The sequence below is a fragment of the Synchiropus splendidus genome, chromosome 4, assembly GCF_027744825.2.
Source record: "Synchiropus splendidus isolate RoL2022-P1 chromosome 4, RoL_Sspl_1.0, whole genome shotgun sequence".
NCBI lineage: Eukaryota > Metazoa > Chordata > Actinopteri > Syngnathiformes > Callionymidae > Synchiropus > Synchiropus splendidus.
This window is the reverse complement of record NC_071337.1, coordinates 33,815,990-33,888,078: the sequence shown is the minus strand read 5'-3', so window position 1 is coordinate 33,888,078 and position 72,089 is coordinate 33,815,990.

Genomic DNA, 72,089 nt, shown 5'->3' with positions numbered 1-72,089 from the left:
CTGACTGAGTTGACCAACCGAGGGGCCCTTTACCAGAGAGGCAAAGGGAGGTAGTGTGCTTGGAACTAGGGACAGCTTATGTTATAGCTAATCGCCTTGTACACAAGACCTTGAAAACCTAAACCCGACGACACCCACCTTATCTCAGGCTGTAAACGCGTTTTCTGCATTGCGCCATAACTTTGGAGGGAAGCTTCAGAACATGAAATTTTAACCTGCCACTATTGCAGAAAGGGTCCTTCTAGTAGTTGCACATCAAATCTAACCTGTCTGAAGTGTTTTTCCAAAGTTATCAACATTCTTATGTTTGGCGTTCCGGAACTCTCCTTATCTCACGCTTAAAACGTGTTTTCTGCATTGTGCCATAACTTTGCAGGGAAGCTTTAGAACATGAAATATTCACTTGCCGCTATAGTAGAAAGGGTCTTTCTAGTAGTTGCACATCAAATCTAAGCTGTCTGTAGAGTTTTTCCTGAGTTATCAACATTTTTATGTTTGGCGTTCCGGAATCGACCTTATCTCAGGCAGAAAACGTGTTTTCTGCATTGTGCCATAACTTTGCAGGGAAGCTTTAGAAGATGAAATTTTCACCTCCCACTAGAGCAGAAAGGGTATTTCTAGTAGTTGCACAACAAATCTAAGCTGTCTGAAGTGTTTTTCGAAAGTTATCAACATTTTTATGTTTGGCGTTCCGGAATCGACCTTATCTCAGGATGAAAACGCGTTTTCTGCATTGTGCATAAACTTTTCAGGGAAGCTTCAGAATATGAAATTTTCACGTCCCACTATAGCAGAAAGGGTATTTCTAGTAGTTGCACATCAAATCTAAGCTGTCTGTAGAGTTTTTCCTGAGTTATCACCATTTTTATGTTTGGCGTTCCAGAAACAACCTTATCTCAGGCTGAAAACGCGTTTTCTGCATGGTGTCATCACTTTGCAGGAAAGCTGCAGAATATGAAATTTTCACCTCCCACTATAGCAGAAAGGGTCTTTCTAGTAGTTGCACAACAAATCGAAGCTGTCTGATGTGCTTTTCGAAAGTTATCAACATTTTTTTGTTTGGCGTTCAGGATCGCACCTTATTGAAAACGCATTTTCTGCATTGTGCCATAACTTTGCAGGGAAACTTCAGAACATGAAATTTTCACCTCCCACTATAGCAGAAATGGTCTTTCTAGTAGTTGCACATCAAATCTAAGCGGTCTGATGTGTTGTTCCAAAGTTATCAACATTTTTATGTTTGGCGTTCCGGAACTCTCCTTATCTCACGCTTAAAACGTGTTTTCTGCATTGTGCCATATCTTTGCAGGGAAGCTTTAGAACATTAAATATTCACTTGCCGCTATAGTAGAAAGGGTCTTTCTAGTAGTTGCACATCAAATCGAAGCTGTCTGACGTGCTTTTCGAAAGTTATCAACATTTTTATGTTTGGCGTTCCGGAATCGACCTTATCTCAGGCTGAAAACGCGTTTTCTGCATTGTGCCATAACTTTGCAGGGAGACTTCAGAACATGAAATTTTCTCCTCCCACTATAGCAGAAAGGGTCTTTCTCGTACTTGCACATCAAATCTAAGCTGTCTGAAGTGTTTTTCGAAGGCTTTCAACATTTTTATGTTTGGCGTTCCGGAACCCACCTTATCTCAGGCTGTAAACGCGTTTTCTGCAATGTGCCATAACTTTGCAGGGAAGCTTCAGAACATGAAATTTTCAACTTCCACTATAGCAGAAAGGCTCTTTCCAGCAGTTGCACATAAAATCTAAGCTGTCTGAAGTGTTTTTCCAAAGTTATCAACATTTTTATGTTTGGCGTTCCGGAACCCACCTTATCTCAGGCTGTAAACGCGTTTTCTGCATTGTGCCATAACTTTGGAGGGAAGCTTCAGAACATGAAATTTTAACCTGCCACTATTGCAGAAAGGGTCCTTCTAGTAGTTGCACATCAAATCTAAGCTGTTTGAAGTGTTTTTCGAAAGTTATCAACATTTTTATGTTTGGCGTTCCGGAAACAACCTTATCTTAGGCTGAAAACGCGTTTTCTGCTTGGTGTCATCACTTTGCAGGAAAGCTGCAGAATATGAAATTTTCACCTCCCACTATAGCAGAAAGGTTCTTTCTAGTAGTTGCACATCAAATCTAAGCGGTTTGAAGTGTTTTTCGAAAGTTATCAACATTTTTATGTTTGGTGTTCCGGAATCGACCTTATCTCATGCTGAAAACGCGTTTTCTGCATTGTGCCATAACTTTGCAGGAAAGCTGCAGAATATGAAATTTTCACCTCCCACTATAGCAGAAAGGGTCTTTCTAGTAGTTGCACATCAAATCGAAGCTGTCTGAAGTGTTTTTCCAAAGTTAGCAACACTTTTATGTTTGCCGTTCCGGAATCGACCTTATCTCAGGCTGAAAACAAGATTCACGCATTCTGCCATAACTTTGCAGGGAAGCTTCAGAACATGAAATTTTCACATCCCATTATAGCAGAATGCGTCTTTCTAGTAGTTGCACATCAAATCTTAGCTGTCTGATGTGTTTTTCCAAAGTTCTCAACATTTTTATGTTTACCGTTCTGAAATCAACCTCATCTCAGGCTGAAAACGCGTTTTACGCATTGTGCCATAACTTTGCAGGGAAGCTTCAGAACATGAAATTTTAACTTCCCACTATAGCAGAAAGGGTCTTTCTAGTAGTTGCACATCAAATCTAAGCTGTCGAAATTGTTTTTCCAAAGTTATCAACATTTTTATGTTTGGCGTTCTGGAACCCACCTTATCTCAGGCTAAAAACGCGTTTTCTGGATAGTGCCAAAACTTTGCAGGGAGACTTCAGAACATTAAATTTTAACATCCCACTGTAGCAAAAAGGGTCTTTCTAGTAGTTGCACATCAAATCTAAGCTGTCTGAAGTGTTTTTCCAAAGTTATCAACATTCTTATGTTTGGCGTTCCGGAATCAACCTTATCTCAGGCTGAAAACGCGTTTTCTGCATTGTGCCATAACTTTGCAGGAAAGCTTCAGAACATGAAATTTTCACCTCCCACTATAGCAGAAAGGGTCTTTCTAGTAGTTGCACATCAAATCTAAGCTGTCTGTAGAGTTTTTCCTGAGTTATCAACATTTTTATGTTTGGGGTTCTGAAATCAACCTCATCTCAGGCTGAAAACGCGTTTTACGCATTGTGCCATAACTTTGCAGGGAAGCTTCAGAACATGATATTTTCAACTCCCACGATAGCAGAAAGGGTGTTTCTCGTAGTTGCACATCAAATCTAAGCTGTCTGAAGTGTTTTTCGAAAGTTTTCAACATTTTTATGTTTGGTGTTTCGGAATCGATCTAATCTCAGGCTGAAAACGCGTTTTCGGAATTGTGCCATAACTTTGCAGGGAAGCTTCAGAACATGAAGTTTTCACCTCCCACTATAGCAGAAATGGTCTTTCTAGTAGTTGCTCGTCAAATCTAAGCTGTCTGAAGTGTTTTTCCAAAGTTATCAACATTTTTATGTTTGGCGTTCCGGAACCCACCTTATCTCAGGCTGTAACCGCGTTTTCTACATTGTGCCATAACTTTGGAGGGAAGCTTCAGAACATGAAATTTTAACCTGCCACTATAGCAGAAAGGGACCTTCTAGTAGTTGCACATCAAATCTAACCTGTCTGAAGTGTTTTTCCAAAGTTATCAACATCCTTATGTTTGGCGTTCCGGAATCAACCTTATCTCAGGCTGAAAACGGGTTTTCTGCATTGTGCCATCACTTTGCAGGGAAGCTTCAGAACATTAAATTTTCAATTCCCACTACAGCAGAAAGGGTCTTTCTAGTAGTTGCACGTCAAATATAAGCTGTCTGAAGTGTTTTTCCGAAGTTATCAACATTTTTATGTTTGGCGTTCTGAAACCCACCTTATCTCAGGCTGAAAACGCGTTATCTGCATTGTGCCATAACTTTGCAGGAAAGCTTCAGAAGATGAAATTTTCACCCCCCACTATAGCAGAAAGGGTTTTTCTAGTACTTGCACATCAAATCTAAGCTGTCTGAAGTGTATTTCAAAAGTTATCATATTTTTTACGTTTGGCGTTCCTGAATCGACCTTATCTCAGGCTGAAAATGCGTTTTACGCATTGTGCCATAACTTTGCAGGGAAGCTTCAGAACATCGAAATTTCAACTCCCACTATAGCAGAAAGGGTCTTTCTAGTAGTTGCACATCAAATCTAAGCTATCTTAAGTGTTTCTCCAAAGTTATCAACATTTTTATGTTTGGCGTTCCGGAATCGACCTTATCTCAGGCTGAAAACGCGTTTTCGGAATTGTGCCATAACTTTGCAGGGAAGCTTCGGAACATGAAATTTTCACATCCCACTATAGCAGAAAGGGTCGTTCTAGTAGTTGCACCATCAAAGCTAAGCTGTCTGAAGTGTTTTTCCAAAGTTATCAACATTTTTATGTTTGGCGTTCCGGAATCGACCTTATCTCAGGCTGAAAATGCGTTTTACGCATTGTGCAATAACTTTGGAGGGAAGCTTCAGATCATCGAATTTTCACCTCCCACTATAGCATATAGGGTGTTTCTAATAGTTGCACATCAAATCTAAGCTGTCTGACGTGTTTTTCAAAAGTGATCAACATTTTTATGTTTGGCGTTCAGGAATCGACCTTATCTCAGGCTCAAAATGCGTTTTCTGCATTGTGCCATAACTTTGCAGAGAAGCTTCAGAACATGACATTTTCACCTCCCACTATAACAGAAAGGGTCTTTCTAGTAGTTGCAGATCAAACCTAAGCTGTCTGAAATGTTTTTCCAAAGTTATCAACATTTTTATATTTGGCGTTCTGGAACCCACCTTATCTCAGTCTGAAAACGTGTTTTCTGCATTGTGCCATAACTTTGCAGGGAAGCCTCAGAACATGAAATTTTCACCTACCGCTATAGTAGAAAGGGTCTTTCTAGTAGTTGCACATCAAATCTAAGCAGTCTGAAGTGTCTTTCATAAGTTATCAACATTTTTATGTTTGGCGTTCCGGAATCAACCTTATCTCAGGCTGAAAACGCTTTTTCGGCATTGTGCCATAACTTTGCAGGGATGCATCAGTACATGAAATTTTCACCTCCCACAATAGCATATAGGGTGTTTCTAATAGTTGCACATCAAATCTAAGCTGTCTGAAGTGTTTTTCCAAAGTTATCAACATTTTTTTGTTTGGCGTTCCAGAATCGACCTTATCTCAGGCTGAAAACGTCTTTTACACATTGTTTCATAACTTTGCAGGGAAGCTTCAGAACATCAAATTTTCACCTCCCACTATAGTAGAAAGGGTCTTTCTAGTAGTTGCACATCAGATCTAAGCTGTCTGAAGTGTTTTTCCAAAGTTATCAACATTTTTATGTTTGGCGTTCCGGAATCGACCTTATCTCAGGCAGAACACGCGTTTTACGAATTGTGCCATAACTTTGCAGGGAAGCTTCAGAACATGAAATTTTCAAATCCCACTATAGCAGAAAGGGTCTTTCTAGTAGTTGCACATCAAATCTAAGCTGTCTGAAGTGTTCTTCCAAAGTATCAACATTTTTATGTTTGGCGTTCCGGAACCCACCTTATCTCAGGCTGTGAGCGCGTTTTCTGCATTGTGGCATAACTTTGGAGGAAAGCTTCAGAACATGAAATTTTCAATTCCCATTATAGCAGAAAGGGTCTTTATGCCGTCGATGGAATGAAGAGAGTCGTCAGCGTCTTCACTGATGTTTATTGCCACCGTAGAACTGAACAGACACAGTCATTAGCATTCGCTCGGTCAAAGAACAACTTCAATTGTCATGGAAAAATAACGCAAATATAGACAAACGAACCACTTTGGTCTCCTTTGCATCGACGCCAGACTTGGATCGTGAACAGCAACAGCAAAGTAAAAATACCTCAACAAAAAATGGATGACTGGAAACAAACTTTCTTTCGTCTTTTTCAAGCAACATCAATAAAAAACGTACTTTCCGGTAAAGACTTTCAAAATAAAATACAACAACAACAATGCACAACCAATTAACAAAGCACCCAAAACATTCACATTTACACTCCCACCATTCACAACTATTGTGAATCTCTAAGAACTTCAGGTGGTTAATTACAACTTATACAACTGATATTAATCGAAGTACTTGAAATAAAAACCCTTAATCAGCTTCTAGCAACAGCACGGTTTTGTGTATGGATCTTTCTAAATAAACTGGTTTTGTTGAACAAGTGCCTGCACTGTTTCGTGTAGTGACACCGACTAACAGCCTGAGTTTTCTGACCCTTCCATCAACTCCAGGACAGACTTCAACAACCCTCGCCAACTTCCATTGATTTCTTGGCACAGTGTCATCACTCAACAGGACGATATCATTCACTTTTGCATTTCTTCTGTCTTTGGTCCATTTACTCCTCTGTTGAAGTTTAACAAAAACTCCTTCCTCCACCTGTTCCAAAATTCATTTGACAAGAATTGAACCCTTTTCCATCTCTTCCAAAGGTAGAGGTCTTCTCTCACAAATTCTCCAGGAGGTGGTGCAATGATTGATGATTTCATTGTCAAAATGTGATTTGGAGTGAGGGGCTCTGGTCCCACTGGATCATTGAGATTTTCTGTCGTCAACGGTCGACTATTCACTATTGCCATGACTTCATTGAAGTAGGTTCTAAGTGATGAGCTGTCCAATCTTCCAGCAGACTGATCCAAAATGGATGTGAGTACTGCTCTGATCGTGCGTATCTGCCTCTCCCAGGCACCACCCATGTGACTTGAAGCTGGTGGGTTCATGACGAATGTGCACCCGAATTCCTTCATGCAATCTTGATCCATTCTTTTCATCAGTTCATGGAACTCGTTACGTGCACCCACAAAGTTTGTGCCTTGGTCACTGTGAAGTTGACTTACTTTGCCTCTAATTGCGATAAAACAGCGCAATGCGTTGAGAAAGGCATCTGTGGAAAGGTCATCCAATAGCTCAATGTGGATTGCACGTGAGCACATGCAGGTGAACAGAAGCCCATATCGTTTGACTTCCTTTCTTCCGTCCTTCACATAAAAAGGCCCAAAACAATCCATACCACTATATGTAAATGGAGGAGTAGCTTCCATTCTTTCTAGTGGAAGATCAGCCATTTTTTGTTCCTGGTAGGATCTTCTGAGTTTCCTGCACTTAACACACTTGAAGATGAAGGAAGAAACCTCACTGCTACATCCCAAAATCCAAATACCATTGGAACGTATTTCATTGATAGTCATCCCACGACCTTGATGTTTGACCTTCTCATGGTAATGCTTTATTAACAGTCGAGATATGTGATGTCCTTTTGGCAGAATAGCAGGGTGTTTGACATAGGGATGGATTGATGCTTGCGTCAATCTACCTCCTACCCTCATGGTGCCATGACTGTCCACAAATGGGTTTAGCCTTTGCAGCTCATTTGACTTGATCCTTTGAATCTGTAACCTTTGATTTAAACAGCGGATTTCTTGACTGAATGTTTCCTTCTGAACGACTTGGATTATGAACTCTTCAGCCTCCAGTCTTTCTTCAATAGTTGTAGATCTGTTGGATCTATGTTCAAGACCTTTCACCTTCTTTGCAAAGCGCTTCAATCTTGCAATGGCTCTTACAACTCTACTCCAATCAGAAAACCTTGGAAGACGGTCTGACAGAGATCTCTCCTGCGTCGCGCAAACATGTGTGGTTTTGACTTCTGGATATTCCTCAAAAGGCTCTCCCACCATAACCTCTTCCTCAGGGAGTTCCTTCTGCCACAGGAAGTCAGGCCCTGTTAGCCAGTTGGATTTAACAAGCTCTGTTATGGTGAGACCACGAGAGGCATGATCAGCCGGATTCTTTTCTGATGGAACATAATGCCACTGACTCGGCTCTGAGCTTGATTTAATCTGCTGGATTCAGTTGGCTACAAACACATGAAACCGCTTTTCATCGTTGCTAATGTAACCTAGAACAATCTTTGAGTCAGTCCAAAAATACTCCTTCAGATCTTTCATTTCCATTTCTCTTTTCAGCAGATCACCTGTTCTTGCAGCCACCACAGCAGCTGAGAGCTCTAGTCTGGGAATAGTTGTTATCTTTGTTGGCGCAACTCTCGCCTTCCCCATAACTAGAGAGCAATATGCTTCTCCTGATTTTGCAATAGCTCTAAGATAGGAACACACTCCATAACCAGAGACACTGGCATCAGAAAAATGATGAATCTCATATTGTTCAACTTCACTGGCAGTTAGAGGAATGTAGGCTCTGGGTATTTCCAGTGCGGACAGATTGTGGAGATCTTGTAGCCATTCTTCCCAACATTGCCTCAGGTTGTCTGGAAGTGGCTCATCCCAGCCAGCTTTGTCTTGACACATTCTTTGTAAAATCTGTTTGCCTTTCAAAATGAAGGGTGCAACAAACCCAAGTGGATCAAAAATTGAAGCCACTGTTGATAGTACACCTCTTCTGGTGAATGCATGATCTTTCACTACCACTCTGAACTGGAACTTATCTGAACGGATGCACCATTGAACACCAAGCGCTCGTTCAATTTTCGCTTCTCCCAATGCCATGTTCAGATCAGTTACACCTTGTACACACTCATTCTTCGGAATTGAGTCAAGCACAACATTGCTGTTGCTTATAAATTTGTGTAGATGGAGTCCACCACCTTTGCAGAGATCAACTGACTCTTGAATGAGCTGAATGGCTTCTACTTCACTATCCACACTTGTTAAGCCATCATCAACATAAAAGTTGCGGTGTATGAATGTCACTGTAGCTTGACTGAACTTGTCTGATCCTTTTGTAGCAATATGCTTAAGCCCAAAGTTTGCGCATCCAGGTGAGGATGCGGCACCAAACAGGTGAACTTTCATCCGAAATACACAAGGTGGACTCTCCATCCTGCCTTTTTCCCACCACAGAAATCTGAGGTAGTCTTGATCCTTCTTTGTCACATTAAACTGGTGAAACATTCTTTCTACATCACACATGAAGCCAATCCTCCCCTTCCGAAAGCGGCACAAGACACCCACAAGGGTATTTGTAAGGTCTGGTCCAGTGAGCAGATGTTCATTGAGTGAAGTATTCTGGAATCTGGCTGAGCAGTCGAACACCACACGAATCTTTCCTGGTTTTTGAGGATGATAAACCCCATGGTGTGGGATAAACCATACATTCTCATTGTCAAGTTCTGTCTCTGGGACCCGTTCTGCATCACCTCTTGATATCATGTCCTCCATAAATGCCACATAGTCCTTGTGGTACTGATCATTTTTCTTCAGACGCCTCTCCAGGCATCTCAGTCGATGTTCGGCACACACTTTGTTATTTGGCAAATTTGGTCTTTTTTCCTTGAAAGGAAGTGGCATTTCATAATGTCCGTTTGGCATTTGCTTTATGCTGTCGTTCATTATTGTTAGGAAGTTAAGATCTTCCTGTGAGATTGAAATTTCTTCGTTGTATTTTTCAGTGAAGTCAGACTCAAAAGCTTTGAGTATGTCTGTAGGAGAGATGATTTCCTTTACTTGAGTTCTACAAACAAAGTGTACCTCCGACTTAAGCTCAGAGGTAGCTGTGGTCACTGGCAAAACTTGCTTTATAATGATGCGGTGACTGACACCAATTTCATCTTCCTCATCTTGATCAACGTTTGCGTTGCTGTAGCCAATGATGCTCCAACCTAACAAGGATTTTTGTACATATGGCTGGTCTTCAGTGCCAGTGATGACGTCTCTTGGTTGCAAGGCTTGGGGACAGTTATAACCTATAAGCAATCCTACTTCGCAGTCAAGCTCTGGAGACATTTCACCTTCTAGATGTTGCAAGTGCGGCCAGGATCTTGCTGTAGTACTTGTAGGTATATGAGACCTATTCGCAGGTATATATTCTCGTGTAAGTTGTTGGGAGCTTGATTTTAATGTTCGACTTAATTCCTCTAACTTGCAGTCCTTGCACCCTCTGGCTACTCACCACTTTACTTCTGGAGGTTATTGTTGATACCTTGAGCTTGACCGGGTCACTTTCTGCATGCAGTACTTCAGCTACATCCTTCAAGATGAACGTTGTATCACTCTGACTGTCAAGCAGCGCATACATTAAAACTTCTTTGTTCGGTTCCTGTGTGGTAGAGACATAAACTGGAACAATAGATGATGTATGAGTACAACTCTTGCCTTGAATGACTCTGTTTGAGGTAGCAACATGTGTTTCATGAGATTCAGACTCTTGATCTGTATTTCTCATGTTAACTTCAAACCTTTCTTGTTGGCTTCCTTCTCTTTCTTCTTTCTTTACACGATCTTGGTGTAAGCAAGTTGGATGTTGTTTTCCACACAAGTTGCACTCACTTCTGGATGGACATGCCTTGGAGTTGTGACCAACCTTGAGGCAACCAAAACACAGTCTGGCCTGTTGTACAAACTTAACTCTTGCTTCAATGGGGGTTTTCATCATCTTGCGGCAGTATTGTATGGTATGACCTTTTTTATCGCAAAAGACACACATGAGACTCGTTTTCTCACGTGTACTTGTAGTAAATGTTTTAACACTGAAACTGGCATGTCTGTTAGACTTGGATGTCTCTTTGTCTGACACTCTTGGTTTTTCGAAGTCCTTTGACTTCATAGCCTGAAATGAAGTAATCGGATTGCATGCAATGCGAGCCTCCATGTTTAGAAATCTCACAAAATATTTGAAGTCAGGGAACATCTTGTGCTCATCCAAGAACATAGTGACTTCTCTATTCCATCGTGCAGTTAACCACTCTGGAAGCTTGGCTGCAATCCTTTGATTCTCCACACAATCGTCAAGCGTTTGTAGTCCTTGAAGATATGGCATGGCTGACTCAACACTGCTCAGAAAATCAGCAAACTCACGGAGATCTTCACTATCTCTGGGGTTGATTTTGTGCCATGAATGTATCTTGTCACGATACGACTTGGCAACTACAAACGGATGACCAAATCTGTCTTCAAGTGTATCCAAAGCAGCCCGATACGCTGCCTCCGTTCCCACCAGGAAATGTCCTTCGATAGCCCTCTTTGCTGAGCCTCCCACATACTTTCGTAAAAAGAAGAGCCTTTCTTGAGCGGGCAAGTTTTTTCGATCAATTAGAGTACTGAAGGAAAGTTTCCAATCATTGTACATTAAAGGATCTCCTTTGAAGATTTCAGGCTCTGCGATAGGGACTCTGTTAGCTGTGATTGCTTCAGCAAGTGCTCTCACCAGGTCATTAGCAGTCTCTTGAGTGTGAGTAGGAACATTTGCTTGAGTGTGAGCTTGAATCGGCTGAGCAAGTTGGACAGGAGTAGCTTCTACGTGTGCATCTTGTTGTGAGGGAAAGAAGGGTTCACATGAAGGGTCCAGTTTAAGTGACGGACGTAAAGAATCTGAATACACTTGTAGCCTTGCTTGTGCTGCATTGTGTCTTTTGAGTTCTTCCAGTCGTCCTAACTCTTTCCTTTTCCCATCCAACTTCATTTTTCGATCTGCACTTTCTGCAATGAACTGAGCTCTCTTTTTAGCATTCTTTGCTTCAAGCTCCTTCTCCTCAGCTTCTCTCTCAGCCTGTAAGATGATATCCTCCTTTTCAAGTTTTTTAATTTCTTCTTCTTGCTGATGTTGAGCATCCATTATCTTTATCACCTCTTGTGTTGCTGCAACTTCAGCTGCTGCTTGTTTAGCACTTAATGACAGAACAGAAGCGTGTCTAGACAATACAGATGATGCCCTAGAGTTGCTTGTTTGATTTGTTGAGACGCTGGAGACAGAGCTTTCAAACACTGACTTGGAGTCAGGCCAAGGGATATCTTCTACACTCTCACCACTGCAGAGTTGTTGCACCTTTATATTAGCAATCTTTGTGAATGCATGGCACGTGTCATTCATCCTCCTAATGTCAGGTTCAGGACTTGAGATAGCTCTGATTTCCAGGTAAATGTTGTCTATGTCTACTTGGATACTGTTGATTACTGTCATAACTTCATCGACTAAATCGGTCGCATCCTTGTTCTTCATAGCTCTTTTCAGTCCATTAAGGTGATATTTCCATCTACTGTAGATCTTCAGAAAGTCCTGATATAAATATCTCAGCTTTCCATCCATCAAGGCTTGCCCTTTCTCAGTAGGTTTCCGTATGCGTGTGCTTCTTCTTATGTTAGGAGGTAACTGCGTGTTGTTCACATTCACCTGGGATTGCACATCTTCCTCACCTGATCTAGCTTGATGTGACAGTGAGGTAACCTCTTCAGTTAGCGCAGACGCACTTTCCTGAGTGTGTGACATGTTAAATTTGTCAGTGGGATGGTATTTGAACTAAACGTTCCTTTCCCTATTCTGTAATAACACATAAAATAGATCTATAGTTACACCCAAATGTAGTCACCACAAACAAAAGATACAATGAAACAATTAACATCAAATCAGACTGAGTGCTGTAGAACTTAAATACTAATTGTCTAGTTCAACTTTACTTTGCCGGATGATCACTGACTGGACACTGCCTCGTCCACGTATTACAGAAAAACAGACCTCCGTGGTCAGGGATTGCTTTGATACCTTCAGCACAACCCTCTCGATGTGTTTGCTTGTGTGGCCTTGCCCAGAGATCACCTTGGCTTCAGGATTCGGTCCCGATGTTGCACTTCGCTTGCTTGCTAGCGTCGTCAACTCGTGTTTCCTTTTCTGCACGAGTGTAGTACTTCTGCACCGGAGTCATCTGCTTCTGCACCGCAGTCGTCTACTTAAGCACCGGAGTGTTCTACTATGCCGTCGATGGAATGAAGAGAGTCGTCAGCGTCTTCACTGATGTTTATTGCCACCGTAGAACTGAACAGACACAGTCATTAGCATTCGCTCGGTCAAAGAACAACTTCAATTGTCACGGAAAAATAACGCAAATATAGACAAACGAACCACTTTGGTCTCCTTTGCATTGACGGCAGACTTGGATCGTGAACAGCAACAGCAAAGTAAAAATACCTCAACAAAAAATGGATGACTGGAAACACACTTTCTTTCGTCTTTTTCAAGCAACATCAATAAAAAACGTACTTTCCGGTAAAGACTTTCAAAATAAAATACAACAACAACAACGCACAACCAATTAACAAAGCACCCAAAACATTCACATTTACAGTCTTTCTCGTACTTGCACATCAAATTTAAGCTGTATGAAGTGTTTTTTGAAAGTTTTCAACATTTTTATGTTTGCCGTTCCTGAATCGACCTTATCTCAGGCTGAAATTGCGTTTTCTGCAATGTGCCATAACTTTGCAGGGAAGTTTCAGAACATGAAATTTTCAACTCCCACTATAGCAGAATGGGTCTTTCTAGTAGTTGCACATCAAATCTAAGCTGTCTGAAGTGTTTTTCCAAAGTTATCAACATTTTTATTTTTGGCGTTCCGGAATCGACCTTATCTCAGGCTGAAAACGCGTTTTACGCATTGTGCCATAACTTTGCAGGAAACCTTCAGAACATGAAATTTTCAATTCCCACTAAAGCAGTAAGGGTTTTTCTCCTACTTGCACATCAAATCTAAGCTGTCTGAAGTGTTTTTCGATAGTTTTAAACATTTTTATGTTTGCCGTTCCTGAATCGACCTTATCTCAGGCTGAAATTGCGTTTTCTGCAATGTGCCATAACTTTGCAGGGAAACTTCAGAACATGAAATTTTCACCTCCCACTATAGCAGAAAGGGTCTTTCTAGTAGTTGCACATCAAATCTAAGCTGTCTGAAGTGTTTTTTCAAAGTTATCATATTTTTATGTTTGGCGTTCCGTAATTGACCTTGTCTCATGCTGAAAACGCGTTTTCTGCATTGTGCCATAACTTTGCAGGGAAGCTTCAGAACATGAAATTTTCAACTCCCACTACAGCAGAAAGGCTTTTTCCAGTAGTTGCACATCAAATCTAAGCTGTCTGAAGTGTTTTTCCAAAGTTATCAACATTTTTATTTTTGGCTTTCCGGAATCGACCTTGTCTCAGGCTGAAAACGCGTTTTCTGCATTGTGCCATAACTTTGCAGCGAAGCCTCAGAACATGAAATTTTCACCTCCCACTATAGCAGAAAGGGTTTTTCTAATAGTTGCACATCAAATCTAAGCTGTTTGAAGTGTTTTTCCAAAGTTATCAACATTTTTATGTTTGGCGTTCCGGAACCCACCTTATCTCAGGCTGTAAAAGCGTTTTCTGCATTGTGCCATAACTTTGGAGGGAAGCTTCAGAACATGAAATTTTGACCTAACACTATAGCAGGAAGGGTCTTTCTTGTACTTGCACATCAAATCTAAGCTGTCTGAAGTGTTTTGCGAAAGTTATCAACATTTTTATGTTTGGCGTTCCAGAATCGACCTTATCTCAGGCTGAAAACGCGTTGTCTGCATTGTGCCATAACTTTGCAGGGAAGCTTCAGAACATGAAATTTTCACCTCCCACTATAACAGAAAGGGTCTTTCTAGTAGTTGCACATCAAATCTAAGCTGTCTGAAGTGTTGTTCCAAAGTGATCAACATTTTTACGTTTGGCGTTTCGGAACCCACCTTATCTCAGGCTGAAAACGCGTTTTCTGCATTGTCCCATAACTTTCTAGGGAGGCTTCAGAACATGAAATTTTGACCTCCCACTATAGCAGAAAGGGTCTTTCTAGTAGTTGCACATCAAATCTAAGCTGTCTGAGGTGTTTTTCCAAAGTTATCAACATTTTTATGTTTGGCGTTCCGGAACCCACCTTATCTCAGGCTGAAAACGCGTTTTCTGCATTGTGCCATAACTTCTCAGGGAAGCTTCAGAACATGAAATGTTCACCTCCCACGATAGCAGAAAGGGTCTTTCTAGTAGTTGCACATCAGATCTAAGCTGTCCGAAGTGTTTTTCGAAAGTTATCAACATTTTTATGTTTGGTGTTCCCGAATCGACCTTATCTGAGGATGAAAAATCGTTTTCTGCATTGTCCCATGATTTTCCAGGGAAGTTTCAGAACATGAATTTTCGACCTCCCACTATAGCAGAAAGGGTCTTTCGAGTAGTTGCACATCAAATCTAAGCTGTCTGAAGTGTTTTTCGAAAGTTATCAACATTTTTATGTTTGGCGTTCCAGAATCGACCTTATCTCAGGCTGAAAACGCGTTGTCTGCATTGTGCCATAACTTTGCATGGAAGCTTCCGAACATGAAATTTTTACCTCCCACTATAGCAGAAAGGGTCTTTCTAGTAGTTGCACATCAAATCTAAGCTGTCTGAAGTGTTGTTCCAAAGTTATCAATATTTTTATGTTTGGCGTTCCGGAATCGACCTTATCTCAAGCTGAAAACGCGTTTCCTGCATTGTGGCATAACTTTGCAGGGAAGCTTCAGAACATCGAATTTTCACCTCCCACAACGGCAGAAATGGTCTTTCTAGTAGTTGCACATCAAATCTAAGCTGTCTGAAGTGTTTTTACAGAGTTATGAACGTGTTTATATTTGGCGTTCCGGAATCGACCTTATCTCAGGCTGAAAACGCGTTTTACGCATGGTGCCATAACTTTGCAGGGAAGCTTCAGAACATCGAATTTTCACCTCCCACTATAGCAGAAACGGTCTTTCTCGTAGTTGCACATCAAATTTAAGCTGTCTGAAGTGTTTTTCCAAAGTTATCAACATTTTTATGTTTGGCGTACCAGAATCTATCTTATCTCAGGCTGAAGACGTGTTTTCTGCATTGTGCCATAACTTTGCAGGGAAGCTTCAGAACATGAAATTTTAAACTTGCGCTATAGCAGAAAAGGTCGTTCTAGTAGTTGGACATCAAATCTAAGCTGTCTGAAGTGCTTTTCCAAAGTTATCATCATTTTTATGTTTGGCATTCTGGAACCCACCTTATCTCAGTCTGAAAATGTGTTTTCTGCATTGTGCCATAACTTTTCAGCTTCAGAACATGAAATTTTCAACCTCCCACTATAGCAGAAAGGGTCTTTCTAGTAGTTGCACATCAGATCTAAGCTGTCCGAAGTGTCTTTTCAAAGTTATCAACACTTTTATGTTTTGCGTTCCGGAATCGACCTTATCTCAGACTGAAAACGCGTTTTACGCATTATGCCATAGCTTTGGAGGGAAGCTTCAGAACATCGGATTTTCACCACCCACTATATCAGAAAGGGTCTTTCTAGTAGTTGCACATCAAATCTAAGCAGTCTGAAGTGTTTTTCCAAAGTTATCAACATTTTTATGTTTGGCGTTTTGGAATCGACCTTATCTCACGCTGAAAACGCGTTTTCTGCATTGTGCCATAACTTTGCAGGGAAGCTTTAGAACATGAAATTTTAAACTTGCGCTATAGCAGAAAAGGTCTTTCTAGTAGTTGTACATCAAATTTATGCTGTCTGAAGTGTTTTTCCAAAGTTTTCCACATTTTAATGTTTGGCGTTCTGGAATCGACCTTATCTCAGGCTGAAAACGCGTTTTACGCATTGTGCCATAACTTTGCATAAAGCTTCAGAACATGAAATTTTCACCTCCCGCTACAGCAGAAAGGGTCTTTCTAGTAGTGGCAGATGAAATCTAAGCTGTCTGAAATGTTTTTCCAAAGTTATCAACATTTTTTTGTTTGGCGTTCTGGAACCCACCTTATCTCAGTCTGAAAATGTGTTTTCTGCATTGTGCCGTAACTTTGCAGGGAAGCCTCAGAACATGAAATTTTCACCTCCCGCTATAGCAGAAAGGGTCTGTCTCGTAGTTGCACATTAAAGCTAAGCTGTCTGAAGTGTTTTTCCAAACTGATCAACATTTTTATGTTTGGCGTTCCGGAGTCGACCTTATCTTAGGCTGAAAACGCTTTTTACGCATTGTGCCACAACTTTGCATAAAGCTTCAGAACATGAAATTTTCACCTCCCACTATAGCAGAAAGGGTCTTTCTAGTAGTTGCAGATCAAATCTAAGCTGTCTGAAATGTTTTTCCAAAGTTATCAACATTTTTATGTTTGGCGTTCCGGAATCAACCTTATCTCAGGCTGAAAACGCGTTTTACGCATTGTGCCATAACTTTGCATAAAGCTTCAGAACATGAAATTTTCACCTCCCACTATAGCAGACAGGTTTTTTACGTAGTTGCATATCAAATCTAAGCTGTCTGAAGTGTTTTTCCAAACGTATCAACATTTTTATGTTTGGCGTTCCGGAACCCATCTTATCTCAGGCTGAAAACGTGTTTTCTGCATTGTGCCATAACTTTGCAGGGATGCCTCAGAACATGAAATTTTCACCTCCCACAATAGTAGAAAGGGTCTTTCTAGTAGTTGCACATCAAATCTAAGCTGTCTGAAGTGTTTTGCCAAATTTATCAACATTTTTATGTTTGGCGTTCCGGAATCGACCTTATCTCAGGCTGAAAACGCGTTTTACGCATGGTGCCATAACTTTGCAGGGAAGCTTCAGAACATCGAATTTTCACTTCCCACTATAGCAGAAACGGTCTTTCTCGTAGTTGCACATCAAATCTAAGCTGTCTGAAGTGTTTTTCCAAAGTTATCAACATTTTTATGTTTGGCGTACCAGAATCTATCTTATCTCAGGCTGAAGACGTGTTTTCTGCATTGTGCCATAACTTTGCAGGGAAGCTTCAGAACATGAAATTTTAAACTTGCGCTATAGCAGAAAAGGTCTTTCTAGTAGTTGGACATCAAATCTAAGCTGTCTGAAGTGTTTTTCCAAAGTTATCATCATTTTTATGTTTGACGTTCTGGAACCCACCTTATCTCAGGCTGAAAACGCGTTTTCTGCATTCTGCCATAACTTTGCAGGGAAGCTTCAGAACATGAAATTTCTACATCCCACTATAGCAGAAAGGGTCTTTCTAGTAGTTGCACATCAAATCTAAACTGTTTGAAGTGTTTTTCCAAAGTAATCAACATTTTTAAGTTTGGCGTTCCGGAATCAACCTTATCTCAGGCTGAAAACGCATTTTACGCATTGTGCCATAAATTTGCAGGAAAGCTTCAGAACATTAAATTTTCACCTCCCACTATAGCAGAAAGGGTCTTTCTCGTACTTGTACATCAAATCTAAGCTGTCTGAAGTGTTTTTCCGAAGTTATCAACATTTTTATGTTTGGCGTTCCGGAATTGACCTTATGTCAGGCTGAAAACGCGTTTTCTGCATTGTGACATAACTTTACAGGGAAGCTTCAGAACATGAAATTTTAACCTCCCACGATAGCAGAAAGGGTCTTTCTAGTAGTTGCACATCAAATCGAAGCTGTTTGAATTGTTTTTCCAAAGTTATCAACACTTTTTTGTTTGGTGTTCCGGAATCAACCTTATCTGAGGCTGAAAACGCGTTTTACGCATTGTGCCATAACTTTGCAGGAAAGCTTCAGAACATGAAATTTTCAACTCCCACTATAGCAGAAAGGCTCTTTCTAGTAGTTGCACATCAAATCTAAGCTGTCTAAAGAGTTTTTCCAAAGTTATCAATATTTTTATGTTTGGCGTTCCGGAATCGACCTTATCTCAGGCTGAAAACGCGTTTCCTGCATTGTGGCATAACTTTGCAGGGAAGCTTCAGAACATCGAATTTTCACCTCCCACAATGGCAGAAATGGTCTTTCTAGTAGTTGCACATCAAATCTAAGCTGTCTGAAGTGTTTTTCCAGAATTATGAACGTGTTTATGTTTGGCGTTCCGGAATCGACCTTATCTCAGGCTGAAAACGCGTTTTACGCATGGTGCCATAACTTTGCAGGGAAGCTTCAGAACATCGAATTTTCACCTCCCACTATAGCAGAAACGGTCTTTCTCGTAGTTGCAAATCAAATCTAAGCTGTCTGAAGTGTTTTTCCAAAGTTATCAACATTTTTATGTTTGGCGTACCAGAATCTATCTTATCTCAGGCTGAAGACGTGTTTTCTGCATTGTGCCATAACTTTGCAGGGAAGCTTCAGAACATGAAATTTTAAACTTGCGCTATGGCAGAAAAGGTCTTTCTAGTAGTTGGACATCAAATCTAAGCTGTCTGAAGTGTTTTTCCAAAGTTATCATCATTTTTATGTTTGGCGTTCTGGAACCCACCTTATCTCAGTCTGAAAATGTGTTTTCTGCATTGTGCCATAACTTCTCAGGGAAGCTTCATAACATGAAATTTTCAACCTCCCACTATAGCAGAAAGGGTCTTTCTAGTAGTTGCACATCAGATCTAAGCTGCCCGAAGTGTCTTTTCAAAGTTATCAACACTTTTATGTTTGGCATTCGGGAATCGACCTTATCTCAGGCTGAAAACGCGTTTTACGCATGGTGCCATAACTTTGCAGGGAAGCTTCAGAACATGACATTTTAAACTTCCACTATAGCAGAAAGGGTCTTTCTAGTAGTTGCACATCAAAGCTAAGCTGTCTGAAGTGTTTTTCCAAAGTTATCAACATTTTTTTGTTTGGCGTTCCGGAATCGACCTTATCTCAGACTGAAAACGCGTTTTACGCATTATGCCATAGCTTTCGAGGGAAGCTTCAGAACATCGGATTTTCACCACCCACTATATCAGAAAGGGTCTTTCTAGTAGTTGCACATCAAATCTAAGCAGTCTGAAGTGTTTTTCCAAAGTTATCAACATTTTTATGTTTGGCGTTCTGGAATCGACCTTATCTCAGGCTGAAAACGCGTTTTACGCATTGTGCCATAACTTTGCATAAAGCTTCAGAACATGAAATTTTCACCTCCCACTATAGCAGAAAGGTTTTTTTACGTAGTTGCATATCAAATCTAAGCTGTCTGAAGTGTTTTTCCAAACGTATCAACATTTTTATGTTTGGCGTTCCGGAATCGACCTTATCTCAGGCTGAAAACGCGTTTTACGCATGGTGCCATAACTTTGCAGGGAAGCTTCAGAACATCGAATTTTCACCTCCCACTATAGCAGAAACGGTCTTTCTCGTAGTTGCACATCAAATCTAAGCTGTCTGAAGTGTTTTTCCAAAGTTATCAACATTTTTATGTTTGGCGTACCCGAATCTATCTTATCTAAGGCTGAAGACGTGTTTTCTGCATTGTGCCATAACTTTGCAGGGAAGCTTCAGAACATGAAATTTTAAACTTGCGCTATAGCAGAAAAGGTCTTTCTAGTAGTTGGACATCAAATCTAAGCTGTCTGAAGTGTTTTTCCAAAGTTATCATCATTTTTATGTTTGGCGTTCTGGAACCCACCTTATCTCAGGCTGAAAACGCGTTTTCTGCATTGTGCCATAACTTTGCAGGGAAGCTTCAGAACATGAAATTTCTACATCCCACTATAGCAGAAATGGTCTTTCTAGTAGTTGCACATCAAATCTAAACTGTTTGAAGTGTTTTTCCAAAGTAATCAACATTTTTAAGTTTGGCGTTCCGGAATCAACCTTATCTCAGGCTGAAAACGCATTTTACGCATTGTGCCATAAATTTGCAGGAAAGCTTCAGAACATTAAATTTTCACCTCCCACTATAGCAGAAAGGGTCTTTCTCGTACTTGTACATCAAATCTAAGCTGTCTGAAGTGTTTTTCCGAAGTTATCAACATTTTTATGTTTGGCGTTCCGGAATTGACCTTATGTCAGGCTGAAAACGCGTTTTCTGCATTGTGACATAACTTTGCAGGGAAGCTTCAGAACATGAAATTTTAACCTCCCACGATAGCAGAAAGGGTCTTTCTTGTAGTTGCACATCAAATCGAAGCTGTTTGAATTGTTTTTCCAAAGTTATCAACACTTTTTTGTTTGGTGTTCCGGAATCAACCTTATCTGAGGCTGAAAACGCGTTTTACGCATTGTGCCATAACTTTGCAGGAAAGCTTCAGAACATGAAATTTTCAACTCCCACTATAGCAGAAAGGCTCTTTCTAGTAGTTGCACATCAAATCTAAGCTGTCTAATGAGTTTTTCCAAAGTTATCAATATTTTTATGTTTGGCGTTCCGGAATCGACCTTATCTCAGGCTGAAAACGCGTTTCCTGCATTGTGGCATAACTTTGCAGGGAAGCTTCAGAACATCAAATTTTCACCTCCCACAATGGCAGAAATGGTCTTTCTAGTAGTTGCAAATCAAATCTAAGCTGTCTGAAGTGTTTTTCCAGAATTATGAACGTGTTTATGTTTGGCGTTCCGGAATCGACCTTATCTCAGGCTGAAAACGCGTTTTAAGCATGGTGCCATAACTTTGCAGGGAAGCTTCAGAACATCGAATTTTCACCTCCCACTATAGCAGAAACGGTCTTTCTCGTAGTTGCACATCAAATCTAAGCTGTCTGAAATGTTTTTCCAAAGTTAACAACATTTTTATGTTTGGCGTACCAGAATCTATCTTATCTCAGGCTGAAGACGTGTTTTCTGCATTGTGCCATAACTTTGCAGGGAAGCTTCAGAACATGAAATTTTAAACTTGCGCTATAGCAGAAAAGGTCTTTCAAGTAGTTGGACATCAAATCTAAGCTGTCTGAAGTGTTTTTCCAAAGTTATCATCATTTTTATGTTTGGCGTTCTGGAACCCACCTTATCTCAGTCTGAAAATGTGTTTTCTGCATTGTGCCATAACTTCTCAGGGAAGCTTCAGAACATGAAATTTTGAACATCCCACTATAGCAGAAAGGGTCTTTCTAGTAGTTGCACATCAGATCTAAGCTGTCCGAAGTGTCTTTTCAAATTTATCAACACTTTTATGTTTGGCATTCGGGAATCGACCTTATCTCAGGCTGAAAACGCGTTTTACGCATGGTGCCATAACTTTGCAGGGAAGCTTCAGAACATGACATTTTAAACTTCCACTATAGCAGAAAGGGTCTTTCTAGTAGTTGCACATCAAAGCTACGCTGTCTGAAGTGTTTTTCCAAAGTTATCAACATTTTTATGTTTGGCGTTCCGGAATCGACCTTATCTCAGACTGAAAACGCGTTTTACGCATTATGCCATAGCTTTCGAGGGAAGCTTCAGAACATCGGATTTTCACCACCCACTATATCAGAAAGGGTCTTTCTAGTAGTTGCACATCAAATCTAAGCAGTCTGAAGTGTTTTTCCAAAGTTATCAACATTTTTATGTTTGGCGTTCTGGAATCGACCTTATCTCAGGCTGAAAACGCGTTTTACGCATTGTGCCATAACTTTGCATAAAGCTTCAGAACATGAAATTTTCACCTCCCACTATAGCAGAAAGGGTCTTTCTAGTAGTTGCAGATAAAATCTAAGCTGTCTGAAATGTTTTTCCAAAGTTATCAACGTTTTTTTGTTTGGCGTTCTGGAACCCACCTTATCTCAGTCTGAAAATGTGTTTTCTGCATTGTGCCGTAACTTTGCAGGGAAGCCTCAGAACATGAAATTTTCACCTCCCGCTATAGTAGAAAGGGTCTTTCTAGTAGTTGCACATCGAATCTAAGCTGTCTGAAGTGTCTTTTCAAAGTTATCAACACTTTTATGTTTGGCGTTCCGGAATCGACCTTATCTCAGGCTGTAAACGCGTTTTACGCATGGTGCCATAACTTTGCAAGGAAGCTTCAGAACATGAATTTTTCACCTCCCACAATGGCAGAAAGGGTCTTTCTAGTAGTTGCACATCAAATCTAAGCTGTCTGAAGTGTTTTTCCAAAATTATCAACAGTTTTATGTTTGGCGTTCCGGAATCGACCTTATCTCAGGCCGAAAACGTTTTTTCTGCATTGTGCCATAACTTTGCAGGGAAGCTTCAGAACATGAAATTTTAACATCCCACAATAGCAGAAAGGGTCTGTCTCGTAGTTGCTCATTAAAGCTAAGCTGTCTGAAGTGTTTTTCCAAACTGATCAACATTTTTATGTTTGGCGTTCCGGAGTCGACCTTATCTCAGGCTGAAAACGCTTTTTACGCATTGTGCCACAACTTTGCATAAAGCTTCAGAACATGAAATTTTCACCTCCCACTATAGCAGAAAGGGTCTTTCTAGTAGTTGCAGATCAAATCTAAGCTGTCTGAAATGTTTTTCCAAAGTTATCAACATTTTTATGTTTGGCGTTCCGGAATCAACCTTATCTCAGGCTGAAAACGCGTTTTACGCATTGTGCCATAACTTTGCATAAAGCTTCAGAACATGAAATTTTCACCTCCCACTGTAGCAGAAAGGTTTTTTACGTAGTTGCATATCAAATCTAAGCTGTCTGAATTGTTTTTCCAAACGTATCAACATTTTTATGTTTGGCGTTCCGGAACCCATCTTATCTCAGGCTGAAAACGTTTTTTCTGCATTGTGCCATAACTTTGCAGGGATGCCTCAGAACATGAAATTTTCACCTCCCACTATAGTAGAAAGGGTCTTTCTAGTAGTTGCACATCAAATCTAAGCTGTCTGAAGTGTTTTGACAAATTTATCAACATTTTTATGTTTGGCGTTCCGGAACACATCTTATCTCAGGCTGAAAACGCTTTTTCTGCATTGTGCCATACCTTTGCAGGGAAGCTTCAGAACATGAAATTTTCACCTCCCACTATAGCAGAAAGGGTCTTTCTTGTAGTTGCACATCAATTGTAAGCGGTCTGAAGTGTATTTCAAAAGTTATCAACTTTTTTATGTTTGACGTTCCTGAATCGACCTGATCACAGGCTGAAAACGCGCTTCACGCATTGTTCCATAACTTTGCCGTGAAGCTTCAGAACATGAATTTTTCACCTCCCACAATGGCAGAAAGGGTCTTTCTAGTAGTTGCACGTGAAATCTAAGCTGTCTGAAGTGTTTTTCCAAAGTTATCAACATTTTTATGTTTGGCGTTCCGGAATCGACCTTATCTCAGGCTGAAAACGCGTTTTAAGCATTGTGCCACAACTATGCATAAAGCTTAAGAACATGAAATTTTGACCTCCCACTATAGCAGAAAGGGTCTTTCTAGTAGTTTCACGTGAAATCTAAGCTGTCTGAAGTGTTTTTCCAAAGTTATCAACATTTTTATGTTTGGCGTTCCGGAATCGACTTTATCTCAGGCTGAAAACCTTTTTTTCCGCATTGTGCCATAACTTTGCAGGAAACTTCAGAATAAGAATTTTTAACCTCCCACTGTTGCAGAAAGGGTCTGTCTTGTAGTTGCACATCAAATCGAAGCTGTCTGAAGTGTTTTTCCAAAGTTATCAACATTTTCATGTTTGCCGTTCTGGAACCCACCTTATCTCTGGCTGAAAACGCATTTTCTGCATTGTGCCATAACTTTGCAGGCACGCTTCAGAACATGAAATTTTCACATGCCACTATAGCAGAAACGGTCTTTCTAGTAGTTGCACATCAAATCTAATCTGTCTGAAGTGTTTTTCCAAAGTTTTCAAGATTTTTATGTTTGGCGTTCCGGAATCGACCATATCTCAGGCTGAAAACGCGTATTCTGCATTGTGCCTTAACTTTGCAGGGAAGCTTCAGAACATGAAATTTTCAGCTCCCACTATAGCAGAAATGGTCTTTCTAGTAGTTGCTCGTCAAATCTAAGCTGTCTGAAGTGTTTTTCCAAAGTTTTCAACATTTTTATGTTTGGCGTTCCGGAACCCACCTCATCTCAGGCTGAAAACGTGTTTTCTGCATTGTGCCATAACTTTGCAGGGAAGCTTCAGAACATGAAATTTTCACCTCCCACTATATCAGAAAGGATCTTTCTAGTAGTTGCACATCACATCTAAGCTGTCTGAAGTGTTTTTCCAAAGTTATCAACATTTTTATGTTTGGCGTTCCGGAATCGATCTTATCTCCGGCTGAATACGCGTTTTCTTCATTGTGCCATAACTTTGCAGGGAATTTTCAGAACATGAAATTTTCACCTCCCACGATAGCAGAAAGAGTCTTTCTAGTACTTGCACATCAAATCTAAGCTGTCTGAAGTGTTTTTCCAAAGTTCTCAACATTCTTATGTTTGGCGTTCTGGAACCCACCTTATCTCAGGCTGAAAACGCGTTATCTGCATTGTCCCATAACTTTGCAGGTAAGCTTCAGAACATGAAATTTTCACCTCCCACTATAGCAGAAAGGGTCTTTCCAGTAGTTGCACATCAAATCTAAGCTGTCTGAAGTGTTTTTCGAAAGTTATCAACATTTTTATGTTTGGCGTTCCGGAATCAACCTAATCTCAGGATGAAAATGCGTTTTCTGCATTGTCCCATAACTTTGCAGGGAAGCTTCAGAACATGAAATTTTCACCCCCCCACTATAGCAGAAAGGGTCTGTCTTGTAGTTGCACATCAAATCTAAGCTGTCTGAAGTGTTTTTCCAAATTTATCAAAATTTTTATGTTTGGCGTTCCGGAACCCACCTTATCTCAGGCTGAAAACGCGTTTTCTCCATTGTGCCATAACTTTGCAGGGAAGCTTCAGAACATGAAATTTTCACCTCCCACTATAGCAGAAAGGGTCTTTCCAGTAGTTGCACATCAAATCTAAGCTGTCTGAAGTGTATTTCAAAAGTTATCATATTTTTTATGTTTGGCGTTCCTGAATCGACATTATCTCAGGCTGAAAACACGTTTAACGCATTGTTCCATAACTTTGCAGGGAAGCTTCAGAACATGAAATTTTCACCTCCCACAATCGCAGAAATGGTCTTTCTAGTAGTTGCACATCAAATCTAAGCTGTCTGAAGTGTTTATCCAAAGTTCTCAACATTTTTATGTTTGGTGTTCTGAAATCAACCTCATCTCAGGCTGAAAACGCGTTTTACGCATTGTGCCATAACTTTGCAGGGAAGCTTCACAACATGATATTTTCACCTCCCACTATAGCAGAAAGGGTCTTTCTCGTAGTTGCACATCAAATCTGAGCTGTCTGAAGTGTTTTTCCAAAGTTTTCAACATTTTTATGTTTGGCGTTCCGGAATCGACTTTATCTCAGGCTGAAAACCTTTTTTTCCGCATTGTGCCATAACTTTGCAGGAAACTTCAGAATAAGAAATTTTAACCTCCCACTGTCGCAGAAAGGGTCTGTCTTGTAGTTGCACATCAAATCGAAGCTGTCTGAAGTGTTTTTCCAAAGTTATCAACATTTTCATGTTTGCCGTTCTGGAACCCACCTTATCTCAGGCTGAAAACGCATTTTCTGCATTGTGCCATAACTTTGCAGGCACGCTTCAGAACATGAAATTTTCACATGCCACTATAGCAGAAAGGGTCTTTCTAGTAGTTGCACATCAAATCTAATCCGTCTGATGTGTTTTTCCAAAGTTTTCAAGATTTTTATGTTTGGCGTTCTGGAACCCACCTTATCTCAGGCTGAAAACGCGTTATCTGCATTGTGCCATAACTTTGCAGGAAAGCTGCAGAATATGAAATTTTCACCTCCAACTATAGCAGATAGGGTCTTTCTAGTAGTTACACATCAAATCTAAGCTGTTTGAAGTGTTTTTCCAAAGTTATCAACATTTTTATGTTTGGCGTTCCGGAATCAACCTTTTCTCAGGCTGAAAACGCTTTTTCTGCATTGTGCCATAACTTTGCAGGGAAGAATCAGAACATGAAATGTTCACCTCCCACTATAGCTGAAAGGGTCTTTCTAGTACTTACACATAAAATCTAAGCTGTCTGAAGTGTTTTTCCGAAGTTATCAGCATTTTTATGTTTGGCGTTCCGGAATCGACCATATCTCAGGCTGAAAACGCGTTTCCTGCATTGTGGCATAACTTTGCAGGGAAGCTTCAGAACATGAAATTTTCATTTCCCACTGTAGCAGAAAGGGTCTTTCTAGTAGTTGCTCATCAAATCTTAGTTGTCTGAAGTGTTCTTCCAAAGTTCTCAACATTTTTATGTTTGGTGTTCCTGAATCGACCTTATCTCAGGCCGAAAACGCGTTTTCTGCATTGTGCCATAACTTTGCAGGGAAGTTTCAGAGCATGAAATTTTAACCTGCCACTATAGCAGAAAAGGTCATTCTAGTAGTTGCACATTAAATCTAAGCTGTCTTGAAGTGTTTTTCAACAGTTATTAACATTTTTATGTTTGGCGTTCCGGAACCCACCTTTTCTCAGGCTGAAAACGCATTTCCTGCATTGTGGCATAACTTTGCAGGGAAGCTTCAGAACATGAAATTTTCACCTCCCACTATAGCAGAAAGGGTCTTTCCAGTAGTTGCACATCAAATCTAAGCTGTCTGAAGTGGCTTTCCAACGTTATCAACATTTTTATGTTTGACGTTCCGGAATCAACCTTATATCAGGCTGAACACCCCGTTTTCTGCATTGTGCCATAACTTTGCAGGGATGCATCAGAAAATGACATTTTAAAGTTCCACAATAGCAGAAAAGGTCTTTATAGTACTTGCACATCAAATCTAAGCTGTCTGAAGTGTTTTTCCAAAGTTATTAACACTTTTTTTGTTTGGCGTTCCGGAACCCACCTTATCTCAGGCTGAAAACGCGTTTTCTCCATTGTGCCATAACTTTGCAGGGAAGCTTCAGAACATGAAATTTTCACCTCCCACTATAGCAGAAAGGGTCTTTCTAGTACTTGCAAATCTAAGCTGTCTGAAGTGTATTTCAAAAGTTATCATATTTTTTATGTTTGGCGTTCCTGAATCGACCTTATCTCAGGCGGAAAACGCGTTTAACGCATTGTTCCATAACTTTGCAGGGAAGCTTCAGAACATGAAATTTTCACCTCCCACAATCGCAGAAATGGTCTTTCTAGTAGTTGCACATCAAATCTTAGCTGTCTGAAGTGTTTATCCAAAGTTATCAACATTTTTATGTTTGGCGTTCCGGAAACGACCTTTTCTCAGGGTGAAAACGCGTTTTCTGCATTGTGCCATAACTTTGCAGGGAAGCTTCAGAACATGAAATTTTAAACTTGCGCTATAGCAGAAAAGGTCTTTCTCGTAGTTGTACATCAAATCTAAGCTGTCTGAAGTGTTTTTCCAAAGTTATCAACATTTTAATGTTTGGCGTTCCGGAATTGACCTTATCTCAGGCTGAAAACGCGTTTTGCGCATTGTGCCATAACTTTGCAGGGATCACATCAAATCTAAGCTGTCTGAAATGTTTTTCCAAAGTTATCAACATTTTAATGTTTGGCGTTCCGGAACCCACCTTATCTCAGGCTGAAAACGCGTTTTCTCCATTGTGCCATAACTTTGGAGGGAAGCTTCAGAACATGAAATTTTCACCTCCCACTATAGCAGAAAGGGTCTTTCTAGTACTTGCACATCAAATCTAAGCTGTCTGAAGTGTATTTCAAAAGTTATCAACTTTTTTATGTTTGGCGTTCCGGAATCGACCTTATCTCAGGCTGAAAACGCGTTTTCGGAATTGTGCCATAACTTGGCAGGGAAGCTTCAGAACATGAAATTTCCACCTCCCACTATAGCAGAAAGGGTCTTTCTCGTAGTTGCACATCAAATCTAAGCTGTCTGATATGTTTTTCCAAAGTTATCTACTTTTTTCTGTTTGGCGTTCTGGAACCCACCTTATCACAGTCTGAAAACGCGTTTTCTGCATTGTGCCATAACTTTGCAGGGAAGCTTCAGAACATGAAATTCTGACCTCCCAATATAGCAGAAAGGGTTTTTCTAGTAGTTGCACATCAGAGCTAAGCTGTCTGAAGTGTTTTTCCAAAGTTATCAACATTTTTATGTTTGGCGTTCCGGAATCGACGTTATCTCAGACTGAAAACGCGTTTTACGCATTGTGCAATAACTTTGGAGGGAAGCATCAGAACATGAAATTTTCATCTCCCACTATAGCAGAAAGGGTCTTTCTAGTAGTTGCACATCAAATCTAAGCTGTCTGTAGAGTTTTTCCTGAGTTATCAACATTTTTATGTTTGGCGTTCTGAAATCAACCTCATCTCAGGCTGAAAGTGCATTTTACGCATTGTGCCATAACTTTGCAGGGAAGCTTCAGAACATGATATTTTCACCTCCCACTATAGCAGAAAGGGTCTTTCTAGTAGTTGCACATCAAATCTAAGCGGTCTGATTTGTTGTTCCAAAGTTATCAACATTTTTATGTTTGGCGTTCCGGAACTCTCCTTATCTCACGCTTAAAACGCGTTTTCTGCATTGTGCCATAATTTTGCAGGGAAGCTTTAGAACATGAAATTTTCACCTCCCACTTCAGCAGAAAGGGTATATCTAGTAGTTGCACATCAAATCTAAGCTGTCTGTAGAGTTTTTCCTGAGTTATCAACATTTTTATGTTTGGCGTTCCGGAATCGACCTTATCTCACGCAGAAAACGTGTTTTCTGCATTGTGCCATAACTTTGCAGGGAAGCTTTAGAACATGAAATTTTCACCTCCCACTAGAGCAGAAAGGGTATTTCTAGTAGTTGCACAACAAATCTAAGCTGTCTGAAGTGTTTTTCGAAAGTTATCAACATTTTTATGTTTGGCGTTCCGGAATCGACCTTATCTCAGGATGAAAACGCTTTTTCTGCATTGTGCCAAAACTTTTCAGGGAAGCTTCAGAATATGAAATTTTCACGTCCCACTATAGCAGAAAGGGTATTTCTAGTAGTTGCACATCAAATCTAAGCTGTCTGTAGAGTTTTTCCTGAGTTATCAACATTTTTATGTTTGGCGTTCTGAAATCAACCTCATCTCAGGCTGAAAACGCGTTTTACGCATTGTGCCAAAACTTTGCATGGAAGCTTCAGAACATGATATTTTTACCTCCCACTAGAGCAGAAAGGGTATTTCTAGTAGTTGCACAACAAATCTAAGCTGTCTGAAGTGTTTTTCGAAAGTTATCAACATTTTTATGTTTGGCGTTCCGGAATCGACCTCATCTCAGGATGAAAAATCGTTTTCTGCATTGTCCCATAACTTTGCAGGGAAGCTTCAGAACATGAAATTCTGACCTCCCAATATAGCAGAAAGGGTCTTTCTAGTATTTGCGCATCAAATCTAAGCTGTCTGAAGTGTATTTCCAAAGTTATCAACATTTTTATGTTTGGCGTTGTGGAACCCACCTTATCTCAGGCTGAAAACGCGTTTTCTGCTTGGTGTCATCACTTTGCAGGAAAGCTGCAGAATATGAAATTTTCACCTCCCACTATAGCAGAAAGGGTCTTTCTAGTAGTTGCACAACAAATCTAAGCTGTCTGAAGTGCTTTTCGAAAGTTATCAACATTTTTATGTTTGGCGTTCCGGATCGCACCTTATTGAAAACGCATTTTCTGCATTGTGCCATAACTTTGCAGGGAAACTTCAGAACATGAAATTTTCACCTCCCACTATAGCAGAAAGGGTCTTTCTCGTAGTTGCATATCAAATCTAAGCTGTCTGAAGTGTTTTTCCAAAGTTATCAACACTTTTATGTTTGGCGTTCCTGAATCGACCTTATCTCAGGCTGAAAACGCGTTTCTTGCATTGTGGCATAACTTTGCAGGGAAGCTTCAGAACATGAAATTTTCACCTCCCACTGTAGCAGAAAGGGTCTTTCTCGTAGTTGCATATCAAATCTAAGCTGTCTGAAGTGTTTTTCCAAAGTTATCAACACTTTTATGTTTGGCGTTCCTGAATCGACCTTATCTCAGGCTGAAAACGCGTTTCTTGCATTGTGGCATAACTTTGCATGGAAGCTTCAGAACATGAAATTTTCACCTCCCACTGTAGCAGAAAGGGTCTTTCTCGTAGTTGCATATCAAATCTTAGCTGTCTGAAGTGTTTTTCCAAAGTTCTCAACATTTTTATGTTTGGCGTTCTGAAATCAACCTCATCTCAGGCTGAAAACGCGTTTTACGCATTGTGCCATAACTTTGCAGGGAAGCTTCAGAACATGAAATTTTAACCTCCCACTATAGCAGAAAGGGTCTTTCTAGTAGTTGCACATCAAATCTAAGCTGTCGAAAGTGTTTTTCCAAAGTTATCAACATTTTTATGTTTGGCGTTTCGGAATCGACCTTATCTCAGCCTGAAAACGCGCTTTACATATTTTGCCGTAACTTTGCAGGGAAGCTTCAGAACATGACATTTTCACCTCCCACTATAGCAGAAAGGGTCTTTCTAGTAGTTGCACATCAAATCTAAGCTGTCTGAAGTGTTTTTCCAAAGTTATGAACATTTTTATGTTTGGCGTTCTGGAACCCACCTTATCTCAGGCTGAAAACGCGTTTTCTGGATAGTGCCATAACTTTGCAGGGAGACTTCAGAACATGAAATTTTCTCCTCCCACTATAGCAGAAAGGGTCTTTCTAGTAGTTGCACATCAAATGTAAGCTGTCTGTAGAGTTTTTCCTGAGTTATCAACATTTTTATGTTTGGCGTTCCGGATTCGACCTTATCTCACGCAGAAAACGTGTTTTCTGCATTGTGCCATAACTTTGCAGGGAAGCTTTAGAACATGAAATTTTCACCTCCCACTAGAGCAGAAAGGGTATTTCTAGTAGTTGCACAACAAATCTAAGCTGTCTGAAGTGTTTTTCGAAAGTTATCAACATTTTTATGTTTGGCGTTCCGGAATCGACCTTATCTCAGGATGAAAACGCGTTTTCTGCATTGTGCCAAAACTTTTCAGGGAAGCTTCAGAATATGAAATTTTCACGTCCCACTATAGCAGAAAGGGTATTTCTAGTAGTTGCACATCAAATCTAAGCTGTCTGTAGAGTTTTTCCTGAGTTATCAACATTTTTATGTTTGGCGTTCTGAAATCAACCTCATCTCAGGCTGAAAACGCGTTTTACGCATTGTGCCATAACTTTGCAGGGAAGCTTCAGAACATGATATTTTCACCTCCCACTAGAGCAGAAAGGGTATTTCTAGTAGTTGCACAACAAATCTAAGCTGTCTGAAGTGTATTTCCAAAGTTATCAACATTTTCATGTTTGGCGTTGTGGAACCCACCTTATCTCAGGTTGAAAACGCGTTTACTGCATTGTGCCATAACTTTGCAGGGAAGCTTCAGAACATGAAATTTACACCTCCCACTACAGCAAAAAGGGTCTTTCTAGTAGTTGCACATCAAATCTAAGCTGTTTGAAGTGTTTTTCCAAAGTTATCAACATTCTTATGTTTGGCGTTCAGGAATCGACCTTTTCTCAGGCTGAAAACGCGTTTTCTGCATTGTGCCATAACTTTGCAGGGAAGCTTTAGAACATGAAATTTTCACGTCCCACTAGAGCTGAAAAGGTCTTTCTAGTAGTTGCACATCAAATCTAAGCTGTCTGAAGTGTTTTTCCAAAGTTATCAACATTTTTATGTTTGGCGTTCTGGAACCCACCTTATCTCAGGCTGAAAACCCGTTTTCTGCATTGTGCCATAACTTTGCAGGGAGACTTCAGAACATGAAATTTTCTCCTCCCACCATATCAGAAAGGGTATTTCTAGTAGTTGCACATCAAATCTAAGTTGTCTGAAGTGTTTTTCCAAAGTTATCAACATTCTTATGTTTGGCGTTCCGGAATCGACCTTATCTCAGCCTGAAAACGCGCTTTACATATTTTGCCATAACTTTGCAGGGAAGCTTCAGAACATGACATTTTCACCTCCCACTATAGCAGAAAGGGTCTTTCCAGTAGTTGCACATCAAATCTAAGCTGTCTGAAGTGTTTTTCCAAAGTTATCAACATTTTTATGTTTGGCGTTCTGGAACCCACCTTATCTCAGGCTGAAAACGCGTTTTCTGGATAGTGCCATAACTTTGCAGGGAGACTTCAGAACATGAAATTTTCTCCTCCCACTATAGCAGAAAGGGTCTTTCTAGTAGTTGCACATCAAATCTAAGCTGTCTGTAGAGTTTTTCCTGAGTTATCAACATTTTTATGTTTGGCGTTCCGGATTCGACCTTATCTCACGCAGAAAACGTGTTTTCTGCATTGTGCCATAACTTTGCAGGGAAGCTTTAGAACATGAAATTTTCACCTCCCACTAGAGCAGAAAGGGTATTTCTAGTAGTTGCACAACAAATCTAAGCTGTCTGAAGTGTTTTTCGAAAGTTATCAACATTTTTATGTTTGGCGTTCCGGAATCGACCTTATCTCAGGATGAAAACGCGTTTTCTGCATTGTGCCAAAACTTTTCAGGGAAGCTTCAGAATATGAAATTTTCACGTCCCACTATAGCAGAAAGGGTATTTCTAGTAGTTGCACATCAAATCTAAGCTGTCTGTAGAGTTTTTCCTGAGTTATCAACATTTTTATGTTTGGCGTTCTGAAATCAACCTTTTCTCAGGCTGTAAACGCGTTTTCTGCATTGTGCCATAACTTTGGAGGGAAGCTTCAGAACATGAAATTTTAACCTGCCACTATTGCAGAAAGGGTCCTTCTAGTAGTTGCACATCAAATCTAACCTGTCTGAAGTGTTTTTCCAAAGTTATCAACATTATTATGTTTGGCGTTCCGGAATCAACTTTATCTCAGGCTGAAAACGCGTTTTCTGCTTGGTGTCATCACTCTGAAGGATAGCTGCAGAATATGAAATTTTCACCTCCCACTATAGCAGAAAGGGTCTTTCTAGTAGTTGCACAACAAATCTAAGCTGTCTGAAGTGCTTTTCGAAAGTTATCAACATTTTTATGTTTGGCGTTCCGGTTCGCACCTTATTGAAAACGCATTTTCTGCATTGTGCCATAACTTTGCAGGGAAACTTCAGAACATGAAATTTTAACATCCCACTATAGCAGAAAGGGTCTTTCTAGTAGTTGCACATCAAATCTAAGCTGTCTGAAGTGTTTTTCCAAAGTTATCAATATTTTTATGTTTGGCGTTCCGGAATCGACCTTATCTCAGGCTGAAAACGCGTTTATTGCATTGTGGCATAACTTTGCAGGGAAGCTTCAGAACATGAAATTTTCACCTCCCACTGTAGCAGAAAGGGTCTTTCTAGTAGTTGCACATCAAATCTAAGCTGTCTGAAGTGTTTTTCGAAAGTTATCAACATTTTTATGTTTGGCGTTCTGGAACCCACCTTAACTCAGGCTGAAAACGCGTTTTCTGCATTGTGCCAAAACTTTGAAGGTAAGCTCCAGAACATGAAATTTTCACCTCCCACTATAGCAGAAAGGGTCTTTCTAGTAGTTGCACATCAAATCTTAGCTGTCTGAAGTGTTTTTCCAAAGTTTTCAACATTTTTATGTTTGGCGTTCTGAAATCAACCTCATCTCAGGCTGAAAACGCGTTTTACGAATTGTGCCATAACTTTGCAGGGAAGCTTCAGAACATGAAATTTTAACCTCCCACTATAGCAGAAAGGGTCTTTCTAGTAGTTGCACATCAAATCTAAGCTGTCGAAAGTGTTTTTCCAAAGTTATTAACATTTTTATGTTTGGCGTTTCGGAATCGACCTTATCTCAGCCTGAAAACGCGCTTTACATATTTTGCCATAACTTTGCAGGGAAGCTTCAGAACATGACATTTTCACCTCCCACTATAGCAGAAAGGGTCTTTCTAGTAGTTGCAGATCAAATCTAAGCTGTCTGAAGTGTTTTTCCAAAGTTATCAACATTTTTATGTTTGGCGTTCTGGAACCCACCTTATCTCAGGCTGAAAACGCGTTTTCTGGATAGTGCCATAACTTTGCAGGGAGACTTCAGAACATGAAATTTTCTCCTCCCACTATAGCAGAAAGGGTCTTTCTAGTAGTTGCACATCAAATCTAAGCTGTCTGAAGTGTTTTTCCAAAGTTATCAATATTTTTATGTTTGGCGTTCCGGAATCGACCTTATCTTAGGCTGAAAACGCGTTTCCTGCATTGTGGCATAACTTTGCAGTGAAGCTTCAGAACATGAAATTTTCAACTCCCACTATAGCAGAAAGGGTCTTTCTAGTAGTTGCACATCAAATCTAAGCTATCTGAAGTGTTTTTCCAAAGTTATCAATATTTTTATGTTTGGCGTTCCGGAATCGACCTTATCTCAGGCTGAAAACGCGTTTCCTGCATTGTGGCATAACTTTGTAGTGAAGCTTCAGAACATAAAATTTTCACCTCCCACTGTAGCAGATAGGGTCTTTCTAGTAGTTGCACATCAAATCTAAGCTGTCTGTAGAGTTTTTCCAAAGTTATCAACATTTTTATGTTTGGGGTTCTGAAATCAACCTCATCTCAGGCTGAAAACGCGTTTTACGCATTGTACCATAACTTTGCAGGGAAGCTTCAGAACATGAAATTTTCACCTCCCGCTATAGTAGAAAGGGTCTTTCTAGTAGTTGCACTTCAAATCTAAGCTGTCTGAAGTGTTTTTCGAAAGTTTCCAACGTTTTTATGTTTGGTGTTCCTGAATCGACCTTATCTCAGGCCGAAAACGCGTTTTCTGCATTGTGCCATTACTTTGCAGGGAAGCTTTAGAACATGAAAATTTCACCTCCCACTATAGCAGAAAGGGTCTTTCTAGTAGGTGCACATCAAATCAAAGCTGTTTGAAGTGTTTTTCCAAAGATATCAACACTTTTATGTTTGGCGTTCCGGAATCGACCTTATCTCAGGCTGAAAACACGATTTACGCATTCTGCCATAACTTTGCAGGGAAGCTTCAGAACATGAAATATTCGCCTCCCACTATAGCAGAGAGGGTCTTTCTAGTAGTTGCACATAAAATCTAAGCTGCCTGAAATGTTTTTCCAAAGTTATCAACATTTTTATGTTTGGCGTTCTGGAACCCACCTTATCTCAGGCTGAAAACGCGTTTTCTGCATTGTGCCATAACTTTGCAGGGAAGCTTCAGAACATGAAATTTTCACCTCCCACTATAGCAGAAAGGGTCTTTCCAGTAGTTGCACATCAAATCTAACCTGTCTGAAGTGTTTTTCAAAAGTTATCAATATTTTTATGTTTGGCGTTCCGGAATCGACCTTATCTCAGGCTGAAAACGCGTTTCCTGCATTGTCGCACAACTTTGCAGGGAAGCTTCAGAACATGAAATTTTCACCTCCCACTGTAGCAGAAAGGGTCTTTCTAGTAGTTGCACATCAAATCTAAGCTGTCTGAAGTGTTTTTCCAAAGTTATCTATATTTTTATGTTTGGCGTTCCGGAATCGACCTTATCTCAGGCTGAAAACGCGTTTTCTGCATTGTGCCATGACTTTGCAGGGAAGCTTCAGAACATGAAATTTTCACCTCCCACTATAGCAGAAAGGGTCATTCTAGTAGTTGCACATCAAATCTAAGCTGTCTGTAGAGTTTTTCCTGAGTTATCAACATTTTTATGTTTGGGGTTCTGAAATCAACCTCATCTCAGGCTGAAAACGCGTTTTACGCATTGTGCCATAACTTTGCAGGGAAGCTTCAGAACATGAAATTTTCACCTCCCTCTATTGCAGAAAGGGTCTTTCGAGTAGTTGCACATCAAATCGAAGCTGTCTGAAGTGTTTTTCCAAAGTTATCAACACTTTTATGTTTGGCGTTCCGGAATCGACCTTATCTCAGGCTGAAAACACGATTTACTCATTCTGCCATAACTTTGCAGGGAAGCTTCAGAACATGAAATTTTCATATCCCACTATAGCAGAAAGTGTCTTTCTAGTAGTTGCACATCAAATCTAAGCTGTCTGAAGTGTTTTTCCAAAGTTCTCAACATTTTTATGTTTGGCGTTCTGAAATCAAGCTCATCTCAGGCTGAAAACGCGTTTTCTGGATAGTGCCATAACTTTGCAGGGAGACTTCAGAACATGAAATTTTCTCCTCCCACTATAGCAGAAAGGGTATTTCAAGTAGTTGCACATCAAATCTAAGTTGTCTGAAGTGTTTTTCCAAAGTTATCAACATTCTTATGTTTGGCGTTCCGGAACCCACTTTATCTCAGGCTGAAAACGCGTTTTACGCATTGTGCCATAACTTTGCAGGAAAGCTTCAGAACATGAAATTTTCAACTCCCACTATAGCAGAAAGGGTCTTTCTAGTAGTTGGACATCAAATCTAAGCTGTCTGAAGTGTTTTTCCAAAGTTATCAATATTTTTATGTTTGGCGTTCCGGAATCGACCTTATCTCAGGCTGAAAACGCGTTTCCTGCATTGTGGCATAACTTTGCAGGGAAGCTTCAGAACATGACATTTTCACCTCCCACTATAGCAGAAAGGGTCTTTCTAGTAGTTGCACATCAAATCTAAGCTATCTGAAGTGTTTTTCCAAAGTTATCAACATTCTTATGTTTGACGTTCCGGAATCAACCATATCTCAGGCTGAAAACATGTTTTCTGCATTGTGCCATAACTTTGTAGGCAAGCTTCAGAACATGAAATTTCCACATCCCACTATAGCAGAAATGGTCTTTCTAGTAGTTGCACATCAAATCTAAGCTGTTTGAAGTGTTTTTCCAAAGTTATCAACATTTTTATGTTTGGCGTTCCGGAATCGACCTTATGTGAGGCAGAAAACGCGTTTTCTGCATTGTGCCATAACTTTGCAGGGAAGCTTCAGAACATGAAATTTTCACCTCCCGCTATAGTAGAAAGGGTCTTTCTAGTAGTTGCACTTCAAATCTAAGCTGTCTGAAGTGTTTTTCGAAAGTTTCCAACGTTTTTATGTTTGGTGTTCCTGAATCGACCTTATCTCAGGCCGAAAACGCGTTTTCTGCATTGTGCCATTACTTTGCAGGGAAGCTTTAGAACATGTAAATTTCACCTCCCACTATAGCAGAAAGGGTCTTTCTAGTAGGTGCACATCAAATCAAAGCTGTTTGAAGTGTTTTTCCAAAGATATCAACACTTTTATGTTTGGCGTTCCGGAATCGACCTTATCTCAGGCTGAAAACACGATTTACGCATTCTGCCATAACTTTGCAGGGAAGCTTCAGAACATGAAATATTCGCCTCCCACTATAGCAGAGAGGGTCTTTCTAGTAGTTGCACATAAAATCTAAGCTGCCTGAAATGTTTTTCCAAAGTTATCAACATTTTTATGTTTGGCGTTCTGGAACCCACCTTATCTCAGGCTGAAAACGCGTTTTCTGCATTGTGCCATAACTTTGCAGGGAAGCTTCAGAACATGAAATTTTCACCTCCCACTATAGAAGAAAGGGTCTTTCTAGTAGTTGCACATCAAATCTAACCTGTCTGAAGTGTTTTTCAAAAGTTATCAATATTTTTATGTTTGGCGTTCCGGAATCGACCTTATCTCAGGCTGAAAACGCGTTTCCTGCATTGTCGCACAACTTTGCAGGGAAGCTTCAGAACATGAAATTTTCACCTCCCACTGTAGCAGAAAGGGTCTTTCTAGTAGTTGCACATCAAATCTAAGCTGTCTGAAGTGTTTTTCCAAAGTTATCAATATTTTTATGTTTGGCGTTCCGGAATCGACCTTATCTCAGGCTGAAAACGCGTTTTCTGCATTGTGCCATGACTTTGCAGGGAAGCTTCAGAACATGAAATTTTCACCTCCCACTATAGCAGAAAGGGTCATTCTAGTAGTTGCACATCAAATCTAAGCTGTCTGTAGAGTTTTTCCTGAGTTATCAACATTTTTATGTTTGGGGTTCTGAAATCAACCTCATCTCAGGCTGAAAACGCGTTTTACGCATTGTGCCATAACTTTGCAGGGAAGCTTCAGAACATGAAATTTTCACCTCCCTCTATTGCAGAAAGGGTCTTTCGAGTAGTTGCACATCAAATCGAAGCTGTCTGAAGTGTTTTTCCAAAGTTATCAACACTTTTATGTTTGGCGTTCCGGAATCGACCTTATCTCAGGCTGAAAACACGATTTACGCATTCTGCCATAACTTTGCAGGGAAGCTTCAGAACATGAAATGTTCATATCCCACTATAGCAGAAAGGGTCTTTCTAGTAGTTGCACATCAAATCTAAGCTGTCTGAAGTGTTTTTCCAAAGTTCTCAACATTTTTATGTTTGGCGTTCTGAAATCAAGCTCATCTCAGGCTGAAAACGCGTTTTCTGGATAGTGCCATAACTTTGCAGGGAGACTTCAGAACATGAAATTTTCTCCTCCCACTATAGCAGAAAGGGTATTTCAAGTAGTTGCACATCAAATCTAAGCTGTCTGAAGTGTTTTTCCAAAGTTATCAACATTCTTATGTTTGGCGTTCTGGAACCCACCTTATCTCAGGCTGAAAACGCGTTTTCTGGATAGTGCCATAACTTTGCAGGGAGACTTCAGAACATGAAATTTTCTCCTCCCACTATAGCAGAAAGGGTCTTTCTAGTAGTTGCACATCAAATCTAAGCTGTCTGAAGTGTTTTTCCAAAGTTATCAATATTTTTATGTTTGGCGTTCCGGAATCGACCTTATCTTAGGCTGAAAACGCGTTTCCTGCATTGTGGCATAACTTTGCAGTGAAGCTTCAGAACATGAAATTTTCAACTCCCACTATAGCAGAAAGGGTCTTTCTAGTAGTTGCACATCAAATCTAAGCTATCTGAAGTGTTTTTCCAAAGTTATCAACATTCTTATGTTTGACGTTCCGGAATCAACCATATCTCAGGCTGAAAACATGTTTTCTGCATTGTGCCATAACTTTGTAGGCAAGCTTCAGAACATGAAATTTCCACATCCCACTATAGCAGAAATGGTCTTTCTAGTAGTTGCACATCAAATCTAAGCTGTTTGAAGTGTTTTTCCAAAGTTATCAACATTTTTATGTTTGGCGTTCCGGAATCGACCTTATGTGAGGCAGAAAACGCGTTTTCTGCATTGTGCCATAACTTTGCAGGGAAGCTTCAGAACATGAAATTTTCACCTGCCACGACAGCAGAAAGGGTCTTTCGAGTAGTTGCACATCAAATCAAAGCTGTTTGAAGTGTTTTTCCAAAGTTATCAACACTTTTATGTTTGGCGTTCTGGAACCCACCTTATCTCAGGCTGAAAACACGATTTACGCATTCTGCCATAACTTTGCAGGGAAGCTTCAGAACATGAAATTTTCATATCCCACTATAGCAGAAAGGGTCTTTCTAGTAGTTGCACATCAAATCTAAGCTGTCTGAAGTGTTTTTCCAAAGTTATCAAATTTTTATGTTTGGCGTTCCGGAATCGACCTTATCTCAGGCTGAAAACGCGTTTTCTGCATTGTTCCATAACTTTGCAGGGAAGCTTCAGAACATGAAATTTTAACCTCCCACTATAGCAGAATGCGTCTTTCTAGTAGTTGCACATCAAATCTTAGCTGTCTGAAGTGTTTTTCCAAAGTTCTCAACATTTTTATGTTTGGCGTTCTGAAATCAAGCTCATCTCAGGCTGAAAACGCGTTTTCTGGATAGTGCCATAACTTTGCAGGGAGACTTCAGAACATGAAATTTTCTCCTCCCACTATAGCAGAAAGGGTATTTCAAGTAGTTGCACATCAAATCTAAGTTGTCTGAAGTGTTTTTCCAAAGTTATCAACATTCTTATGTTTGGCGTTCCGGAACCCACTTTTTCTCAGGCTGAAAACGCGTTTTACGCATTGTGCCATAACTTTGCAAGAAAGCTTCAGAACATGAAATTTTCAACTCCCACTATAGCAGAAAGGGTCTTTCTAGTAGTTGCTCATCAAATCTAAGCTGTCTGAAGTGTTTTTCAAAAGTTATCAACATTCTTATGTTTGGCGTTCCGGAATCGACCTTATCTCAGGCTGAAAACGCGTTTTCTGCATTGTGCCATAACTTTGCAGGGAAGCTTCAGAACATGAAATTTTCACCTCCCACTATAGCAGAAAGGGTCTTTCTAGTAGTTGCACATCAAATCTAAGCTGTCTGAAGTGTTTTTCCAAAGTTATCAACATTTTTATGTTTGGCGTTCTGGAAACCACCTTATCTCAGGCTGAAAACGCGTTGTCTGCATTGTGCCATAACTTTGCAGGTAACCTTCAGATCATGAAATGTTCATTTCCCACTATAGCAGAAATGGTCTTTCTAGTAGTTGCACATCAAATCTAAGCTGTTTGAAGTGTTTTTCCAAAGTTATCAACATTTTTATGTTTGGCGTTCCGGAATCGACCTTATGTGAGGCTGAAAACGCGTTTTCTGCATTGTGCCATAACTTTGCAGGGAAGCTTCAGAACATGAAATTTTCACCTGCCACGACAGCAGAAAGGGTCTTTCGAGTAGTTGCACATCAAATCTAAGCTGTCTGAAGTGTTTTTCCAAAGTTATCAACATTTTTATGTTTGGCGTTCTGGAACCCACCTTATCACAGGCTGAAAACGCTTTTTCTGGATAGTGCCATAACTTTGCAGGGAGACTTCAGAACATGAAATTTTCTCCTCGCACTATAGCAGAAAGGGTCTTTCTAGTAGTTGCACATCAAATCTAAGCTGTCTGTAGAGTTTTTCCTGAGTTATCAACATTTTTATGTTTGGCGTTCCGGAATCGACCTTATCTCACGCAGAAAACGTGTTTCCTGCATTGTGCCATAACTTTGCAGGGAAGCTTTAAAACATGAAATTTTCACCTCCCACTAGAGCAGAAAGGGTATTTCTAGTAGTTGCACAACAAATCTAAGCTGTCTGAAGTGTTTTTCGAAAGTTATCAACATTTTTATGTTTGGCGTTCCGGAATCGACCTTATCTCAGGATGAAAACGCGTTTTCTGCATTGTGCCAAAACTTTTCAGGGAAGCTTCAGAATATGAAATTTTCACGTCCCACTATAGCAGAAAGGGTATTTCTAGTAGTTGCACATCAAATCTAAGCTGTCTGTAGAGTTTTTCCTGAGTTATCAACATTTTTATGTTTGGCGTTCTGAAATCAACTTCATCTCAGGCTGAAAACGCGTTTTCTGCATTGTGCCATAACTTTGCAGGGAAGCTTCAGAACATGATATTTTCAGCTCCCACTACAACAGAAAGGGTCTTTGTAGTAGTTGCACATCAAATCTAAGCTGTCTGAAGTGTTTTTCGAAAGTTATCACCATTTTTATGTTTGGCGTTCCGGAACCCACCTTATCTCATGCTGAAAACGCGTTTTCTGCATTGTGCCATAACTTTGCAGGGAAGCTTCAGAACATAAAATTTTCACTTCCCACGATATCAGAAAGGGACTTTCTAGTAGCTGCACATCAAATCTAAGCTGTCTGAAGTGTTTTTCCAAAGTTATCAGCATTTTTATGTTTGGCGTTCCGGAATCGACCTTATCTCAGGCTGAAAAGCGTTTTGTGCATTGTGCCATAACTTTGGAGGGAAGCTTCAGAACATGAAATTTTAAATTCCCACTATAGCAAAAAGGGTCTTTCTAGTACTTGTACATCAAATCTAAGCTGTCTGAAGTGTTTTTCGAAAGTTATCCACATTTTTATGTTTGGCATTCCGGAACCCACCTTATCTCAGGCTGAAAACGTGTTTTTTGCATTGTGCCATAACTTTGCAGGGAAGCTTCAGAACATGAAATTTTCACCTCCCACTATAGCATAAAGGGTGTTTCTAGTAGTTTCAAGTCAAATCTAACCTGTCTGAAGTGTTTTTCCAAAGTTATCAACATTTTTATGTTTGGCTTTCCCAAACCCACCTTATGTCAGGCTGAAAATGCATTTTCTGCATTGTGCCATAACTTTGCAGGGAAGCTTCAGAACATGAAATTTTCACCTCCCACTATAGCAGAAAGGGTCTTTCTTGTAGTTGCACATGATATCTAAGCTGTCTGAAGTGTTTTTCGAAAGTTATCAACATTTTTATGTTTGGCGTTCCCGACCCCACCTTATCTCAGGCTGAAAACTTGTTTTCTGCATTGTGCCATAACTTTGCAGGGAAGCTTCAGAACATGAAATTTTCACCTCCCACTATGGCAGAAAGGGTCTTTCTAGTAGTTGCAGATCAAATCTAAGCTGTCTGAAATGTTTTTGCAAAGTTATCAACATTTTTATGTTTGGCGTTCTGGAACTCACCTTATCTCAGTCTGAAAACCTGTTTTCTGCATTGTGCCATAACTTTGCAGGGAAGCCTCAGAACTTGAAATTTTCACCTGCTGCTCTAGTAGAAAGGGTCATTCTAGTAGTTGCACATCAAATCTAAGCTGTCTGAAGTGTCTTTCCAAAGTTATCAGCATTTTTATGTTTGGTGTTCCGGAATCAACCTTATATCTCAGGCTGAAAACGCTTTTTCTGCATTGTGCCATAACTTTGCAGGGATGCATCAGAACATTAAATTTTCACCTCCCACAATAGCATAAAGGGTCTTTCTAATAGTTGCACATCAAATCTAAGCTGTCTGAAGTGTTTTTCCAAAGTAATTAACATTTTTATGTTTGGCGTTCCGGAATCGACCTTATCTCAGGCTGAAAACGCGTTTTACGCATTGTGCCATAACTTTGCATAAAGCTTCTGAACATGAAATTATCACCTCCCACTATAGCAGAAAATGTCTTTCTAGTAGTTGCAGATCAACTCAAAGCAGTCTGAAATGTTTTTCCAAAGTTATCAACATTTTTATGTTTGGTGTTCCGGAACCCACCTTATCTCAGGCTGAAAACGCGTTTTCTGCATTGTGCCATAATTTTGCAGGGAAGCTTCAGAAAATGAAAGTTTCACCTCCCCCTATAGCAGAAAGGGTCTTTCTAGAAATTGCACATCAAATCTAAGCTGTCTGAAGTGTTTTCCCAAAGTTATCAACATTTTTATGTTTAGCGTACCGGAACCCTCCTTATCTCAGTTTTAAAATGCGTTTTCTGCGTTGTGCCATAACTTTGCAGGGAAGCTTCAGAACATGAAATTTTCACATCCCACTATAGCAGAAAGGGTCTTTCTAGTAGTTGCACATCAAATCTAAGCTGTCTGAAGTGTTTTTCCAAAGTTATCAACATTTTTATGTTTGGCGTTCTGGAATCGACCTTATCTCAGGCTGAAAACGTGTTTTACACATTGTGCCATAACTTTGCAGGGAAGCTTCAGAACATGAAATTATCACCACCCACTATAGCAGAAAGGGTCTTTCTAGTAGTTGCACATCAAATCTAAGCTGTCTGAATTGCTTTTCCAAAGTTATCAACATTTTTATGTTTGGCGTTCCGGAACCCACCTTATCTCACGCTGAAAACGCGTTTTCTGCACTGTGCCATAACTTTGCAGGGAAGCTTCAGAACATGAAATTTTCACCTCCCACTATAGCAGAAATGGTCTTTCTAGAAATTGCACATCAAATCTAAGCTGTCTGAAGTGTTTTCCAATAGTTATCAACATTTTTATGTTTGGCGTTCAGAACATGAAATTTTCACCTCCCACTATGGCAGAAAGGGTCTTTCTAGTAGTTGCAGATCAAATCTAAGCTGTCTGAAATGTTTTTGCAAAGTTATCAACATTTTTATGTTTGGCGTTCTGGAACTCACCTTATCTCAGTCTGAAAACCTGTTTTCTGCATTGTGCCATAACTTTGCAGGGAAGCCTCAGAACTTGAAATTTTCACCTGCTGCTCTAGTAGAAAGGGTCATTCTAGTAGTTGCACATCAAATCTAAGCTGTCTGAAGTGTCTTTCCAAAGTTATCCACATTTTTATGTTTGGCATTCCGGAACCCACCTTATCTCAGGCTGAAAACGTGTTTTCTGCATTGTGCCATAACTTTGCAGGGAAGCTTCAGAACATGAAAATTTCACCTCCCACTATAGCAGAAAGGGTCTTTCTATAAATTGCACATCAAATCTAAGCTGTCTGAAGTGTTTTACCAAAGCTATCAACATTTTTATGTTTGGCGTTCCGAAACGCACCTTATCTCAGCCTGAAAAAGCGTTTTGTGCGTTGTGCCATAACTTCTCAGGGAAGCTTCAGAACATGAAATTTTCACCTACCATTATAGCAGAAAGGGTCTTTCGAGTAGTTGCACATCAAATCTAAGCTGTCTGAAGTGTTTTTCGAAAGCTATCAACATTTTTATGTTTGGTGTTCCGAAACCCTCCTTATCTCAGGCTGAAAACGCGTTTTGTGCATTGTGCTATAACTTCTCAGGGAAGCTTTTGACCTCCCACTATAGCAGAAAGGGTCATTCTAGCAGTTGCAGCACAAATCTAAGCTGTCTGAAGTGCTTTTCGAAAGTTATCAACATTTTTATGTTTGGCGTTCCGAGACCCACCTTATCTCAGGCTGAAAACCCGTTTTCTGCATTCTGCCACAACTTCTCAGGGACGCTTCAGAATATGACATTTTCACATTCCACTATAGCAGAAAGGGGTTTTCTAGTAGTTACAGAACAAATCTAAGCTGTCTGAAGTGTTTTTAGAGGGTTGTCAATAATTTTATTTTTGTCGGTCTGTAAACTACCTTTCCTTTGGCTTAAAATGCATTTTATGCACTGTTTATTCACTGCTCTGGGATGCCTGTGAACAGGAAAATTTCTCATGCAACTATAGGAGAAACACTCTTTCTTGTATAATAAACACTAAACCTACTTTTCGGAACTGTATTTCAGGGGGTTATCAACTTTTTTTTTTTTTTCTTGGTCAGAAACTCAGCTTCTCTCGGGCTGAATACACTTTTTCTCCTCTCTTCACTCACTGCTCTGGGATTCCTCACAACATGAAAATTTCATCTGCAACAATAGGATAAACACTCTTTTTTGTATATTCAACACTAAACCTACATTTCTGAACGGTATTTCTGGTGGTTAACTTTTTTTTTGTGGTCTGAAACCCAGCTTTTGACGGGCTGAAAAGGCATTTTCTGCACTGTTCACTCACTGATCAGAATAGCCTCTGAACATGAAAATATCACGCACAACTATAGGAAAAAGAGCCTTTCTAGTGTGACGCCCACTTATGTGTGGTCACAGATTGTGTGTTAGATGTCATTTCATTGTTCAGCATGGAGTTGATTAACCGGCAGGTATATAATTAGGTCAGTAGAGAGCAGGATAGGACAGAGGTTGGGCATTGAAGATGTGTGGGTAAATAGGAAGTGACACTTTTTTTCATTACTTTTCTTCCCATCGCCAAATGTGGAAGCCTCGTTTGAATCTGTCTACATTTAGTTTCAGGTTAGTCAAATCCATTGTTTTATAATGTTTGTTCCACATCGGATTGACTGATTTGGGGTCTGAGTGTGAGGATGGTGACTCAATTTTTAAGTATACTGTTTTTCCTTCGTGCGTTGAGTTCGCTCTGTGTGGATGTGGCGCTTGTAAGCTAATACTGACAACCGACGTTGACATGGCACGGGTGATTGAGTTGTGTGGAGTTCAGTTTGCTTGTGGTGAATAACGGTGTTTGGTAAAAAGTAAGGTTTTATTATTTCTCAACACTAGCCAAAAGGATTAATGGCAGAATTATACATTCAGATGAAAAGCAATTATGCATGTCGTTCATGATGTCTAACACTTGTCGTATGACAAAGTGACATGTTTGTGAGTGATCAGATGGTGTCAGAAAGACATCTATTTGTGGTCTGGGTTACCACAATGAAAAAAAAAGAATCCCTTGGATTGCTTTTCTCACCATCGACACATGTGGAAGCCTTGTGTGACTCTGTCCGCATTTTGTTTCCACTTTTTAACTGTAGACAAGGTCACAGTATTCAGACCTGTTACAGATGCAAAGTTTTTGATACAACGTTTTCTTCCTAAGCTTTTAGAGTGAGCAGAGGTGAGAGCAGCCGACTGGTCTCTCCAAGAGGTGTAACGATGATCAGCACGGCTATGATTTGGATTGCTAGGGACACCCTGCCCCTTCGAACAGCGACGGTGTTCCCCCCTGGGCAGCGGCTGTGTGTGGAGTAGGCGCCACGAGCAGAGCACCAGGCTGACGGACTGTTGAAACTCCAAAATTTCTGGGAGAGTGAGAGAGGTTCTGCGATGGATGAGCCGGTCCACGGAGCTCATAAAGAGCGCGATGATGTTCTCAAGCGCTATGAGCTGGTTGCCGACGGCGTAAACACCATTCCTCTGCGCTATGGTGGCTCTGTCAGAGGTGGTTGGGATGGTCATTCCTCAGAGGAGAGGTCGAGATCCCGGGGCGAACGCATCAGGCATTGTGCATGACGACTGAGTGAGCCAGAACGCCGCACTGCCAATCCAAACCCTCCACGTGGCAGTAAGCTCCGTACCTGACCAAGTGCGGTCCTAGTGCCAGTGGAGTGTCAGAACCGCGCCGGGAATAGTCCAGATTTCTTCCACTTGTGGGCAGACAACATGCGGTCGTGATCTGTAGTTGTAAGTTGACTTCGATACGACTTTGGCGGATGACATGAGGCGCAGGAGAAGATCAAGCAGGAACCTGACTCCACCATACGGAACTCAACCAAGTCTGGGAACACAGTCTACAGATCCAACTCATAGCAGCGCCTGGCACTCGTCAAACTCATCCCATGGCTTGGAAGAAGAAAATGTGGAACGGTTCGACTGCTTGTAGGCCAGTCGCAGCGCCCTATTTGCAGAGGTTTACTGTTGAATATACTCTAAATAGTTTTTTCGCTATAGTTGCAGGTGAAATTTTCATGTTCTGAGGCTTCGCTGAGCAGTGAGTGAACAGTGCAGAAAATGGGTTTTCAGCCCGAGGGACCTGTAGCTTTCAGACCAACAAACATAAAAATTGAATTTGCAATTGAATTTGTTCTGCATCTACTAGAAAGACCCCTTCTGCTAAGCTGGTGTGCGCTCATGACTCCTGTTTGGACTCTGGCTAGAATCAACCAGCAGTCCAAGTACGTCATAATCGGCAGACTCTCTCTCCTTCGTAGTTCGAGCCACTCCTCCATGCACTTAGCGAAAAAACGAGGCCCTAGACACTAGAGACCGTGTTGTGGAAGTAGACGTCTGCAAGATCTATGGAGGTCATACACTCTCACACTATGATTCACTCCAGGAATCTGCTGGTAGTCCGGAACCGCTGTCTGATCATGAATTGGTTGAGGAGACTGAGATCCAGAACAGGTCTCCTCTCTCCTGTCTTCTTGGGTTCCAGAAAGAACCCGGAGTAAAACCCAGTGTAGGAGGATCGCTTTGGCAGTAGCTCGATTATTTCCTTTGACAGGAGATCGCGGTCGGATCAGACATGACCGCTCGTTCTCTGAGTTCACTCAGGTCCATGTGGTGACGCAGAACCTGGGGGTTGACTGTGAAGCTGAATGGCGTGTCAATGACCGTTTATTTTCTCAATCCATATGTGGCGGTGAGGAGACAGGCGCCCTGAGCACAGGAGCGGATCTGGCCTCCAGGGCGGGTCAAGGACGAAAGGGTCGTTGGTGCTCTGCGCCCTCTCCTCTGGTGACTTCAAGTCTGGTTTGTCAAAAACAGACTCGCTTTTGTCATCTGAGCCGTCAGAGGAATTCGGTTCCCCAAACTTGCAGTGTACCTTGATCTGACACTGCAATTCTCCTAAGATGGAGACCCGAGGGACTGGCCCAATCATCCTCAGAAAGAGATGACTCTGTAGATGACGATGTCCTGCTTGCCTCTGAGAGGATTGGAGGGCTGCAGAGAACAGAATAACAGACAGACATCACATCAGACATCGCACGAGGGAGCTGAGAACAGAGCAGGTCTGGCAAGTAGCACCTACTGAGTGATCCTCTGAAGTGGTGGCTTTCACGGTCCTGTGGCGACCCCAGCTGGAAACTGGCGTGTCTGAGCAATAAGAAGAGTCAATAGCTGAATTGAAACTTCCCTGACTTTTGGCTGGAACCGGGATCTGTTGTGAGACGGGAAAGAGTTATTTGACGCCTGTGCTTCTTATTATGGTGAATCTGGGGAAAGACATAACTTCTTGGCTCCAGAAACTTCCCCAGGGACAGTTCTGGCATCAGGGATAAAGAGGCAGAGAGACCGTTACTATTCTGCTTGGTCTCCTGAGACGATGTCAAACAAAAACAAAGTTCAGAAGCCGGAGTTTGGACTCACTGGAACCGGAAGAGAACATGGCGGCTGATAAACCCTAATTTTGGGCAGAGAAGAGACAGACCCGATACCAAAGAAATGCATCTTATTATTTTTCAAGTTAGACTTTGGTTTAGATGCATACTTGTAGATAAAAAGTTCTTCCTACGCTTTTGGAGGGGGCAGAGGTGAGAGCAGTCGACTGGTCTCTCCGAGAGGAGCGGCGATGATCAGCCCGGCAATTATACGGTGTTCCCCCCAGCCGGCGACTGTTGTGTCTCCAAAATCTCTGGTGGAGTCCACGGAGCTCATAAAGAGCGCGATGATGTTCTCAAGCGCTATGAGCTGTTTGCGGACACCATTCACCATTCTACTGCGCGATGGTGGCTCTGTCAGTGCCGGGTGGGATGGTCACTAGTCAGGGGGGAGGTCAAGCTCCAGGGGCGAGGGCATCGAGCATCGTGCATGACGGCTGAGTGAGAGGGAACGCTGGCCCATAACTCCAAACCCTCCACCAATTAAGCTCCGTACCTGACCACGTGCGGTCCTAGTGCCAGTGGAGTGTCAGAAATGCGCCGGGAATAGTCCGGATTGAATTGGACTAGCAGTGGATGTTTACCCAACAGACGGCAGTCCACATCCATTTGGCATTATATGCTTTGAGTGTTGCGGGTGCTTTAGCATTTCAAATAGTGAACTGCACTTAGGGGGGGCAGGGGACTGCCTGCTAGCCTTGAAGTAGCCATGCTTTGAGGGGACGCCCCAGGATTGGAGGTCCGCTCATAATTTGGATATGGACCACGGAAACTTCAGGCAGGACTGAGGTCTGGTCGCAGTCACGGGAGAGACTTGTCACATCACCGCAGGAGTGGATTTAACCGGAGGAGACTCAGCGTGAGACCGGAGGACATCGGGATCTTTGACAGCAGCTTTTCCCGGGGCAGTCGGCAGACCGGAGGAAATTTCTGTTTGTGTGGAAAACTTGTTTGAAATAAAAGCATTGCTTGAAGCATTGCATTTGCGTTTTTTTATTATTATTCGTATTGAATTCGCTCCTTCCAGCGCCTTGGCCTCAACCTCTCCTCCGGCCTGGTAGCCTGGGGGCCTGTCCGCAAACCTGGCGACACTGCTCAATGATGGTCCAGACATTTGATTCGTTCTCCCAAGTGGGTTGAAGAGACATGCCCTATGATAGCCAAAGCTGAAAGGAAAACTTACAGGAGGTATCAACACAGCAGGTTTTATTCACGGTTCCAACTTCCAACAAACCAAATGATGACACGGCAACATAAAAAGAGCGCCCCAAATTTGTGATCCCAAATAATCCCATGACACATAACAAAACGTCCATTGAAGAACTTCTTTTCCGGTTTGCTGTGCAGGCTGAATATGAAGCCTCAGGCATTTTGAGGCCTCATGCGCTGTCTCTTCCGAGAGCCGCACTGGACCCTGGAGCACAGGATGGTCTGATGTTGGCAGTCAGCTGCACCTGGGTCACTTCATCCCCCGGACAGAGTTGTCTTGAGTGCACAAATAGGCCAAACTGTTGGCCATTGCTCTGATATGTGCACCTCCCTTCCGCCCTTCCCCCCATGCAGGTCCGGAAGTAGAGGCGAGCCGCCTTGCGATCTCCGGACACTGAGAGGGCTCCATCCCAGCCTGGCCGAACCCCGGCATCAGCGTGGCTCTCATTACGTCGGTGATGGAGGTGGCACTTTCTTCTTTCCGGTCACATGCGCCGCCGGAATATAATTGCATAACTGTGCTGGATTTGAGATAGTAGAACAACCTAACAATATGCATATTAACGTTGTCTTTGAATGAACCGAAGGAGACAAGTGATCCAAACACAAAAGCAGAGCTTGACACAAACAGTGCAAGAAGCAATGCAGTCCTTGGCCACTCTGGGGCCAGGGGGCGATGTGTTCAACTTCTCCATCCTGCAGTGACCGTAATCCGAGTGTAGCCAGGATTAAGGGGGAGCACAGGTGAGCAATCTGAAACCCATCCGGAACTCTAAATCAGCCATGAGGTCATCTTGACCACAAAGCTTAACCGCCAGCCTTGCAACGTGGCCTGACCTGAGAACCATGGGCCGTCCATACCGGACGTCTGACTGGCACAGCTGGCTCCTTTGCCAGACTGCCATCAATGAGATGCACGTTTGGCTGCACTGAACCGCCTGCATTGTCACCGGCGATGTTGCTTTGGTATGACTGATGGAGGAGTGCCCAGACTCCTGTCGATATCTCGGATGGCCAGGGCCTCAAACTTGACCGGCCTATGACAGTTCCGAGGCCACCGCCACACCTGGGGTCTATCCAGCCTGAATGAATGAATGAATGGGTTGTGAAGATGTAGCATTAACATCCCTTCATACATAGAGTGTAATTTTACACCCCAGGTGGCAGGACTGCCGCCTCAACTTTGCCACCGTAAGCTGAAATAGAAGGTGGCATTAACAACCCCTCATATATGGAGTGTAACTTACACTCTGGATCAGCAGGAACTGTGTTGCCCTCTTTTAGCCACTATATGGCTGAAATAGAATGTGGCATTAACAACCCTCCATTCCTGGAGAGAAATCATTTACTGAGCAGCAACAGTCAGGGTTCTAGTCTGAGCTGAGCAAGGAAGAGGGAGTTTATTCACAAATGAATAGACAGTTATGCAGGAATCTGGTGGATATTGAGACGCTGCACACTCCACTGCACTGTAATGAAGCAGATACCGGTGTCCCAGAGCGAGTGCTGTGGGCCTACTGGTCGCAGGGTTTGGCTGCTCCTGAAGACAGAAAGACAAGAGGGAAGGAGGATGCAGACACAACAGACAAATAGTGGTAAACAAAAGTAGAGATTGATGACCAAGAAGCTGCCTGGCAGTTTTCTTTAAGAAGTCCTTGAAAGCAGCAACAGATGTTTCCAGGCATCTCGTCGACTGTGCTCTCAGGGATTCCGGTGCCTGTTTTCCCGCTGTCTCATAGGCTTTCATGATGGAAATTCTAAGCCAATTTTACAACCTTTGAGGGGACAGTGCCTGCCGCTTCTTTCCACCAGGGAGAGCCACCCACAGAGTGTCGGACTTTCTGAAGGGTGGGACTCGATCCAGTTAAGCTTTTAGCTCTCTGACCGGACATATTTTGAGTAAACGCTCATGCTCTTCGTCTGAATGTGGAGGAGTGCAGAAAGCCATTACTGAAAAGGAGCTGACCTGCGAAGAAGAAGAGAGACATTTAGGTGCGAAGGCAGGGTTGGGTGTAAGTGATACCGCCGAGTCATCGTCACCAAAAGAGATGCAATCAGGGCTGATCGAAAAAGATCTGCATCTGACACATCTCCGGATACCAGCTGGAGCTGGGGCTGTCTGGAGCTACGAGAATCATTCTCACTCTCTACAGTTGAATTCTCCTCATAAGTAAATGAAGAAGGCAATGAGGAGGAAAGGCATACAGGAGGCCTTCTGGCCACCTTGGATGAGCCAGGGCGTCCACTCCCTGTGGAGGGTCGTCGGATCTACGGGGAGACAACCAGAGAGGACATTTGAAGTTCTCTCTGCTCGCAAAGACATCAGCCACTGGGTGGCCGAAAAACTCCCTGATCATATTTGACATCTCCTGAGATAAACTCCATTCATCTGGCAGTGGTCTCCGAGATAATCCATCTGGTGCCACATTGTCTCCACCTGGCACATGCAGAGCCCTCAATGAGGCTAAATGTAGCAGCTCAGGGAAAAAATCTTTCTGGCTAGGTTGTGTAACGTAGACGACCTCACGCCACCCTGGCGGTTGAAATTGGCCACTGTGGTGGAGCTGTCTGATCTCACCATAACGTGGTTCCCACTAAGATAGAGAGAAAGGGCCAAAAACTGCCAACAGTTCCAGTACGTTAATGTGACGACCTTCGGAACTGCTCCAGAAAGAAGAGTTCTTACAATCCAAGTGCGATGGAGGTTTGAAGCAGAGTCACATCTCTCAAAGCTCTTGGATACACTTTCACCAACCGTCTCTGATCCCGAACAGGATGAAGATTGAGCCGGCTGAACCATGACTGCCGACTTCGCATGTTCAGGAGACCCAGGCGTATGACGGAGTGGGCTGCTGACATCATGCCCAGGAGCGTCATAATCCATTAGGCTGGGACCACACATAGACGAACCGCCAGAACCTGGGCTGACAGATTTGAAATAGAAAGTATCTTCTCGTCTGTCAAGCGAGCGCACTCTTCATGAGAGTTCAGAAGTACACCAAGAAAAGCTGTAAGCTGAGATGGCTGGAGTTGACTCTTTTCTTGGTTCACCGGAAAGCCAAGGTGGCTTTCGTGGTCCAACACCATTCTGGTGTGAGCTAACGACTCTTCTCTCGATCTGGCGAGAATTAACCAGTCGTCTAGGTAAGACAAGATCCTGAGGCCCCTTGCCCTCAAGGACTGTAGGGCTGTGTCGACCATCTTAAAGAAGGTTCTCTGAGCCAGAGAGTAGCCAAACGGGAGCCTCCGGAACTGAAAAAGTCGGCCGTCCAATGCGAAGTGGAGATATCGCTTATGAGCAGGCCAAATTGGCACGTGACAATAAGCGTCCGTGAGGTCGATGGACGTCAGCCAGTCTCCATGACGCATGCACTTCAGGAGACTTTTGAGGAGTAACTGACTCAATCATGCCTCAATCAAACACTGACCTCGTTCTGAAGACATTTTTTGCCGGATCTGACGCATTCTCAGAATGCCATTAAACTGAGGTTGGCACTGGCTGAATTGGAGAGGATAACCCACCTTCAGAATCCTTTTGATCCATATAGAATAAGCTGGATAGTGAGCTTCCCACATAGGAGAACATAGCAAGCTCTGGATGAAACCTGTGATATCTCGACATCCATTTGACACCTCTGATGTAAGTCCTGCCTGAAGCGTCCGTGGCAACGGGATGAGCAGCTGTCGGTCTCGTCCCTCCAGTATCCCCCAGGTTTCGGTCGAGCGACACAGCAGGCTGGGTATCAGTTCCGACAGCCATCAGCACTTGAGTTTTGCCTCTCCGCAACGCCACAATCACCGCGCGCATGGACATTTGTAACTCCTTTTGGCGGCCTTCAAAACAAACAATGTGTGCTGTGTGATGGGGAGAACGCTGGCCGGTGGAAGGCGGGCCTGACCCGAGACTGAGTCCAGCATGACCCCCAGAAAGGTCGTGCTCTGACTGAGAATAAGCGCGCTTATCAGGAGGTTTACTCTGAACCTCAATAACACAATGTGCTCCAACACCAAGCCGGTGTGCGCTCATGACTCTTGTTTGGACCTGGTGAGAATCAACCAGTAGTCCAAGTACGTCAGAATCCGCAGACCATGTCTCCTTAGTGGTTCGAGCCCCACCTCCACGCACTTGGCCAAGGTGCGAGGCACTAGAGAGCTGTATGTACAAAAACACATTTTTGAAGCCGGAGAGCTGCCACTCAAATTCGCACTAACTGTAACCGGCAGATAACTTGGCAGGTAATAAACCCTAATTTTGGGCAGAGAAGAAACAGACCCGATTCCAAAGTAATGGCTCTTATTTTTTATTCAATTTAGACTTTGGTTTAGATGCATACTTTTAGATACAAAGTTTTCTTCTTACGCTTTTGGAGGGAGCAGAGGTGAGAGCAGCCGACTGGTCTCTCCAGGAGGAGCAGCGATGATCAGCACGTCTATGATCCGGACAGCTGGGCTCTCCCCGCCCCTTTTTCCTATAGTTTCAGGTGGAATTTTCATGTTCTGAGGCATCCCCGAGCAGTAAGTGAACAGTGCAGAAAACGCGTTTTCAGCCCGAGAGAAGCTCAGATTCAGAGCAGGAAAAAGAAAAAAAGTTGATAACCCCTTGAAATACAGTTCAGAAAGGTAGATTAAGTGTTGAACATACAACAAAGAGTGTTTTTCCTGTAGTTGCAGGTGAAATTTTAATGTTCTGTGTCCCCCCAAAGCAGTGACTGAATAGAGCAGAAAAAGTGTATTCAGCCCAAGAAAATGTGGTTTTCAGTCCGACAAAAATAAAAACGTTGATAACTCTGAAAACGTGTGGTTCCAGCCTTATGGATTATGAGGCTCCTGGGCATGATGTCAGCAGCCCACTCCGTCGTCCGCCAGGGTCTCCTGAACATGCGAAGTCTGCAGTCAGGGTTCCGACCGCTCAATCTTCAACCTGTCCGGGATCAGAGACGGTTGGTGAAAGTGTCTCCACGAGCTCTGACAATTGTGAGGTTTAGGAACTCTGCTTCAAACCTCCATCGCACTTTATCCTTGCATTGTCAAAACACTTCTTTAAAAGTATTTACAGATGCATCTCTGTCAGGCTGGGTAGGCCACCATGATCAACATGCGTCATTGGGATCTGGAGCAGTTCCAAAAGTCGTTCCACTAACCTGCTGGAACTGTTCGCAGTTTTTAAAGTGTTGGTGGCTCTTTCTCTCCATCTAAGTGGGAACCACGTTATGGTGAGATCAGACAGCTCCACCACAGTGGCCTATATCAACCACCAGGGTGGCGTGAGGTCGTCTGTGTTACACAACCTAGCAAGAAAGATTTTTTCTCTGGGCTGATGTAGAATTAGCCTCATTGAGGACTCTGCATGTTCCAGGTGGAGACAATGTGGCACCAGATGGATTATCTCAGAGACCACTGCCAGTTGAATGGAGTTTATCTCAGGAGACGGCAAATATGATCTTGGAGTTTTTCGGCCACCCAGTGGCTGATCTCTTTGCGAGCAGAGAGAACTACAAATGTCCTCGCTGGTTCTCTTTCCGTAGATCCGATGACCCTCCACTGGGAGTGGACGCCCTGGCTCATCCAAGGTGGCCAGAAGGATTCCTGTATGCCTTTCCTCCTCATTGCCTTAATCTAAACAGCCCCAGCTCCAGCTGGTATCCGGACATGTGTCAGATGGGGATCAAAGGCCAATGGGAGTTCTCTCCATCGAGGTCAGCGCTTCTGCAAGCATCAGAAACCCTGAGGTCTCCGCCAATAATAGGACGACCCCTCACGGTTTGGCTTCTCCAGGGTTAAGAATTAGTCACTTGCCTCCTGATGTCCAATTGACTCTTCAGAACGTTTAAGCTCTGCCAACCCTCAGAGCATACAATGCTAATTGCACATTTATTCCCCAATGGTGTGGAACCCAGTCAGCCTTCCCAGAATCGGCGCCTGTTTCTCTAATCCTCTCTTTTCTCCAGCATCTGGTTAACGAAGATCGGAGCTGCACCACATTACGGGTTTATGTAGCAGCCCATTCCATGCTACACAATGGTCTGGACGGCCACCCCTTTGGCGAGCATCGTCGAGTGAGCCGTTTCATGAGAGGAGTGAAAAGGCTTAGACCAACCTCAAGACATTTATGTCTCTACTGGGTCCTGCCGCTGGTACTCAATTCACTCTCCTTTCGAGCCACTCGATGAGGCCTCCCTGGAGCTAGCAGCTTACAAGGCAGCTCATCTTATAGCCTTAGCTTCACCAAAGAGAGTGGGAGAGCTGAGTTCTTTTTCCATCTGCCCTGATTGCATCTCTTTTGGTGACAATGACTCGGCGGTGTCACTTAGACCCAACCCTGCCATCGCACCTAAATGACTCTCTTCTTCTTCACAGGTCAGCTCCTTTTCAAGAAAGGTTTTATGCCCTCCTCCCCATTCAGACGAGGAGCATGAGCATTTACACAAAATGTGTCCAGTGAGAGAGCTAAAATCTTAATTGGGTCGAGTCCCACCCTACATAAAAGACGGACAGTCTGTGGGTGGCTGTCGCAGATGGTAAGATGGGGCAGGCGCTGTCCCCTCACAGGTTGTCGCATTGGCTTAGAATTGCCATCATGAAAAATGACCTGGCAACATCTGTGGCTGCTTTCAAGGGAGTATCTCTGGCAGAAATCTGCCAGGCAGCTTCTTGGTCATCAATCTCGACTTTTGCTCACCACTATTTGTCTAATGTGCCTCCATCCTCCTTCCCTCATGTTGTTCTGTCTTCAGGAGCAGCCGAACCCTTCGACGAATAGTCCCTCATTGACAGCACTGGCTCTGGGACACCAGTATCTGCTTCATTACATTGCTGTGGGGTGTGCAGCGTCCCAAGATCCACCGGATTCCTGCATAACTGTCTATTCATTTGTGAATAAACTCCCTCTTTCTTGCTCAGCTGAGACTAAAACCCTCACTGCAGCTGCTCAGTAAATGATTTCTCTCCAGGTATGGAGGATTGTTAATGCCACATTCTATTTCAGCCGTATCGTGGCTAAAAGAGGGCAACGCAGTTCCTGCTGATTCAGAGTGTAAGTTTCACTCTATATATGAGGGGTTGTTAACGCCACCCTCTATTTCAGCTTACGGTGGTAAAGGCGAGGCGGCAGCTCCTGCCACCTTGAGTGTAAAATTACACTCTATGTATGAGGGGTTGTTAATGCTACATCTTCACAACCCATTCATTCAATCAGGCTGGACAGACAGGCTGGTGGCGTAGGGACTATCATAAGATGGCCCATCCGAGATATCGACAGGACTCTGGCCTCACCTCCGTCCGTCATACCGAAGCAACATCGCCGGTGACATTGCAGGCGGTTCAGTGCAGCAAAACGTGCATCTCATTGACAGCAGTCTGGCAAAAGAGCCAGCTGTGCCAGTCAGACTTCCGGTCTGGACGGCCCATGGTTCTCAGGTCAGGCCATGTTGCAAGGCTGGGGGTTAAGCTTTGTGGTCAAGATGACCTCTTGGGTGATTCAGAGTTCCGGATGGGTTCCGGATTGCTCACCTGAGCTCCCCCTTCATCCTGGCTACACTCGGATTCCAGTCACTGCAGGATGGACGAGATTAACTCATCGCCTCCTGGCCCCGGAGTGGCCAAGGACTGCGTTGCTTCTTGCACTTTTTGTGCCATGCTGTGCTTTAGTGTTTGGATCACTTGTCTCCTTCGGTTCATCCAAACAAAGACAACGTTAATAAGCATATAGGTTGTTCTACGATCTCAAATCCAGCACAGTTATGAGGCTAGTTTCTTTTGAAACATTGGGAGTGATTTGTAAAGCCATCACAACACTTCTCTCTCCATCTTACTTCAACGGGGTGGGATGAGAGTGTGAATCGTGCCTATATTCCGGCGGCGCATGTGACCGGTAACAATTTACAGGCAGATGGCGACCATCCAGTTTACCCGATCAAGTCCGACATGCCTCTGTGCTTGGCTGAAGCTAAACGGCGTTGCTCCCTTAAATAGGAGGATGTCGGCATCACGAGCTATGAAATACCGGTGCGTCACGGCGTGCGGCAATCGTTCTCCCATGACTGCGATGAGACGTCAGTCTCTGCTGAAGTTTCCGTGGTCCAGATGAGGCACTCCGCTCATCTTCATTTATCAAGCTCCCTCGCTTGATGTGCCAGGTGCATCGGCTCCGGCGGCGCATTTGAGGGGTAAGAAGAAAGTGCAACGTCCATCACCGACGTAATGAGAGCCACGCTGATGCCGGGGTTCGGCCAAAACCTGGCTGGGACGGAACCCTCTCAGTGTCCGGAGATCGTACGACGGCTCCCCTCTACTACCGGACCTGCATGGGGGGAAGGGAGCTGCACAGATCAGAGCGATGGCCAACAGTTTGGCCTTTTTGTGCTCTCAAGACAACTCTGTCCGGGGGATGAGGTGACCCAGGTGCAGCTGACTGCCAACATCGGACCATCCTCTGCTCCAGGGTCCAGTGCGCCTCTCGGAGGAGTCAGCGCATGAGTCCTCAGAATGCCTCAGGCCTCATATTCAGACTGCACAGCAAACCGGAGAAGAAGTTCTTCAATGGACGTGTTGTGATGTGTCATGGGATTATTTGGGGTCACAACTTGGGGGCGCTCTTGTTATGTTGCCGTGTCACCATCCGGTTTGTTGGAAGTTGGAATCGTGAATAAAACCTGCTGTGTTGATACCTCCTGTGAGTCCTTTCAGTTTCGGCCATCACTGTTAGCGACGAGGATAAAGAACGAGACTTTTTGCAAACCGGTCACTGTGGTAACTGACGGCAATGTTTTTGTGTAGTTTGTTCATCATAGCGATAATCATGGCGGCTACTGTGGGTACAGTGACGCCTTTCGAAGCTAGTTAGCATTCATGGGAGGACTATTGTGAAATTTTGGAACATTTTTTTATTGCAAACGTCATTGAAGATGAGGATATACAGCGCGCAGTGTTGCTCAGCAGTGTCGGGGCCCAGGCATATGCGGAGCATTTGAGGAACCTGTTGAGACCGGAAAAACCAGGGGATCGTTCGTATGCTGAACTGGTCATCCTTTTGAGGAATCATTTCCATCTGAAACCGAGTGAGATTATGCAACGATGGAAGAAGAATAGAAGGACTGAAGAGACCGTTTGTGACTACGTGGCGGAGTTGAGGAACTGCCTCATGATTGTAACTATGGTGAGACACTGACTGTGATGCTGAGAGACCGCTTGGTGTGTGGGTTCAACGACGACAGGATACAGAGGAAGCTGCTGTCGCAGGATGGACTGACATTTGACAGAGCGTTCAAAGTGGCCTTAGCGATGGAAGCTGCAGATAGAGACTTGATGAACCCACGAGGTGTGAAGGACTCACTCCAAGGAAGTGGATCATCACCGGTCAACAAAGTGGAAGAGACGAGGGCAGTAGTGTCCATGGAGTCGAGAAGGTGCTATAGATGTGGTGGAGAGACTCACTTGGCCAGTGATTGCCGGTTTGCTGAGGTCAAATGTCATAACTGTGGAAAAGTGGATCACTTAAAGACAGTACGTAAAAGTATGACAGAGGCGAGGGAGACAAAACAAACAAGAAAAAGGGGGAAAGGTACAACGCCGTCGAACAAATTTCATGCAGGAGAAGGATGACAGTGAAAATGAAGAGATGTTTACAGTGACAGATAAAAGAAGATGCAGCAGTGAGGAACTGGACATTCCTAGAGTAGAGCCGTTGAGGGTAAATGGAAAGAAGGTGGTTTTTGAGGTAGACACCGGCTGCAGTTACACTATTATGGCTCAACAGATGGTTGACAAAACAGAACTAACACTAAACTTGTGGACTGCAAGATAAAGTTAAAAACATATGGAGGTCATCAGGTTCCAGTGGTGGGGGCAATTAAGGTCAAGGTTGAACACAATGATCAGATCAAATGGCTGCCTGTCATTGTTGAAAGGTTGGTGAAAGGTTCAGGAGCAAGTCTTCTGGGCAGAGGCAGGATGAAAGCATTCCAGATAGAGGGGCAGTTTGTCCACAAAACAGATGAGGTGGACAGTTCCCTGCAAGAGGTTCTCTCCCGACATGAGAAGGTATTCAAAGAAGAGTTAGGGTCATTAAGGGCCACAGCCAAGATTCATGTGGCTCAGGATGCCACGCCCTTATTTTACAAACCCAGGTCGGTTCCATTTGCCATTAAAAGAAAAGTGGAAATCGAACTTCAGAGACTAGCAGAGGAAAGAATATTGGAACCTGTGATGTTCTCTGAATGGGCAGCACCTATTGTGCCTGTGTTCAAACATGATGGTAGTGTGAGGATTTGTGGAGATTATAAATTAACAGTGAACAAAGTCTCCACGACCGAACAGTATCCGATTCCAAGAATGGAGGATATGATGGCAAGCCTGCAGGGGGACAGAAGTTCACAAAACTCGATATGAGCCAAGCATATCAGCAAATAGTCCTTGAAAAGGAATCAAGGAATTTTGTGAGTGTCAACACTCACAAAGGTCTTTTAACATATACACGTCTGCCTTTTGGAGTAAACTCCAGTCCTGCTATTTTCCAACGCACCATGGAGAATGTACTTCAAGGTATGTTAAATGTGGCAGTGTATTTACATGAAATTTTATTGAGAGGAAGAGATGACAGCTCTCATCTGCAAACACTCAACGAAGTGCTGCAGAGGTTGGAGGATAAAGGCCTGAAGTTGTAACGGAGAAAGCGTCAGTCCATGGAAAACAAAGTAACATTCTTGGGTCATCAGGTGGACAGGACAGGCCTGCATCCAATGCCAGCGAAGGTCAAAGCAGTTCAGGAGGCTCTGGTGCCACGGTCTGTAAGTGAACTTAACCCTCGTATTATGATGAAAAAAAATTACATTGATTATGTTGGGGGTCATTTTGACACACACTGTGTAAATCCACTCAAAACAGTCAAAAAAACAGATTGAACCAATCTTCAATCTTCAAAACATCTTCATTTTAGATTATATAAAAATTTGTAAAACAGACATAGAACACATTTTCAATTTCAACCCTATATTTAAGAGCAATTTCAGTTTTTCCCTCCTCACAAACACTTTTATTTTCATTTAACTTGACCCATTTTTCAATGTTCAATATGTTCAATGCTCTCCACATGATGGACAGACTGTAACTGTGTGTTTTGTAGATGCAATTCTTGCATTTCATAAAACAGGTACTTGTTTTACTGTCAGATCTCGCATCTTTTCCGTTTCTTCACACCTGTATCCAATGCATCCTTGGCAGATTGGTAGGGTGATGTGAGCTTGACCTTTGTCAATGACAGCAGCAGTTGCTGGGCATCGAGGTGGCCTGGCTTGACTCTGCAGCTTGGGAGTGACGGGACATAGGCATTGTAAGCAGACACAACAACGATGTTGCAGAAAATCACCAAGGGCCAATGGGCAGTCTTGCGCTGGCAGCTGTATGTTGCTGTGACTTTGTCAACTCCTTTTTTGGTGCAGTTTCAGTCCAGGATCATGTGTGGCTGCATGTCTTCTCTTGTGCTTAGAGATGCATCTCTGTGCATTGTGCTCATTACAAGAACATTCTTGTTTCTCTTTGGGCAGTATGAAACAACTGTTGCCTTGTCACTGAAAGCAAATATTGAGCAATGCAGAGGTCTGCCCTGCACCTTCAGAATTTCCTTGGGAAGGTCTGGCTTCTTTCTTCTGACTGTTCCCGCTGTCCAGCTTTCTCTTCTGAAGTTCATCTCCAAGGAGATAGAATGTAAGCCCTTCACTCATGTCCATCACTACACGCATCCCCTGATTGTTCTCGGGTGCTCTTCCAGGTAGCTTTCCAGCGTATACTTTCATATTACAGGCATAGCTAGATTTTGCATCACAGGCCACCCATATTTTGATGCCATACTTGGCGGGCTTGTTGGGCATGTACTGTAAACCTTCTGTAGCTCATTTTTGGTTTGTCAAAGAGACTACATGAGAACACTGACAAGAACAAGGGAGAGAAAGTTATCCCTCTACACACAGCTGGGTCTGAATGGCTATTCAGACAATCAAATCAATCAAAATACACATAGCTGGGCAGTCTAAATAGGTATATCAAAGAGACATGTTTATTTTGGATCTGAACAGCCACTTACCCACATTAAAGAATCCGGGTCAAAATGACCCGCAACATCATCTTTGTATACAAGCTCTGTACAGACATGCCACTTGACATCAAAGTGTCCAGATTTTACACACCTGTTCATTACCCTTGATGAGGAAAAGTCACAAAATTTTATGAAGAAAAAGTCAGGATAACCACTACTTTTATGAACACAAAAACGGATATCGGTCAAATTGACCCTAAGCATAATACGAGGGTTAAAGCTTTTCTAGGTCTGCTAAACTTTTATAACTTGCCGAACTTGTCTACTGTGCCGGCTCCATTACACAAGTTACTGAGGAAAGATGACAAACGGAGGTGGGAGGTTGAGCAAGAAGAGGCTTTTAAGCAGGCAAAGAAGTTACTACAAAGCAGTCAAGTGTTGGTTCATTATGATGAACAAAAACTTACTGCTGTCATATGATACCTCACCTTATGGGGTGGGGGCAGTCTTGGCACACAGGCTGGAAGGGGGAGCAGAAAAGCCTGTGGGTTATGCCTCGCGCACACCCACAGCAGCAGAAAAAAACTATTCACAGTTGGATAAAGAGGGCTTAGCAGTCATTTTTGGGGTGCAGCACTTTCACAAATATTTGAGTGGATCGGTTTGCCAGGAAGCGCGGCAATCGTTCTCCCCTGACTGCGATGAGACTTCAGTCCTGCATGAAGTTTCCGTGGTTCAGATGAGCCGCTCCGCACCTCTTCTTCTCTTGATGTGCCAGATGCGCCGGCTGTAATTTCACAATTACAGAGTCACTCACTCACGCCTCTTTAATTTCACAATCAGATTTTGTGGAGTGCCCTGGCACTTCCAGTGAAGTAGAAAGGCTGGTGTAATATTCCTGGAATATGTTTGTGTCCAGCTGTCCCTGGAGCCTGCCTCCCTCCCAAACAGTCCTTTAACACGGGGCAGAAATTATGAGCGGACCTCTGATCCTGGGGCGTCCCCTCAAAGCATGGCTACTTCAAGGCTGGCAGGCAGTCTTTTGCCCCCCGAAGTGCAGTTCACTATTCGAAATGCTAAAGTACCCGCAACACTCAAAGTATATAATCCCAAATGAGTGTGGACTGCCGTCTGTTGGGTAAACATCAACTGCTCGTCCAATTCATTCCGGACTATTCCCGGCGCAGTTCTGACACTCCACTGGCACTCGGAACGCACGTGGTCAGGTACGGAGCTTTCTGCCAGGTGGAGGGTTTGGATTTTGCGGCACGACGCTCGCTCTCACTCAGCCGTAATGTGCGATTCCCTCGCCCCTGGAGCTTGACATCCCACATGAGGAGTGACCATCACACCCAGCGTGACAGAGCCACCATCGCGCAGTAGAATGGTGTCTCAGCCGTCGGCAACCGGCTCATAGCGCTTGAGAACATCATCGCACTCCTTATGAGCTCCGTGGACAGGCTCATCCATCGCAGAACCTCTCTCAGTCCACCAGAGATTCAACAGTCCGTCGGCATGGTGCTCTGCTCGCGGCGCCTCCTCCACACACAGCCGCCCGGGGGGAACACCGTATAATAGCCGCGCTGATCATCGCTGCTTCTCTTGGAGAGACCAGTCGGCTGCTCTCACCTCTGCTGTATGCTTTGTATCTAAAAGCATACATCTAAACCAAAGTCTAACTTGTAAAAAAATAAGATTCATTACTTTGGTATCGGGTCCGCTTCTTCTCTGCCTAAAATTAAGGATCATCACCCGCCAAGATCTCTTCCGGTTCCAGTCAGTCCGAACTCCGGCTTAAAAAATGTGTTTTTGTTTGACATCGTCTCATGAGACAGAGCAGTAAAGTAATGATCTATCTGCCACGTTATCCCTGACGTCAGAACTGTATCTGGGGAAGTTTCTGGAGCTTGGTGGTTTTCCTCAGATTAGCCACAATAGGAAGCATAGGCATCAAATATCACTTTCCCGTCTCTCTACAGATCCCGGTTGCAGCCAAAAGTCAGGAGAGTTTCAATTCTGCCATTAACTTTTCTTATTCCTCAGACTCGCCAGTTTCCAGCAGGGGTCGCCACAGGACCACGAAAGCCACCTCTTCAGAGGATCTCACAGTAGGCGCTGCGTGCCAGACCTGCTCTGTTCTCAGCTCCTTCACGCGATGTCTGATGCGATGTCTGTCTGCGATGTCTGTCTGCGATGTCTGTCTGCAATTCTGTTCTTTGCAGCCCTCCAAACCTCTCAGAGGCAAGCACGACATCGTCATCTACAGAGTCATCTCTTTCTGAGGATGATTGGGCCGGTCCCTCGGGTCTCCATCTTAGGAGAATTGCAGCGTCAGATCAAGGTACACTGCAAGATTGGGGAACCGAATTCCTCTGACGGCTCAACTGACAAAAGCGAGTCTGTTTTTGAAGAACCAGCGGGACTTGAAGTGCCCAGAGGAGTGGGCGCTGAGCACCGACGAGCCTTTCATTCTAGGCCCTCCCGGGAGGCCGGGTCCGCTCCTGTGCTCAGGGCGCCTGTCTTGACAGAGTATCTTCCGAATTGAAAGCGCCTGTCTCCTCACCAGCCCATATGGATCGAAAAAATACACGGTCATTGACACGCCCTTCAGTTTCACAGTCAACCCCCAGGTTCTGCGACACCATGTGGACCTGAGTGAACTCAGAGTTCCAGCGGTCATGTCTGATGGAGGAGGACCGCAGTTAGAGGGGTGACTGAGAACATGAAATTTTCACTTACAGCAATAGGAATAACACTCTTTCTAGTGTGATCAACACTAAACCTCTACGAATAGGGCGCTTGCTTCCAAGCCATGGCATGAGTTTGACGAGAGCCAGGCACTGCTATGAGGTGGATCTGTAGACTGTGTTCCCAGACTTGGCTGAGTTCCGTGTGGTGGAGTCAGGCAAGTTCCCGCTTGATCTTCACCTGTGCCTCATGGCATCCGCCGGCCGTCGTATCGAAGTTGAGCTCTCTCTCCACCTCCTGCTCAAGAATCATCCCACTTCACTGACGGCCCACTGGCGGTGGTTGGCGAGACTACACACGTGGCGCTACCGCATGTTGTCTGCCCACATCTGGAAGAAATCTGGACTATTCCCGTCGCAGTTCTGACACTCCACTGGCACTCGCACCGCACGTGATCAGGTACAGAGCTTACTGCCAGGTGGAGGGTTTGGATTTGCAGCGCTGTGTTCCCTCTCACTCAGAAGTCATGCCCGATTTGCGATGCGCGATGCCCTCGCCCCTGGAGCTCGACTTCTCCCCTGAGGAGTGACCATCCCACCATCACGCAGTGGAATGGTGTCTACACTATCGGCAACCAGCTCATAGCGCTTGCAGACATCATTGTGGTCTTTATGAGCTCCGTGGACAGGCTCATCCATTCCAGAACCTCTGTCACTCCACCAGAGATTTTGGAGATTCAACAGTCCGTCGGTGTGGTGCTCTGCTCGCGGCGCCTCCTCCACAGACAGCCGCCGCCCGGGTCGAACACCATCGCTGGTTGAAGGGGCGCGGAGAGCCCAGCTGTCTGGATCATAGCCGCACAGATCATCGCTGCTCCTCTTGGAGAGACCAGTCGGCTGCTCTCACCTCTGCTCCCTCCAAAAGTGTACGAAGAAAACTTTGTATCTAAAAGTATGCATCTAAACCAAAGTCTAAGTTGAATAAAATATAAGATGGATTACTTTGGTATCGGGTCTGTTTCCTCTCTGCCCAAAATTACAGTTTCTCACTGGACAAGTTCTCTTCCGGTTCCAGTCAGTGCGAACTCTGGCTTCAAAAATTTGTTTTTGTCAGATCAAAGTACACTGCAAGTTTGGGGGCCCTGCTTCCACTCACAGCTCAACTGACAAAAGCAAGTCTGTTTTTGAAGAACCACCGGAGTTGAAGTGCCCTGAGGAGTGGGCGCTGAGGCGCGAACGATGACCCTTCTATCCTAGATCCGCTCCGGAGGCCTGGTGCTCTCCTGTGCTCAGGTCGCCTGTCTTGACAGAGTATCTTCCGAATTGAAAGTGCCTGTCTCCTCACCTGCCCATATAGATCAAGAAGATACTCCGTCATTGACACGTCCTTCAGTTTCACAGTCAACCCCGAGATTCTGCGACACCACGTGGACCTGGGTGAACTCATAGAACGCTGGTTCTATGACTGACTTCGCACCTAAATGTCTCTCTTCTTCTACACAGGTCAGCACCTTATCAGTAAAGGCTTTCTGACCTCCTCCACATTCAGACGAGGAGCATGACAGTTTACACAAAATGTGTCCGGTTAGAAAGCTAAAAGCTTAATTGGATCGAGTCCCACCCTTCAGAAAGTCGGACACTCTGTGGATGGCTCTCCCTGGTGGAAAGAAGCGGCAGGCACTGTCCCCTCACAGGTTGTAAAATTGGCTTAGAATTTCCATCATGAAAGCCTATGAGAAAACAGGAATCCCTGGAAACAGCTGTTGCTGCTTTCAAGAGAGTATCTCTTAAAGAAAACTGCCAGGCAGCTTCTTGATCAACAATGTCTACTTTTGCTGACCACTATGTGTCTAATGTGTCTGCATCCTCCTTCCCTCATGTCAATCTGTCTTCAGGAGCAGCCGAACCCTGCGACCAGTAGGCCCTCATTCACAGCACTAGCTTTGGGACACTGGTATCAGCTTCATTTCAGTGCAGTGGAGTGTGCAGCGTCCCAAGATCCACCGTATTCCTACATAACTGTCTATTCATTTGCGAATAAACTCCCTCTTCCTTGCTCAGCTCAGACTAGAACCCTGGCTGTAGCTGCTCAGTAAATGTTTTCTCTATAGGTGTGGAGGATTGTTAATGCCACTTTCTATTTCAGTCATATAGTGGTTAAAAGTGGACAACGCAGTTCCTGCTGATCCACAGTGTAGGGTACACACCATATATGAGGGGTTGTTAACGCCACCTTCTATATCAGCTTACGGTGGCAAAGGCGAGGCCTGCCACCCAGAGTGTAAAATTACACTCTACGTATGAGGGGTTGTTAATGCTACATCTTCGCAACCCATTCATTAATTCATTCAGGCTGGATAGACCCCGGGCGTGGCGGTGGCATAGGAAGTCTCATCGGCCGGTCCCGTATGAGGCCCTGGCCATCCGAGATAGCGACAGGACACTGGGCATACCACCTTCCGTCATACCAAAGCAACATCGCCGGTGACATTGCAGGTGTTTTAGTGCTGTAAAACGTGCATCTCCTTGACGACCGTCTTGCAAAGGAGGCAGCGGTGCAAGTCAGACGTCCGGTATGGGCGGCCATGGTAATTGCCCGTGGTTCTCAGGTCAGGCCACATTGCAAGGCTGGGGGTTAAGCTTTGTGATCAAGATGACCTCATAGGTGTTCCAGAGTCCCGGGAGGTGTTCTGGACTGAGCAACTCTGCCACCTGTGCTCACACATACACTCACACAAGGGTGTGCTGCAACCTGTTCAAGTCCTGCAAAAAGTCCTGCAGCAGGGGGCAGAAATTATGAGGAGGACCGCCTATCCTGGGGCATCCCCTCAATGCATGGCTACTTCAAAGCTAGCAGGTGGTCCTCTGCCCACCGAGGTAGAGTTAACTATTCGAAATGCAAAATCACCGGTAACACTCAAAGCATATAATGCTAAATGGGTGTGGACTGCTGTCCGTTGGGTAAACATCCACTGCTAGTCCAGTTCATGCAGGGATTTCGAAGACTCAGACCTCCAGACGCATCTGCCCCTATGGGGATCTACAATTGGTATTAAAGTCTCTCTGTGAAGCTCCCTTCGAGCAACTTGGTCAGGCTCCTTTGGAGCTGGTGGCTTAGAGAGCAGCTGTCCTCCTGGTCCTGGCCTCCATCAGGAGAGTTTGGAGAACTATGTGCCAGCTGGGTCCCGCGAGGTTCCTGGAGGTGGTGCATCCTTCGCCATGTGGTCTCCTCTTCTACACGGTCAAGTTCTTGGTCCGTGGGAGAGACCAGCAGGCGAAGCGATGGCTTTGACTCCTGATCTCAACTTTCCTCCCATTTCTGCTACAGTCGGATTATGGTCAAAGATTGATGGAAATAAGGAACGATTGAAATCTCTCACGATAGGTCATAGGTAGGGGACCGGTGGCGGTATATCCATCACCATCATATCATCCGTCAACATAATGTTTTCTGTCGGAAATCCAATTTCTCTCACTCTTATCAAACGTTTTCTACACTGTTCACTCAGTGACCAGAAAAGTCTCAGAACTTGAAAATGTCAAACCATAGCAGAAAGACTCATTCTAATGAATTCAGGACTAAATCTATATTTCTGAACTTTTTTCAGAGTTGTTAACATTTTCATGGTTTGGTTCCGAAACCCATAAAAATGCGTTTTCTGCACGCTGCCACAACTTCTCAGGGAAACTTCAAAAAAATGAAATTTTCTTCTCCCACTATAGCAGAAAGGGTCTTACTAATAGTTGCACATCAAATCTAAGCTGTCTGAAGTGTTTTAAAGTTAACAACATTTTTATGTTTGGCGTTTCGAAACCCACCTTATCTCAGGCTGAAAACGCGTTTTCTGCATTCGGCCACAACTTCTCCACGAAGCTTCAGAACATGAAATTTTTACCTCTCACTATAGCATAAAGGATCTTTCTAGTAGTCAAAGCACAAATCTAAGCTGTCTGACTTGTTTTTCAAAGGTTATCAACATTTTAATGTTTGCCGTTCCAAAACCCACCTTATCTCAGGCTGAAAAAGTGTTTTCTGCATTGTGCCATAACTTCTCAGGGAAGCTTCAGAACATGAAATTTTCACCTCCCACTTAAGCAGAAAGGGTCTTTCTAGTAGTTGCAGAACAAATCTAAGCTGTCTGAACCGTTTTTAGAGGGTTATCAACAATTTTATTTTTGTCAGTCCAAAACCCACTTTCTCTTTGGACGAAAACAAGTTTTACGGACAGATCACTCACTGCTCAGCGATGCCCCAATAGATGAAGTTTTCACCTGCCACTATAGCAGAAAAGGTATTTCTACAAGGTGCAGAACTAACTCAACTTGTCTAAAGTGATTTAAGAGAGTTATCAACATTTTTATTTGTGTCGGTCTGTAAACTATCTTTGCTTTGGCTGAAAACGCGTTTTATGCAGTTTACTCACTGCTCAGCGATTCCTGAGAACAAGAAAATTTCTCGTGCAACTATAGGAGAAACACTCTTTCTAGGATAATAAACACTAAACCTACATTCGTGAACTGTATTTCAGGGGGTTATCAACTTTTTTTTTTTTTTTTCCTGGACAGAAACTCAGCTTATCTCGGGCTGAAAACGTGTTTTCTGCACTGTTCACTCACTGCTTAGTGATGCCTCAGAACATAAAAGTTTCTCCTGAATTTACAGCAGAAGCGGTCTTTCTAGCAGCTGCAGAACTAATTCAACATGTCTGACGTGATTTCAGAGTGATAACAACATTTTTATGTTTGTCGATTCTGAAAACCACTGTCACTCGGGCTGAAAACGCGATTTCTGCACTGTTCACTCACTGCTCATCGATGCCTTAGAACATGAAAATTTCTCCTGCAAGTAAAGGAAGAACACTCTTTGTAGTATAATAAACATTAGGCCTACCTTTAGGAAATGTATTTCAGGAGGTTATCAGCTGCTTCTTTTTTTCCTGTTTAGAAACCGAGTTTCTCTTCGGCTGAAAACTAGTTTTCTGCACTGTTCACTCACTGATCAGAATAGTTTCGGATCCTGAAAATATTACCTGCAACTATAGGAAAAATAGTCTTTCTAATATATTCAAGACCAAACCTACATTTCTGAACTGTTTTTGCAGGGTTATCAACAATTTTTTTTTCGTCTGTCCAAAACCCACTTTGTCTTAGGCCAAACACACTTTTTATACACTGCTCACTCACTGCTCAGAGATTCCACAGAAGATGAAAATTTCACCTGCCACAATAGCAGAAAAGGTCTTTCTCGTAGGTGCAGAAATAATTCAACGTCTCTGAAGTGGCTTCAGAGAGTTAACATTTTTATTTTGGTCTGAAAACCACAGTGCCTCGGGCTGAATACGCGTTTTATTATGGACAGAATACCCTCTGAACATTAAATTATCATCTACAATTATAGGAAAACACTCTCTAGTATATACAGCACTCAATCTACCTTTCTGAACTGTATTCCAGCGCGTTAGCGACGATTTGATTAATTATTATTATTTATTTTTTTTTTTTCTGGTATGAAAACCACAATCACTCAGGCTGAAAACGCGTTTTCTGCACTGTTCACTCACTGCTCAGTGATGCCTCACAACATGAAAATTTCACCAGCAACTATAGGAAAAGCACTCTTTCTAGTATATTCAACACTAAACATACATTTAAGATTTTTTTTTTTTTTTGACTTTTTCTCAGCGATGCCTCAGAACATGAAAATTTCACCTATACTATAGCAGAATCTGCTAAAGTCTTTCTAGTAGCTGCAGAACTAATTCAACCTCTCTGAAGAGGTTTCAATGTGTCATCAACATTTTAATGTTTGTTGGTCTGAAAACCACAGTCCTTCGGTAGAAAACGCGTTTTCTGCACTGTTCACTGACTGATCAGAACAGCCTCAGAACAATGAAAATATCAAGTGTAAATATAGCAAAAAGACTATTTCTAGTATATTCAGCACTAAATAAAACTTTCTGAACTGTTTTCAAAGCGACAATTTTATATTTTATTTTATGCGTTCACTGCTGGTCACACAGTGCTTAGGCGTGACTGAGAACATGAAAATTGCAACTGCAACAATAGGCAAAACACTCTTTCTCGTATATTCAGCACTAAATGTACCTTTCTGAACTGTTTATCAGGGGGTTATCAACTTCTTTTTTCCTGGTCAAAAACCGAGCGTCTCTCAGCCTGAAAACGTGTTTTATGCACTGTTCACTCACTGCTCAGGGATGCCTCAGAACATGAACATTTCACCTGTCAATATAGTAGCAGGAGTGTTTTTAGTAAGTGCCGAACTAATTCAACTTGTTTGAAGTGGTTTCAGAGAGGTAACAACATTTTCATGTCTATCTGTCTCAAAACCACAGTCCCTCGGGCTGAAAACGCGTTTTCTGCAGTGTTCACTCACTGCTCAGCGAAGGCCACAGAACATGACAATTTTACCTGCCAATATCAGCAGAAAAGGTGTTTTTAGAGGGTGCAGAACTAATTCAACCTGTCTAAGGTGGTTTCAGAGAGTTATCAAGATTTTTATTTTTGTCGGTCTGAAAACCACCTTTTCTTGAGCTGAATACGCGTTTTCTGCTCTCTTCACTCACTGCTCAGGCATTACTCACAACATGAAAATTTCACCTGCAACGATAGGATAAACACTCTTTCTCATATATTCAACATTAAACCTACATTTCTGAACGGTATTTCAGGTGGTTAACTTTTTTTTTCTGGTCTGAATACCAGCTTTTGACGGGCTGAAAAGGCGTTTTCTGCACTGTTCACTGACTGAATGGAAAAGCTTCTGAACATGAAAATATCACATACAACTATAGGAAAAACAGCCTTTCTAGTGTGACGCCCACTTATGTGTGGTCACAGAGTGTGTGTCAGATGTCATTTAATTGTTCAGCATGGAGTTGATTAACCGGCAGGTATATGATTAGGTCAGTAGAGGGCAGGATAGGACAGAGGTTGGGCATTGAAGATGCGTGGGTAAATAGGAAGTGACATTTTTTCATTACTTTTCTCACCATCGAAAAATGTGGAAGCCTCACGTGAATCTGTCCACATTTTGTTTCAGGTTAGTTGATTATATGGTTGTCATATCAGAATATAGTTTTTTGTGATTGCATTGTACAGTAGTTTTGTCGACCAAAGTGGCTTCAGGAGAGTGCAAGGACCGTGTTTTGTTCCATGAAAGCGAATAATTACATTGCACTGAGGTCCTGGTTCAACCGTTCAAACGAGAAAATCGAATGTATCATCTATATAAATACTCATTACATCTGTGACACTGAGTTTCAAACAAGATAAATATGATTTTACTGGATGTAAGGCAGTAAAATGATTATTTTGCAAAATGTTTAAAAGAGTAATTTACAATCATAAGAATCAAGTGTTTACATTGTACAAAAACTTTATCATTTAAATGTAAAATCAGAGCGAAATACATGTCATGTTCTACTTTTATTTGAATTGTTTGATAAAAACAGATGGAAATGTGAAGTGCAAACGTCATTGACATGATTCAGAACGACAGCTTGTTAAGCAGATGTGATCTGCAGCAGCAGGGTCATTAGCACGTCTTG